Below are 72,089 nucleotides of genomic sequence, written 5' to 3'. Positions count from 1 at the left end.
TAGAGTTTGAAATAGGGGAGTATAAAGACAAAATATTGTATGATGTAATCCCCATGGATGATTGCCATTTGTTGTTAGGACATCTATGGCAATATGATGTACAATCCCAACATGATGGGAAAACAAACTCATTTCTCATAACCAAAAATGGGAGGAAATACAAGATAGATCCTTTACCAGATGAGGATATAGATAAGAACATTGGGTCAAGTGAAATGATAGTAAGTGGAAAAGAGTTTTTAGACATCCTAAAAGAAGAAGGAACCCTCGGGTAAGTTCTGATTTTGAAGCCTAAAAATAATCCTAATGAGGCTAGTCATGGTAAGGAAGAAGTTCCCAAAGAGGTGCAGTAATTGTTGGATAAGAATAAGGGTATAATGGTGGAGGAAATGCCTAACACCTTGCCACCTATTAGAGACATAGGCCATCAAATTGACTTCATACCAAGGTCTACATTGCAAAACAAACAAGCCTATAAGATGATCCCATTTCAGAATGAGGAGATTGCCAAGCAAGTGCAATAATTGTTGGATAAGGGGTTGGTGAGAAAGAGTCTCAGTCCATGTGTTTTCCCAACAGTCCCAGCACCTTAAAAAGATGGTAAATGGAGACTTTGTACTAATTCGCGGGCCATCAATAGGATTACCATATGATATAGGTTTCCTATGCCTAGAATTAAAGATTTAATGGACTGTTTGGGTGGGGCTTGTTACTATTCCAAAATTGATCTCAAGAGTGGGCATCATCAAATTAGAATAAGGCAAGGGGATGAATGGAAGATAGCCTTCAAAAAAAATGAAGGTTTTCATGAGTGGATGGTGATGCCTTTTGGGCTATCCAATGCCCTAAGCACCTTTATGCGCCTCATGAATGAGGTATTAAAAAACTTCATTGGTAAATTTGTTGTGGTTTATCTTGATGATATTCTTGTGTTTAGCAACACAAAGAAGGAGAATTTGGAGCATTTGAATATGGTTTTGAAGAGGTTGCATGATGAAAATTTGATGATCAGCATGGAGAAGATTGTCTTCATGAAGGAGGAAATTGTCTACCTTGGATTTGTGATTTCAAAGGGTGATTTGAAGATGGATCCAGAAAAGGTGGAGGCTATCTTGTCATAGCCAACACCCAAGTTAGTAGGTGATGTAAATAGATTTCATGGTTTGGCAAAATTTTATAGGAAATTCATCAAAAGTTTTAGTCACATATGTGCACCTATCCTAGACACCATTAAGGGAGGACAAACATGTAATTTTTATTGGTCAAACGAAGTAGATAAATATTTTAAATATCTGAAAAAGAGAGTAGCACAACAACCCATCCTTGTTCTACCTGATTTCAATAAGTTGTTCACAGTAGAGTGTGATGCTAGCAATTTAGCCATAGGGGTTGTCTTAAGTCAAGAAGGAAGACCGGTGGCTTTCTTTAGTGAAAAAGTTAATGATGCTAAAAGGAAGTGTTCTACATATGATTTGGAGTTGTATGCAATGGTACAAGCCTCAAAAAAATGGAGGCATTACCTTTTACCTAAATAATTCTTTGTTTATACTGACAATCACGCTCTCAATTTTTTGAATGGATAGGAGAAGCTTAGTCACAAGCATATGAAGTGGGTTGAACATCTTCAATCCTACACATTCACCTTTAAACACAAGAAGGGTTAGGCCATTAAGGTGGTGGATGCATTAAGTAGGAGGGTGTGCATGGTGAAGGAGATTCAATTGCAGAGTGTGGGGATTGATTCCCTCAAACAAATGTACAAAGATGATGAAGATTTTAGTGATATATATGAGGTTTTCACTCAATTTTTAGATTCCTATCATTTTGATTTTTTTGATTTTTTTGTTGTAGAAGGGGTTGTTGTTCAAAGAGAGTCAGTTGTGTATCCCTAAATGCTCCATGAGGGAGAACATTATCAAGGAAAAGCATTGTGGCAGTTTCGGGGGTCACTTTGGACTTGATAAAACATTGGAATAGGTGAAGATGTTCTATTTTTGGCCCAAGTTTCAATCAGATGTCAGGAAGTTTGTTGAAATTTGCAACATATGCCAAAGGGCTAAGGGAATATCATCAAATGCAGGTTTATATCAACCACTCCCTATTCCTAGTAGGCCACAGGAGAGTATCAACATGAATTTTATTTTGGGTTTTCCTAGGACTCAAAGAGGTTTTGATAGCATTTTTGTTGTGGTAGATAGGTTTAGTAAGATGGATTACTTTTTACCATGTAAATGTACTAATGATGCTTCCCATATTGCTGGCTTATTCTTTGAATAAATTGTTAGAATACATGGTTTGCCTCTCAACATTATGACTGACATGGACTCTAAGTTTGTGGGCTACTCTTGGTATACATTATGGAAGAAGTTGGGGACTCAATTGTCCTTTACATTAACACATCACCCTTAGACTGATGGCCAAACTGAGGTAGTGAATAGATCCTCAGGATATCTTCTTACATGTCTTACAAAGCAACATGGAGAAGCTTGGGATACGATCATCCCTCAAGCTGAATTTGATTATAATGGTTCTTTCAATAGAATCACAAGAAGAATCCCTTTTGAGGTGGTCTATGGGATTCATCCAAGGGGTATTCTTTAATTAAGGGACCTACAAGGATTGGAAAGAAGGAGTACTCAAGGAGAGGATTTTGCATTGGCTATGAAAGACATCCATGATAGGGTGAGAGAAACCCTTCACAAGACTACTGAAAAGTACAAAGAGAAGGCTAATGAGAAGAAGAGAGATGTATAGTATAAGGTAGGGGACTTGGTGATGGAAAACCTTAAAGAAAAGAGACTCCCTAAAGGGTAGCCAACTAAGTTGCTCATGAAGAAGATTGAACCTTGTCGGATTGTGCATAAATTTGGTCCTAATGCTTATGAGATTGAACTTCCTCAAGGCTTGGTAATGTCTTCTATTTTCAATGTTTTAGATTTGTTTCCTTACAAAGGTGATGCTATAGGTTCAGATGTAGGTTTGCAATCAGATGGAGATGAAGGTTGGGTGAAGGATCTTCCACCTATCGAACCCTTAAAGTTGAAGTGCATCTTGGACACCAAGGTGGTCAAGAAAACTAGAATGAAAACCTACAAGGAGTACCTTGTAAAATGGAGTGGCCTAGCTACTGAAGATGGAACATGGATGAGTGAAGATGAAATTCTGAAGCATTGTACCTCTATTGCTAATCTGGTTCCTCAAGGGACTTGAGTTTTTCTATTCCTCGGGAGTACGGTGCAGGAGCACCTAGTGACTCAAAAGGATTTGATCTTTTGGTTTTTGTGTTGTTTCATGTTCTTATGATGTAATAAGGTCCATTGGACCAATTCATGATGTTTTGCCAATTATGTAAAGCATTCATGCCATTTTCAACTTTGTAACCTATTAGGACCTATTTGGTCAACTAGTGGTCAATGGTCACCCAAAGAAGTCAAAGTGGGTGAGATCAATGTATTTAGAATATTTGAGCCACATTTGGCCTATTTGTAATGACTTTGTTAAGTCTAGCTGAGTATGATAGGTTAGAGTGAAATGTTGTCAACATTGCAAAAGTTGCATGACAATTTTTGCATTCTTGATGACATTTTTTTTGAAAAAAGGTGGTTGCCAATGGTCATAAGGTTCAAATGGTGGTTATAATTGGTTGGAAGGATGTATGTGGTCTATATAAGCCTCTCCCAAACTGAGAGGAAGGTTTTTGATGTCATTTTTGGTGATTGGAATACAAAATTTCATTGTTTCTCTATAGATTTGTTGTAAAAACACGTGTTGCAGACCTTATATCTTTATTGTTATAAAAGAGAGATAGCTTTCATTTTCCACCAGTTTAAATCCTTTTGGTGCATAGTTGAGTGAGATCCATCCATTTTTCTAAAATCGGATCTGAAAACCCTCATTTCCTAGGGTTTTGTACAAAAAATATCAATAACTTGGCATTCCCCGTTCCAAATTTCATGCCACTTAGGGGAATGTCAGTTCCATGTATTTATTTTAGGATTTAAAATTTTTTAGGGGCATCCATGGAGGGAGCAGTGAGTTTCATGAATTTTTAACCCGACATCTCTATGTGATAGGTTAGGAATTTGTTGCTATTTTGAGTGCTGGATAGAATTGAAGGCATTTGGACCCCAAATAATTGTGGATTTGGTGGATAGAGAGATATTAGGAGGTTTTCCAAGTGGTGTAATATTTATTTGAATAATTTTGAGGGTACTTTCTTTGTAAAAGTGACCTAATCAGGGCTCTAGGCCTAGTAGGTCAAATTTACACTTTGGGGGTTTGCATAAAGAGTCAAGGTCTAATTTTGTACTATGTTTAAGGAATTGTTGAGACATAAAATTAAATGAATATAATTTGGGTTCAAGAACCTTGTGGCTGTGTATTTTGGTGATGTCCTACGTTGAGGGCTACTAAGCCTAGGGGTTGGTCTACATGGTGGATAATCATAGTTTAAAGTTGGGATAAAAAAAAAATTGTTTGGGGTCTTAAATTGTCTTCAGAAACATGTTCCAAGCTGTTCTTATGTATTCCCTAAGATTTACACAATAATTTCATGGTTGTCTCATGCTTGAGCATTGAAGCCTAGAGGGGTTTAGGCTTGATTTTGCATGATGTGTGGTCTATCATTGTTGGTATATTTTTGTTGATGTATAGAGCCTTGTGAGGAGTATAAGATTGGTTGTGAGTCTAATATAAGTGGTCCCAAATATATTTGGGAAGTGGTGACCAAAGTTGGTCTAAGTTACTCAATCCTCTCAAGGCTTTGCATCAATGGGGAACATACTACTGGAACATCATGCCATTTAGTCTTAAGAACACTAGAGAAACATATCAAAGAGCCATGACAAAATTATTCCATGACATGATCCACAACATCAAGGAGGATTATGTTGATTATCTACAAGCTAAATCAAAAGCAATAGGAGGTCACCTAGAAGTCCTTGCTAAGATATTTGATTTCTTAGAACAATATAATGTCAGATTAAATCCAAAGAAGTGTGTGTTTGACGTCACAACTGGCAAACTTCTAGGTTTTATTGTTTCTAATAGAGGAATTTTGGTAGATCTATCAAAGGTCAATGCAATCATTGATATGGAACCACCATCCACACTCGAGCAGCTAAGGGGATTACAAGGAAGATTATAGTCCATAAGAAGGTTTATAGCACAGCTAGCAGATAAATGCCACCCATTTCAGCATTTACTCAGGAAAGGAGTCACCTTCAAATGGACAAATCAATGTCAAGAAGCTTTTCAAGATTTAAAGAATTATATTTTGACTACTCTAGTATTAATTCCACCTACCCCAGACAAGTTTTTATTACTATATATATCAACAACAAACTCATCTTTGGGAGCTCTTTTGGCACAACATGACGATCAAGGAAAGGAAAGAGAAATCTACTATATAAGTAGAACCCTTATTGGATATGTGCTTAATTACACTCCCATAGAACAAGCATGTCCAACAATGATCTTCGCATCTCAGAAGCTTAGACACTATATGCTAAGTCACAAAGTTTAACTCATAGCATATTTTAATCCTCTCAAGTATCTGTTGAGAAGAGAAACATTAACTGGAAGATTGGCCAAGTGGGTCATGATTTTAAGTGAGTTTAACATAGAATATGTGGACATAAAGGCAATCAAAGGGCAGATTATAGCAGATCAACTGGCAAAAGCTCCCTTGCAAGACATTCACTCGCTACTAGTGGATTTTCCTGATGAATCTATGTTTACATTGACAACATCCACCATTTAGAAATTTTACTTTGATGGTTCTTACATAAATCATGGAGCACGAGTCGCGATTCTTTTCATCACTTCTCAAGGTGATTCTATCCTGAAGTCATCCAGAGTCAATTTTCCTTGTACAAACAATATAGCTGAATACAAAGCTCTCATCAAATGACTTTTTACCGCTATACAGTGGAGGATAAAAGAACTACAAGTGTACGATGAATCACAACTGATTGCCAATCAAGTCAAGGATTACTATAATACAAAAGATGATAAATTGATACCTTATAAACAAATGGTAGAAGATTGCAAACAACATTTCAGCAACATCACTTGTGAGCAGATTCCAAGAATACAGAACAAGACAACCAATGCCATGGCTATAGTGGGGTCTCTCCTAGACATGCCTAACAATGAATCTCAGTTCGATTTCATTATATAGAATAATTGATCGTACCGACATATGAGATTCCCTCATTAGAATATGTGTATGTAATTGTGGGTCCTGAATCCCCATGGTATAATGAGATATATACACATACTTACATTATCAGTATATGTGTCCTGATCTGTCAAGAAATCAAAAGAAGAATCTCACTCATCAAGCATCCATACATACCATTATTGTTGACACATTGTATAGAAAGAGTCTTGATGGTGTTGGCCATATGATGGAATTTATTATGTGTTGCATTGATGTTTTGTCATTGATGTCAACACTTGTTGTTATGGTTGTTTACCGGCTTCCGGTAGAAGGATTGGATTGGGAAGATAATCAGTTGATTGTCACCGGTATGATGTGGTTGATGGAATAAGTTTGTATGGATGGTTCATATGCTTTTGAAGTTTGTTTCACTTAGTTGGTATTGACTTAATGATCGGATGCTATCTCATGTTCTAGTAAGCTAGCTTTATTGGTTTGATAAGGGTTTCACCGGTAGAGCTTTATTGAAGATCTTTGATGTAATGCATAAGTGGTATTGGTGCAGCTTCTAGAAGGGATTTGGGATGCTGATGGTGATTGTGTCAGTGCCTCAACTGATCGGTGTCATTTCTTTGGCGTGTGTGGATCTAATTTAGGTCTGGTGCTATCTAGGTTATGGACTGGTTTGCATGAAACGCATTGGTGGATCCTCAGATGCACTTCCAGGATGTTTTATTGATTGGATGATATTTGTTTGGCCTTAGGCCAACATGTGTTATGATTTTATTTTAGGATTATGTAATGGATCTATTGTATTATCATTTGGGTGGCTGACCTAATTGGTTAGGTCCTGGGTTGGTATAAATATATGTAAGATCTCATTGTAGATCATATGGGCATGGAGTGAATAATGTAATAATCATTTATGCAGAGGATTTGGTCAATCATAGGTGATTGAGTTGGGTTTATGTAAGAGATTTTAGACCTACGGTATTGAGCTTAACCGGAACTATAATCTGGCATGTTTGATGCTATCACTGACAGTTCTTCTCTCTGGATTGTTGTCCAAATATCTTGAGGTTGTTGACATCTATGTAGTCAGTGAGAATCCATTGTGATGAGAAGTGCGCTCTAGGCAGTGTGCCTTCCTGCATGTGTAGGTCCCTATTGTAATCATATACATGTTACATAAGTATCCTCTGACTGTGGGTAGGATTTCCCACCGTGGTTTTTCCCTTTACCGAGTTTTCCACATACAAATCATGGTGTTATGTGTTATGGTTGCATGGTATTTAATCTCTGGTTTTCATTTATTCTTTAATGCGTAATCAGTTATACCGGTATAAGGTTTTAAGTGCTTTAATTCACATAATATGTTAACAACTGATTAACCCCCCCCCTCTCAGTTGTTCACCGGTTATCATAATTGATGGAACACTTCTTCGATGTCTTAATTTTGAAGAAGCACAGCTTGTCTTAAAGAGGTACACGATGGAATTTGCGGTGCACATTCAAGTAGGCTTGCACTAGCAAATAATTTACTAAGAACTGGGTACTCTTGACCTACTATGGAAAAGAATGCCTACAAATATGTACAAAAATGTAGATAATGTCAAGTGCATGGGGACCTCATCCATGCAGCAACACAAGATCTCCAACCTATCACATCACCATGGTCATTTTCATAGTGGGGGTTAGATCTTGTTGGTAAAGTCAATCCTACTTCATCCAATGGGCACAAATTCATCTTAACGGCTACTAAATATTTTACCAAATGGGTCTAGGCAATACCTCTAACATACACCATTGGTAAGCAGATAGCAAAATTCATGCTTAACTACATCATCTGCCAATATGGGGTTCTAGTGTGTATAGTGATCGACAATGGACATTTGTTTAAGAATCAAGAAATTAGAGAACTATGTGAACAATTCTAGATATAATAGAGATTTGCAACATCATATTATCTGCAAAGTAATGGACAAGAAAAGGCAACAAACAAATGATATTGAAGATCCTTAAGAAAGTTGTCACTGATGCGGAATGTGACTAGCATCTCCAGTTAAATCCCGCTCTTTGGGCTTATAGAACAGGGGTACACACACCTACAAGAGAAACACCTTATTCATTAGTCTATGGTACAAAAGAATTTTTACCCATTGAAATAGAACTACCTTCTTTAAGAGTCTCCTTAAAACACATCATATCAAAGGAAGACTATTTAGTCACAAGATTGCAAGAGATTGAAAAGCTCGATGAAAAGTGACAAAATTTGCAAGGCTACCAGAATAGACTAAGAAGGAGTTACAATAAACAAGTAAGGCCAAGAAATTTTGAAGTAGGAGATCTAGCTCTCAAGGAGAACCAAAGGAACCTAGCAGAATGTGAAAAGCCAGGAAAGTTTGAACCTAACTAGTTTGGTCCTTTCATCATAACAAGGGTCATAGGAAATGGAGCATATAACTTGGCTACCATGGAGGGAGATCCACTTCCTGAACCTATGAACAACATGCACCTTAAACGATACTACATCTAAGGGTTAGGTTATTTTAGGTTTTACTTTTTGCGTTGCATATCATTTTCTTAAAACAACTTTGCATTGCATTAGGTTTATCTTTCAAATACATCGCATTTACAAAGTTTTTGTATTTACATATAGCAACATAAATAAAACAAGGCAACTGTCTAAATTTATCATTTGTTTGCATTCAATAGAAACAAGGGTCATCTCCTTTCTTATATATTCAGACTTGAAGCTCTTAAGATCCTAAGGTCATTCATTTTCAACATCACCCCGTGATGACACTTTATCTTTTGTTGGGCAGAGATTTCACTTGAGACTTGTTAACCCAAAATCTATCAATTTCTATATCTTACATTTTAACAAAATCTCTAATTCATTCTAGACACCTAGTTGATCATATGACTAGTGAAAAATCTAATATTCTGCTTCAATGCCACTATAATTGTCATACCAAGTGGGTTTCACTACTTACAAGTCAAGGCAATAAAATAAAAAGAAAAAGTGTTATGCCAATATCCATCTCAAGGAAAAAGAGCAATGATATATAACTGAAATATCACGCATACAAATGCAATAAAAAAGCTTGATTATGGGAACATGCGAATAACTCCATCAGGGCTATGGACGCCAGCTGGAAATGGAGCAATATTCAAGAGATTACGGTGTATAACCTCGTCAGAGCCCTTAAAGCTTGTTGGCAACGAGGCTCTATCCAGGATGCTTTTGAAGTTAGAATAATCCACTTAGCTAGTCATATAGGATGCCAAGGATCTTTAGTGAACACAAGAGGGTAAATTAACTCACCTACACACACATGGGCAAAAGAAGATCAAAGTTGCGAGAATCAATGGGGAATTTTTTTGCGTCTCCATTTTTAAATCTTAGTCACTAAGTGTGTTAATTTGTATGTTCCAAGGGATCTTGAGGATCGATTGAACACTTATCTATGAATTGTTTTGCACTTCCAATTCAATTGGCATATTACAAAATGCTAAACAAACACAATCATCCTTGTTGAAATAGGAAACACATCTTTATCATGCATATTGCATTAACATAGGTCATGTCGAAAATTTTTATTGTCTCCATGTGTAATTCTATAGATCATCATATCATAACAGGTCTGCATACTAGGGGCATAGCTAAAAAATTCTTAGAAATTCATATAAAGTCTTCAAAAAATCCAAAAACATTGGAAAAAACAAAAGACCCAAAAATATTGGAAAACACAAAAATCCCTAAAAAGCATAAAATGTCTTGAAAAAACCCAAAATATTGAGAAAACAAAAAAATATCAAAAACATTCACATACGATCCTGAAAAAATCAACCAAAAACATTCAGATAAAGTCCTAAAAAAATCGATCAAAAACATTCAAATATCAATCCACAAAATTTTTAAAAAAAAAACAAAAAAACTTGCAATAAAATGTCTCGCAAGAATCAAACACCCTAGCAGATATCCAGCAAACACTTCGCATGAAGTTCGCAAAGGATACAACTAGCTAATCAATCATCCGCAATCAACTGATCAAACTGTCTTATCAATCATATCAATATCCATATCAAGTGATCATTATCTTGTCTTAAACAAAGATGGATACACTCAAAATCAAACAGGTTACTCTTAAATGGGGTCCAAACTTTCTGAGATCAGACATCATTAACCATCACATCAAGCAATCAAGAACGAAGGCACAAATTAGTATAGTTGTTGAATTTTGTCCTAGTTAGTCTCTATTTTTTATCATTTGGCGACAAATTATGTACCTATGCTACTCAAGGATGTCCACAAGTGACTAGAGGATCCATGATGAGCATTATCTTTTTCTTTGTCCGTTGTTTGTGGTGTGAACCAATGAAGTTTTGGGATAGGTGTTATGTGTGTCTGTGATAAGATCTTTCATATTTTGAAACACCACACATACCTTGACTCCTAGCATTATTCCCACAATGGAGGGTTCACTCCTTATTTGCTACGTGTTTGTTTCTTCAATGAGATATCTATACATCTTGGTTCCTTATACCATGATGTACAAAGCTCCATTTTTACATAATAAGGCTCAGTGATAAATATATTGTTCTATGAATGAAGACACAAGTTTGTGAATCAATCATTGTCATTTCATCCCATTTTCTTATTTATAGTTTGTTGATTCTTTCCTCATTATTTCTTTCTTTCATCATCTTTTTTATATCGTGTCATCTAACATTATCCTCTCATCAATATTTTCTCTCTTTCATCTTATTAACATTTCTTCAAAGGATATTTGAGTCAAAAGAAGTAAGGCAATATTATGGCATATGTCAAACAAAAATACATTGCATTCATATAGTGTAAAGTCCATTCATTTAGTCATTTTTATAAAGTTTACATTGCATTCATATAGTTCATTTAAGTGCATTCATTTAGGAATGTTCATAAAGTTTATATTGCATTCATTTAGTCATTTAGACATTTAAATATTATTCATATAGTATAGTAAGCATTCATTTAGTCATTAATTTTATCAATAACATATAGTGCATTAACCATACAAATCATTACATTAACCATACACATCATTATATCAAAAGCATATAGAAGACATACATTCAGAAACCATATAGACATGCATCACATTAACCACATAGAATCATACATCATATAAATAACACAAAGCATAATAGATCGCCACAAAAAAACTACATATCATATATATAACTCAAAAATTATAATGTGTCATAATACAATCATTAGAAATGCCCAAAGGCTCATATAATATGATACAAAGTGTCTCAACTGACACTGCCTCTATCTCCAGGTGGATCCTTTCTGATAGACCCTACCCCAGGATGTTCCAATGATGTTCGAGGTGGACCTATGACACCAGCACTACTAGTACCTATTGAGGTAGATCTGCACGATCTCTTGCAAGATATATAAGCATTGTAGCTTGGAACTTGCTCTCCCTCTAGGGAAACTCTCTCTTACTCTCGATGCCAATACATACACTCCTTAGATAGCTGAATAAGATGTTCATCATGTGCTAGCATACCTTTATCAAAGGACCTATAGTGATCGTAAGCATCATGTGCCAACTCAGCCCTCCTCACTACATCATCTTGCTCCCTCTGGAGACAATCCCTCTCACTAGCAATCTAATCTCTCTTCCTCTCCAAGGCAGCATAGTCCATATGAAATAGCTCCTTCTCATCACTCCATTTCTTCCTCAACCTTGTAATCTCATCCTCCAGACTCCAAATTCACGCTCTCAGAACCTGCGGATCAACATCATCTCCATCACCACCCTATCCTCCATCTCTGACTCCTTCTGTAGGCGGTACATCATTTAACTCTAACATCTCACTGTCATCCCCATCATCGTTTCTCGATGATCCTGAAGTTGAATTATTGTCATCCCCGTTGCTACTAGACTCGGTGTTTCCAGTGATGTCTATGTCCTCCTCTCCATCTCCTCCCTCCTTATCTCCTCCCCCACCCCCATCTCCTTTTTCCTCCTCTCCATATCTGTCTCCCTCCTCCCCGTCATCCCCCCTCCACTATCTCCGATGACATATCTGTTGAGGTGTAATAGGAACTATAGGATCAGTAAGTGGAATAGGCCTATGTCTGATTGGCCATGTGTCATACAATGGTGTCATGCCTGGATCTGCAAAACCAGCTCTCCAACCCCATTGAAATGCCTGAAGTGCATCAAACTCTATAACAACCATATGATGTTGTATACATGCTCCCCAATCATATACCTCCAAAGCAACCCGAGAAATATAAGTTGTAATAGTAGGTACTCCCTATACCTCCCCAAAATGCCTAAACATGTCCTACAAAGTACATCTCAATGATCCTTTGTGTCTCCACAATCCTTCCTATAAGGAATCTCTACTGCCTACAGAATGGTAAATGTTGGTCATCATCCGCCCAACCGGGGAAATCTAAGTAAGGTCTCCAGATAAAGTGTTGTAAGATGTCAATCTGATATCGCCAATATAAAGTGTTACCCAAGCCCCTGTGCCCAATATCGGGTGTATATCTATAAGTGTATGGCTCCTCAGGATACAAATCAACGTGAATCACTAGCTTAGAGATAGAAATATGCACCCAATCCCAGACTTGAAGCAATGTCACACCGCAACTGATAGATCTATATCTCAAATAAACAACACTATATATTTGATAATGTAATACCCTAAAAATGGTCATCCAAAACCATGGGCCCCTAATCTCGACTATGTGCTTAAATCCAATAAAATTCATCAAGGTCCTAAATCAAATAATCAATTTAAATCAATCATGAGAGTCTGATTAATTAATTCCTAAGGTATAGAAATGCAACATGGCAATTACAATTAACTAAATTCTCATTTAATTAAATGATCAAATTCAAAATTCAAAATAGAAAATCTTTTTAAAATTAAATATCTCATTTATTTAATTAAATATCTTTTTCATATTTAATAAACAAATTAAAATTACCATAAATCTTCAAAAAAGGAAACAAATCAAGAAAGAGGAATTAATTTGAAAAATAAATAAAAATTGCCATAAATCTTTAAAAAATGGAAACAAATCAAGAAAGAGGAATTAATTTGAAAAATAAATAAAAATTGTCATAAATCTTCAAAAATGGAAACAAATCAAGAAAGAGGAATTAATTTGAAAAAACAAATTGGAAATTATGAGCACAAATCTTCAAAAAAGGAAACAAATCAAGAAAGAGGAATTAATTTGAAAAATAAATTGGAAATTATTTTCACAAAAATTCAAAAAGGAAACAAATCGACTGAACTCAAGAAAAATGGAAAGAATCTGAGTTGCTGATTTGAACTCGATCTTATCTCTCCAAAATGGAATTAAATTGTCCAATCAAATCATTTCACTTGGATTGTGCTTCCTTCAAATCGATCTTGACCGTTCATTAAAGATCAATCCTGACCTTTGGTCTCCCTCTTGATTGTCCTATAAATTCAGGCTCTCATTCTTCAATCAGGATCTGAGAATTTTACATCGTTATTATGCTAATATTGTGTTGCAGGTGATCGAGGAAATTTTGAAGAAGCTTTGCATATTTAATTCACCAGTCAACTTAGTTTTCATTTAGCTTTCATCTAATCTTAGAATCATTTAGATTTCTAGTTCATTAGATTAGAGTCATTTCTCTTATCTAGATTCAATTTCTTGCATATAATCTACCTTACCTTCATTTAGAGCTTTGATCATTTTATAATCTCATTTCTCTTAAACAATTAATCTTGCATTCAATCTTGCATTCACCTAGTTGCATGCATTTAAAATTCTTTTGTTTGAGTGTAGTCTAGTCACTGGATAGCTTAGCAATTTGAGAGCAATCCACACTCGCACTTTCTAGGAGGAAATAAGCCAAGTTGAAATGGATTTCATTTTGTTGTTTTTGATTAACTTATCCATGCAAATAATGATTTATTGAAGTGTTTGTGCCCTTGCAGGTTCCCCAAATTTCACTTACACATTTCTGGCGCCGATTATTTGCATGGGTTAGTTAATCAAAAACAACAAAATGAAATCCATTGCAAGTCGGGTTATTGCCTCCTAGAAGGTGTGAGTATGGATTGCTCTTGGATTGCTAAGCTATCCAGTGACTAGACTACACTCAAACAGAGGATTTTTAAATGCATGCAACTAAGTGAATGTAAGATTGATAATTAAATGCAAGATTGAATGTAAGAAATTAAATCTAGATAAGAGAAATGAATCTAAGCTAATGAACTAGAAATCTAAATGATTCTAAGATTAAAAGAAAGCTAAATGAAAACTAAGTTGACTGATGAATTAAACATGCAAAGCTTCTCAAAATTTCCTCGATAACCTGCAACACAATATGAGTATAATAATGATGTAAAATTCTTAGATCCTGATTGAAGAACGAGAGCCTAAATTTATAGGAAAATAAAGAGGGAGACCAAAGGTCAGGATTGATATTTAATGAACGGTCGAGATCAATTCAAAGGAAGCACAATCCAGCTGAAATGATTTGATTAGAAAATCCAATTCCATTTCCAAGAGATAAGATTCGGTTCAAATTAGCAACTCAAATTCTTTCCATTTTCCTTGAGTTCAGTCGATTTGTTTCCTTTTTTGAATTTTTGTGCTCATAATTTCCAATTTATTTTTCAAATTAATTCCTCTTTCTTGATTTGTTTCCTTTTTTGAAGATTTGTGCTCATAATTTCCAATTTATTTTTCAAATTAATTCCTCTTTCTTGATTTGTTTCCTTTTTTGAAGATTTATGGAAATTTTTATTTATTTTTCAAATTAATTCCTCTTTCTTGATTTGTTTCCTTCTTTTGAAGATTTGTGGTAATTTTTATTTATTTTTCAAATTAATTCCTCTTTCTTGATTTGTTTCCTTTTTTGAAGATTTATGGCAATTTTTATTTATTTATTAAATATGCAAAAGATATTTAATTAAATAAATGAGATATTTGATTTTAAAAAGATTTTCTATTTTCAATTTTCAATTTGATCAATTAATTAAATGAGAATTTAATTAATTGTAATTGTCATGTTGCATTTCTATACCTTAGGAATTAATTAATCAGGCTCTCATGATTGATTTAAACTGATTATTTGATTCAAGAGCTTGATGAATTTTATTGAATTTAAGCACATTAGTCGAGATTAGGGGCCCATGGTTTTGGATGACCATTTTTAGGGTATTACATTTGCCCCTCTTTGAATTGATGTGCAAGCAACACATTGATTCAAAGAACAATTGATGTCTAGGAGATACCAATTATGAACTTGATTGATCACGAACCAGATGAAGAGTGAGTTATTCAGTTTATTTTGAAGTGATGAAATTGAACAAACTGATTGAAAGCGATACCGAATCTGAACTTGATTAAACTAGGACCAATGAAGAGCAAAGATATCGAACTTGAACTTGTTGGATCAAGAAGCGGATCTTATTGATCTAGAACTTGATTGAACTACACACAGTGAGTGAAGATAAAACTGATCTTGAACTTGATGGATCAAGACATGATGAACAAAGATAAACTATCCAGCTTGATTTGATGTGATGAAACTAAACACCTACTTAGATTGAGCGTGTGATCAAAGACACTCTTTAAACCCTTGATTGAGTTTAAACGAATAATTAGCTTGATGAAAAGTGATGAAATTGATTAACGTTAAGAGACTGATTGAGATGAAGACAATATCAACTTGATTTGATGTGACGAAACTTATATGCCCCTAGAGATTGATTTGATTCAGATGATCGAGAAATCTCAGCTTGATATGAAGCAATGAAGTTGAGATGCCCCTAGAGATAAGGTCTTGTTTGATGTTTGGTAAAGATTAGCTTCTCGACTTGTAATGAAGATTTTGAAAGAAATTCTCGACTTTGAGGATGTGATCACTAATGATGATTATGTCATGAGTATGCCCCCTCGGGAGCGAAATTGAAATATCTGCAAGTTGCGCAGTGATTTCAAGAAATTTGATAAAAAGATTAAGTGATTAATGATTTGAGCACAAAGAATGATTCAGAGAGCCATTTGAAGATTTAGCGTGGATTGATGAGAAATTAAGCGCAAATTGAAGAAAAGAATGGGCATTTGATGAAAGCACTAAGTGGTCACAGTTGTGCGAAATTGAGTAGGAAGATGATCTCGGATTTCAATTTCGATCCCGAAAATAGAATCAGGACGGTCAAATTAACCAAGGGTGCAATTTTCACGCTAATCGGAAGAAGTTGAAAATTGGGGTTTTGACTATATAAGGTCGTGAAGAGAAGGTTGATTTAAATTCAAGCTCCAAGTGAAGAAGACCAAAATCATCGTTAGTATGCCAGATTCACCATGCAATGCATGAAACTTAACATGAATGCAGAAGATGCAACTAGGACCTAGTCACTAGATTTGGATTCACTTTCTTATCATCATTGAGCGTTAAATGTAGGAAATAGACATAAGAATCAAGGCACAAAGAGCCAGGATGACCTAAATGTCCTATCCTCTTTGATATAGCAGCCAAACATAAGCACCAAGGCAAAAGGAGGCCAAGATAACCTGAATGCTTCTTGCATGCAAACACAAGAGACACTTAAAATAGACAAGGAAATAGTTCCAACCTCACTAAAGCGTGCATATTAACGGAGTCAAGGTATGTGAGGCCATTTCACCTTAATGCGAAGGCTCTTATCATAGACACTCAGTTTATAGGATGTTTTCAGATCATTGGAATCACATTCACAAGCAGAAAACAAAGAAAGGTATTATGCCCCCAGTCCTTGTACCTCTTAGTCAAGATAGACTTCCTTGAGTTACTCAGAGGGAATAATGAGCGAAAAGCCAATATAAAAGACAACATACAAAGAAAATGTCAGCATAGCTCAAGCAGTTTGAGTTGTTGTTTTTAGTTGTTCTTGTTTTGCATGTTTGATAGGGCGCCAGTGATCAAAACTCTGTATAAGGTAGGAGATAGAAGACAGACTCAGAGTGAATGATCCAGACATGACTAACACAAGGATGGCTTGGTTGAGCTGCTAAGGGCTTTAAGATTGAAGTACCATAGGATTATAATGTTGATTGATTGCAATCCATAAGGTTTCTAAGGAGAACCAAGGGGGGTCACGACAGTGACTAAAGATTAAGCACAAGCAAAAGAAAAGCAAGAAAGAAGGGAATGAAAGCAGGGAATGCCAAGGTTACGTTGATAGATGGAGCACTTGTGAGTACAAAAGGTGTCTGTTTACCAGGTTTTCACCTTCTTGGTAGAGATATTTTTTTTTTTTATGTCACTGAGTGCCTATTTTCCAGGTTTTCACTACATCAACCATTTTTTCAAGACTTTTTTTATCTTTTTTTTTTTTTTACTTTTTATGATTTTTTGGGATTTTTTTCAGGACTTTTTATGATTTTATTATGTTTGCCCCTAGTGTCTAATGAGGGAAAAGGGATTTTGAGTACATGAATAGATAAGCGAATGATGGAGAAAGCTTATGTGATTATCAAGGACTATCTCACAATGTTAATCCAAGGACAGGGACTAGATATAGCAATGTAAAGCAAGGATTTTAGCGATGTAAAGCAAGGATATAGCGCACCAAAGCAAGGATATAGCATAACGAATCCATATGGTCCAAATAAGTGGCCATGTCAAGAGATTTGTGGAAAGCATGTTTTTGCATTTTTTCCATAGTGTTGCTCAAGATCAAGGAATAGATTTGGATAGGGGACAAATAGAATAAGAAAGATCAAAGGTGGTAATGAAGGATGTAAGCGAGAAAAGGATAGGAGCTAAAGGGTCTGGATCAAGTGTAATAGATAGGACATATGAAGCCTGCAAAGATCATTAACTTATCAAGATCAAAGGTGGAAAAGGGATATAAATGTAGATAGAGTGAATGAGGGATATGGAGGATGAAGGATAATGGAAGAAGAAGGATAATAGATGGATGTACATGGATGGAACTTTCCCCCAGTGTAAAGTGCAAAAGGATAATGGATTACGCATGACGCCTATTTTGCCAAGTTTTCATCATTGTACTTTCCCAAGGCACCACAAGAAGTAGTTTTCACTCATGGAAGAAATTATTTCTCTTTACTTTTTTTTTAATTTTTTTTTCTCACTTTTTCAACATTTTTTTATTTTTTGGAAGATAATGGAGGATGATAGGGGTTCAAATAAGGACCCCCATAGACTCTCTTCTTTGGATGGTACCCTTGGAATATGAGTTGCAATAAACCATGGCTATGAAGGTATGCTCAAAGATGTTGGCAGGATAATGAAATGAAACTAGGGCAAGGATTTATGCAAATAATTTGATAAGAGGGATGGAAGGGTGAAAAAGAGGTGTTGGATAATGGATGGGATGTTGGAAGAATTGTGTATGGCTAGATAAAAATGTTGGAAATATAAATATTGGCACACACTTTGAGGGATAGTGGACATATGGAAGAGAAGGGAATCTTAGATTTTGAGATTTGGATGGAGGAAAAGTTACAGATTTTGGGGCATAAGAACCCAAAAATGGATGGAGGAGGCGATGGAGGAATAGACTCCGAAGGTTTGGATGGAGGAACAACAATTTTGGATGCCAATTTTGATTTTTCTTTAGACTTTTGTGCTTCAAGTAACCACTTAGGGATCCACATGGTTTTTTTATTTTTGATGTTTTTTGTAGTTCCTTAGAGCGCATTGCTTGTACAAGTGCCTTAGGAACCCATATAAATTTTGACTTTTCTTCTTCCTTTATGGGCCTTTGTGGCATTTTGTATTTTTCTTTTTCTTTTTGGATCATATTTTGCTTTGTTTTGACATGTCGATTAGATGGGACATGTTGATCCTTGAATACATGTGGATTGCTTGATTTATGACTTTTATGCTTGGCATCCAAATTGCTTGGAGGGAGATGCATGGATAGATAGAAATGATATGGAGGTCTTTTAGATGTATGGAAGGTAGTCGAAGATGTGTGCCTTTGTTGATCCCTCATAAGGGACAGAGGGATATCGGGACCTAGAATGGATGGAAGGGGTGAAGGAGAAGGCATGTATTTGGATTTAACTGAAGAAATGGAGGATTTATGAGAGATACCAACATCTTGAGAAATGTCCCTGATCTTTAATGTGGATGGGTTCTTGCTTGTGGAGATCTACCCCTTTATAAATATTTTGACTTGTAGGATACACTTTGCTTTGGAAAGAAGGCGTGAGTCCATTATGAGATGGAGGTGGAATGTAAGGAATGATAGGATCATGAAGTGAATTAGATTGGACCAAAGTGGAGGAACCCATTGTGCATGTGGGGGGCTCATTAACATCTTGCAACAACATATTATCTCTAGAATCATCAGAGGGACTAGGATCATGGGTGGGATCAGAATCAATGACAGGCTCTTCAATGGAAGGAATAATGAGATCATCAAAAGAAATGAGATCTTGGAGTGTATATGGAGGACTAGGACATGGAGACGGGGGGACAAAGGAATCTCGTGGGGGATTTAAAGGGATTATTTTATCTTGACAAGGAGTATCTAAAAGTGAAGGGATACTTTGATCTTGACAAGGAGGAAGATCACCAGATTCCTCATTAAAGGCGCTATTCTTTTGACTTTCAATGGATTCATCGAAAAGAATGGAAGGTATATCTTGATCTTGCGTAGGAAGTGGATTAGAAATGGGATTTGGAAGGATGATTTTCTCTTGAGATGGAAAGGTATAAGGGGATCATCATGGGATTCTAGTGAAATATGATCTTTTTCAATCATTAGATGGGATGAGGAGTTTTGGCGTCTTGATCTTGATTTATGATAGGACTCATTTCTTCATTCTTCAAATTATCCTCTTGACATGGAATCACTTCTAAGGAAGGGATAGGATTTTGCATAGGCGTAGGGGATTCTTGGAAGGTCTCCATATTTTGGCATGATGGGGAAACATTTTGAGTGGGACTCTTTGGAGTGGGTATGTTTGGAATTGGAGTGCATGATGGCATAGGATCTGGGATTTTTAAATCTTTAAAGGGACTTGTATCAATATTGGCATTAACTTGGATTTCCACAGGAGATAGCCCTTGAAAGAAAACATGAGAAGTTTCATTGTTTGAAGGAGATGGTATGGATTGTTGCTGAGATGTTTTAGGAGATGAAGGCATCATGTAAGGGATGAAGGCCACATATGGAGCCTTGCTAGACATAGGTTCATGATTTTGATCATGCTTAGAAGTAGTTCCTTCTTTTTCTTTAGGTGAGTCATTAGGATCTTCAATTTCAATGACAACATTATCAATGAGATCTTGAATCTTATGTTTTAATTCCATACAATTCGAAGTCTTATGTTCATTTTGTCTATGACATGCACAATACTTACTCAAAAATTCACATCCCCATGTGGTCTTTTTTGGCAATATGATAAGATTATGCTCAAGAAGCTCTTTCAAAGTCGACTCGATAGATTGCCCCAAAGGTGTAAACTGTCTATCTAGAGGATATTTGGAGGAAATGTCTTTATGTCTTGATGAAGGTTTCTTGTGAGCTTGTTAGAGATTTGTCTTTTGATTGTCAATTTATTTGCTAGTTTTTTATTGTCAAATCATATAATCTTTTTAGCATTCCTTGAAGTTTCTCACTCTTGATATCATGCATTTGTTTTTCAAATGGAGTCACTGATTTATTTTGTTGGATTTTCATGTCATATATTTTTTTTTTGATATCTTGAATCATTTGAGCCAAGGTAGCTATGGGAATTGGAGCTAAGGTAGCCATTTACAGTTGATAGTGAGAGGTCTTATAGATGTCACAGTGAGATCAAATCTAGTTGTTCGTTGAGGCCAAAGGTTGATATTCAAACTTATGCGGGTGAGATACACTGACTCTGATTTTGAGTCGATACTAAGTAGCCTAAGTGATACTCGAGAGTGAAGTTTGGACAATAGATTCGTTGATTGGATTAGGTTGATTGAGCCAGATAAGAGGTAACTGACAAAATTGTGCAACACAACTGCAGAAGGTACACTGCCAAGGTGTCTTTATGATCAAGTTTAGAAAAAAAGGAATAAGCTTGTTGTTTACGTTTTAGGATTGATCAAACAAGATTGTCAAAAGCCTTGTTTTTAGCAACTTTGAAAGACTTGTAAGCAGTGACTCATACAACATACTTTCAATGTTCGGATGACAATCCAAGGGTTTCCAGACGACAAATGTAGATACTCTTACGAGTTTCTACCTATGCTCAGACGACAATTTAGTACTTCTCAGACGACAAACTATGAAGGATGATGATGACTCATACGACTTAGGAATGGACATAGGACATGTTTTGACAGAGTTTTGATCACTGACTTGGTTTTTAGTTTGTCTTTCAGTTTCAGTTTTGATGTTTCTAATTATGTTGAGGTTTTCTTTCAATTGTTTTGAGGGATGAAAAGAAAAACAAACAGTAGGTGTAAAATAATAACAAGCACAATAAGCTAACCCTATGGAAGTTGGCTAAGAAGGAAAGCCTTTGCCCGCAACCTAAGCACACACCCAATAGCTAATCAAAATACGATCACCAAGTCTCACGCAATTGATTCTCAATGTCGTATTAGCCGACTCCAAACGCTAATGGGGGCACAATATGCTGAGTAATCTTGAGGGGAAAACCAGCTATCCCCTTGCACAAAGATTATCCTCCTTTCGGAGGTGAGTCCGGTAGCTTCTAATCAAAAGTTTGTAGTAAGGGTTCCATTCAGAAGTACCACCTGACTTTCATGCAAGCGTGATTTAGATACAAAACCTAGCAGGGTGTTGAAACCATGTAGTCATGCAAGTGTGATTTAGACCGCGAGGCTCTACAAGATGCTCAACATGAGATACTCCTCATAAATGAAGCAGTGCCACCAATTATTCTATCTCCTGGGACTTTCACCCTAGAAGTATTTTATTATAGTGAGTTGGATTCCTGGCTTTGGTCGGACTCACTTGGGCCGTTCCCTCTCACCGAGCCTTAGGGGCTTCTCGGGAGGCAGGCCCTCAAAAAGGTATCAACAGATTTCAAACTCTAATAGAAAAAAAAAATCTCAAGGTTTGGATTTCTGATTGTCCGAATGGACAAGAGAATACTGTCCTACTCTAGATTTTTCCCAGGAACATGTAAAACAAATTTCTTTCCCTTATAGAAATTGAAGTGTTCCTAAAAAAATTAAGAAGATAAAATGTTTTTTTGTATCTCTCGAGGCAACCTACAAAACAAAGATATCATTAGTTCGAGTTTATAATCTTTGGCAAGCGTATGTTTAATGATTGAATTCTTTACCAAGAGAACTTGCAAATATTAAAAGTAAAAAATTAGTTACCAAAATAACATAAAAAAATCATCAAAAGAAAAATCTAGCATGCAAACTGTAAATTAAACTAATCTAACAAGAATTTCCATTCTTTATGACTATCCTAGTTATGACAGTTTTGATAGTAATGCACTCTGTCATTCATAACATTCAAACCAGACAACATTAGGAAAATCTCTTCATTGAAAATTTAGAAAACTTGGTTTGAAACAACATATCAAAAATTTGTTTAGATCCAACAGTTCAATAAAAAAGTTATACCCTCCGAATAGAGACCATTTTTTATTGTCACTGAAGAAAAAGTAAAATGATAGTACTGCACTCTGTCATTCATAACTTTTAACCCGGACAATATTAGGCAAATCTCTTCAGTTAAAATACAGAAAACTTTGTTTTAAATAACATATAAAAAATTGGTTTAGATCCAATGGTTAATAAAAATTTATGCTCTCCGAACAAAGATCATTTTTTACTGTCACAAAAGAACAAGCAAAAAGAAAGATTTTTATTTGCAAATTTAACACATGTTTATTAGTTATAAAGACCAAACATAAAATATGTTCAAACAACATTAGAAATCTTGTATTCATGGGTTCGAGCCCCACGGTGGGCACTATAAATGTGTGTGTGAAATTTGGAGAACCTGCAAGGGCACAAACACTTCAATAAACCATTATTTGCATGGGTTAGTTAATCAAAAACAACAAAATGAAATCCATTGCAAGTTGGCTTATTGCCTCCTAGAAAGTACGAGTATGGATTGTTCTTAGATTGCTAATCTATCCAGTGACTAGATTACACTTAAATGGAGGATTTTTAAATGCATGCAACTAGGCAAATGCAAGATTGATAATTAAATGCAAGAAATTGAATCTAGATAAGAGAAATGAATCTAAGCTACTGAACTAGAAATCTAGATGATTCTAAGATTAAATGAAAGCTAAATGAAAACTAAGTTGACTTATGAAATAAATATGCAAAGCTTCTTCAAAATTTCCTCGATAACCTACAACACAATATTAGCATAATAACAATGTAAAATTCTCAAATCCTGATTGAAGAATGAGAGCCTGAATTTATAGGAAAATCAAGCGGGAGACCAAAGGTCAGGATTGATCTTTAATGAACGGTCGAGATCAATTCGAAGGAAGCACAATCCAGGTGAAATGATTTGATTGAACAATTTAATTCCATTTTGGAGAGATAAGATTGAGTTCAAATTAGCAACTCAAATTCTTTCCATTTTTCTTGAGTACGGTCAATTTGTTTCCTTTTTTGAATTTTTGTCCTCATAATTTCCAATTTACTCTTCAAATTAATTCCTCTTTCTTGATTTGGTTCCTTTTTTGAAGATTTGTGCTCATAATTTCCATTCTATTTTTCAAATTAATTCCTCTTTCTTGATTTGTTTCCTTTTTTGAAGATTTATGACAATGTTTATTTATTTTTCAAATCAATTCCTCTTTCTTGATTTGTTTCCTTTTTTTTGAAGATTTATGGCAATTTTTATTTATTTTTCAAATTAATTCTTCTTTCTTGATTTGTTTCCTTTTTTGAAGATTTATGGCAATTTTATTTATTTGTTAAATATGCAAAAGTTATTTAATTAAATAAATGAGATATTTAATTTTTAAAAAAATTCTATTTTGAATTTTAAATTTGATCAATTAATTAAATGAGAATTTAATTAATTGTAATTGCCATATTGCATTTCTATACCTTAGGAATTAATTAATCAGGCTCTCATGATTGATTTAAATTGATTATTTGATTTAGGACCTTGATGAATTTTATTGAATTTAAGCACATTAGTCGAGATTAGGGGCCCATGGTTTTGGTTGACCATTTTTAGGGTATTACAGATAGTATATCATGGCCAAGAGACAAGGACCCCAAGCATACACACACTGATGAATGACCCTACCCCATCTGATTGGGAATCCTTAACCTCTCTTATCAGGAACGAGTGGACCTGCTACAATACTGCATAGAACTACTGTTAGGTCATCATAATCCAGACGAGCCTATGGTGTATCATAGTGACCACTAATTTGTAAATCCTACTCCTCACACTCAAATAAGTTACATAGTCCTACGAGACCATCATCATGATCATAAATGACACTATCTCCATGAATGGGAATATGAAGAATACACCAAACATCCTCTAATGTGATGGACACCTTACCAGTAGGAAGATGAAATGTACAAGTCATGGAATGCCACCGCTCAACTAATGTGGTGATCAAGGCCCCGTTGGTCGTAATCTCTGGAAGATGCAAAACATGATATAAACCCAGATGTTGGATATGTGTAACCTCCTCATCAAGTAACTGATCATGAAGATCAAGACTATTGGGTCTACTCTGTCTGCAATAGAGCATGCCAAGATTCTCCTGCAAGTAAAAATTGATGAAAATGTCAGATATCGTACTTCACAAGAAAAATTCATAACATACATATCAAGAAAGCAAAATTTTCCAACGTATGCATACCACTTATAACTTATGCGTAGCACTTACAACTAATGTGAAACATTTACAACATGTGCGTAATGTTTAACACTTATGCACGAACATATGCACACGTGTTTAAAAGGACAGTCTAATGCATGACACTTAACACTTTTGCGTCAAACATATACTAATGTGTGATGTTTAACACTAATGTGTAACATTAAAGATGAATGCATGAAAATCGACATATGAATGCATGAAGGATAAAAGTTGGAGCTCTAAAATTTTTTTGGAAAATTGACAAAAAAAAAAAAATGCAAAAAAATGAGCAAAATTTTGGAAACTTACGATGCCTCTCGTCCCAAGTGGTCTTTGATACGAACACACTCACTCAGACAAATGATGTTGTGCTCTAATGTTTGCTATGATGAACAAACGCTCGCAAGAAATCTCGAAAATCACAATGAGCTCTAAGAACTCAAAAAAATGCAAATGAGAAAATGAAAGGTCCAAATCACTATTTATAGCTTAAAATTAGGGTTTTTCTCACTTCGTCGGCCATTGTCCCCTTGAAATTCAAAACACTTATAGGCCAGTCAAACGGATTCAAAAAAGCGTGAAACTTCACATGATTGCTCACTAGCATATTATCAAAAAAATGGTCTCAATCTCAGAATTTTTGACCACTTTTTCCGAGAGGGCATATTTACACCCTAAGCGTCATTGGGGTGGGAATTTTTTAATTTTTCTTTGAAACAAAATCATTTTGACATTATCTAAAAGAGGGGCAAATGTAGACACCTAAAAATGTCTCATTGATCATGTGCCAATTATTCATCTAGTTAATTAAATAATTCTTTAATTAATTTAATTAATCTTATTCTTCTAAATTCATATTTCTTCATCATCTTACTAATTATCCTATTTCAATTTCTATACTAATCAATTAGTCATTTAAAACCTTTTTCTAAAAATAAATTAAATATTAATTATTTAATTAATTATGATTTAATTCTTTTAATTTAAATAATCTTTATTATTTAATTAAATCAATTTCTAAATAATTAAATAACTTCTTTAAATTATTTAATTAGCTAATTAACTAATTAATTCCTCTAATTCAAATTCAAATTCCAATTCCAAATTCTCAAATTCCAATTTCATTATTTCCTCGAATTCAAATTCAAATTCATATTCTTCCAATTTCGTCTAATTTCAAATACATGTGCATTTCAATTTCATAATTTCAAAAATCAAATTGAATTTCTAAATCAAGTTTGCATGATTTCAAAGATCAAGTTGAATTTAAATGAAACCAAAATCTAGTTAACATTCAAAAATCAAATTACAAATCTATCAAGTTCTAAATATATTCAAAAATCATATCGAATTATGAGAATTCATTATCATGCAAAGATTAAATTGAAAATCTAAATCAAGTTCAAGCACATGCTAAATTAATCAAATCAATTATCTTTCCAATCTCTATTTCTATCTTTCACTTCTTTTTTCCAAAAAGCTTTCAATTAGTTAACTATTCAATCTATTTTAATTGATCAATTCAATTAATTGATTAATTGCATCATTTCTTAATTATCCTCCAATCATTCTTTTTTCTATCTTCTAGATAGCTTTTTCTCAAATAGTTAACTCATTTATCTATTCAATCAATTGAGTTCCACCTCCAAATCAACAGTTCAACTATCAATTAGCATGTGAACTCACCTGAGTTCCACCTCTCCAAAAATCTATAAATTCGGGATCAACTCCCCATTTTCAACAATTACAAACTTTGAATCTTTGTGTCAATTGTAGGTTACCAACACGATATCTGAGAGCCACCATACCACAACGAAGAGAAGAACAATGGAAGCTATGATGCAAAATGGGGAGTTTTATATTGTTTAATTGATTCAATTATGCATCTATTTCATTGATTTATGTTTAGGATTGCTTAAATAATTAAGGAATTTGTTATTTTCATTATTTCCTATTTAGCTATGATTATTTTAGACATTAAAACAACTTTCTCAAAATATTTAACTCTCTCTTTGAAAGAGGTCCATGAACAAATATTTTAATCACAGAGATTGACTATAAATGCAAAATATGCAAACAATTTCATGATAGTAGCATGATGAATGCATAAACTAGCTAAACACTACTCATAGAAATCAAACTATTACAATAAACATACCCTCTCTGCAACCTTGACTCAAACACACTTCTATTACACCCTTCAAAGGGAAAATTCAGAACCTCTACATAAGAGAGAAGAAGAGGATAAGGAGAAGAAAAAGCTCCAGATTTAATCTGGTATTGACATTTGTCCCTCTCCAAAATCTGATTTGCATCTGAATCCAGCTTCTTCCCTTTCTCTGAATCCTTGCCTTTGCATCCCCGTGAAAGACATCCCATAAGGGACAAAATAAAATGTTGCGCATTTCATTTAATTAGCATCTTCTGTAAAAAATCTTTTCACCCCTTTTCTAATCTTTTGTGAAAATATTTTCACCATCTAGTAAAAACACACTTACTTCACCCATTTTGTGCACACTATATTCTCTATAATAATCTTCCATCATTTTCATTATTTATCCCTCTCAAATATTCTAATATAGGCAATAATAAAGTTTTGTATATGTATTACTATGCTCCCATATGTGTTTACCTATTCATATTCACTCATTTGCACCCTTAGTGAAACCATTTTCACTTATCAATGAAAAAATATTCTACTGTTTTTCACCAATATTCTCCTTGGTGTTCTTATGTAAAAGAAAAACTTTTGATTCATTTTGGCAATACTTAAAATTTTCAATAAAAATAATATTCATTTTTAAGTGAAATCATTTTACTTGTGAAATAATGGCCTACGTGAATTCATTTGCTCTGTGCCTCACTAACAAAATCATATCCTCTTTTGCTGGTAAAATTGTCATGTGGCTTTACTTGTAAATCTTACCCATTATATGCTCCTTGTGAGAAATATTTCACCTCTCCTTCATTTTATTTACTTTTGCCGATAAAAATTTCTTTGATTTCATTATTTTGTATCCTTTGTAAAAAACATTCATCAATTTGTGCAGGCCCTGAAGTCATGGTATTTCCTAAGACCACAATTCTTTGAGATGCATTGTCAAAACAACTCATGTTTCCTATCTATTTTGCATACATATCTTGTAGAGCATTTCATCCCTTTCCATTATACATTGATACATGTCCATAACTTGCTCCAAGGCTTTCATACTGGCACACGCAGGCAAAGGTTATGGAATTCGGCTCTACATCTGTCGATTGCATTTGTTTGAAAGTTTCTAAAGCATTTTTGCCAAATCCATTTTGTGTGTATTCTATAGTCATTATAGGCATGAGACCATATTTATTTGATGCATTATGTCAAAACAACTCACGTGTCTTAACTACTACGAAATTTCATTTCTCACCACCATAAATTCCTTTCACAGAAAAACAAACCCTAACCATTACGATCAAAATATTAGGGCACAAAGAACATGCATCATCACAACAGATTGAAACTCTTTTGCATTTTCGGCGAGCACGGGATGGGAATTTGTGAACGCTGAGGTGGAATACTTTATTTCATACATTTGAAACTCAGAGCTCACTGAAATCTATTTCCCACTCTACCTACTTGTCAAGCAAGAAGCTTTGTGTTGTTATTTGCTAACATAGAAAAACCTTCACTTAATGTTGGAACTATAAAGACTTATTGAAAGCTTTCGTCGGGTAATGATTTTAAAGTAAAACCTTGATATTAAAAGTCTTTCCTTTGTCTACAAATTTGGGAGAAGGCCCTTATTGATGGGCCTTTTGATACACCTAATACAAGCTAATTAAAACCAAGCTTCTACTGAAAAAGGTAAGGGAGAATGAACTCCCAACCTTCCAAGGTCTTTTTTATTGGGTCACAATGGTGCAAGGGTAACTTAATGTTCATGCGACTTGTTTCAATCAAGGGATCTTCTTGTTGCAAGTAGAGCATACAAATTGGGCCTATAATAAATAAATAAAGTCAAAAGATAAGGTAGGGTTGCGACGAAGAAAGTAAAGAGAGTAAACAAAGCATGTAACTACAAAATACATAAACTATGCAACATGATATTATCAATAACTTTTAAAATAGCATTGAGCATAATTTCCCATTAGAATGCAAGATCATCAATTTACATGCAAACAAAGCAAGATTTTTAAGAACAAACTTTTACAACATCGTTCAATCCTCATATATCAATAACATGCATGATATGATTCATAAAACAATAATGCTTGTAACAATCAAATGTTGTCTGGAATGAGAGAAGATATCAAATCACAAAAGAATACCAATTTTGATAAACACAATTTATTGACCATGTGATCCATAAATTGCTTGCATTAATTTAGAAAAGAAGCATCAACAATCACTGATACTGGATATGTCCAACTGTCTACAAAAAATTCAAAACTTGAAAATTGCATAAAATGAAATTTCTAGCTACTGGCCTCAAATCATCAATTCTCTAACCCTAACAATGACTCAGAAAATGACATTTATAGACCCAAAATCCCCAACACTTAAAATAAATTTTGCCTAAGACTCAACTACAAAAAAGAAGGAGTCGCAATTAACATGCAAGTTACTGCGCTCTGGCCTAAGTTAACTATTCATAAGTAAGTCTTCATTAAATGGAACTAGGAGCTATACTCCTCCTTTGGTGCAAGTTCCTCTCTTAAGGGTGTCATGCAGCCATGCATGTTGAGTAAACTTACTCCTTAGGTGTGATGTTAAAAGTTGTAGTTTAATCAGATTACACCACTAGTTGTCCTAATGTGTTGTAACTGCTCATCCTTTCTTGAGATAACTAGAGATATACATGTACTTCTTTGTTTATTTACTCGTTCTTCTCCTTGAAATTTTGATATTTCACCAAATAATATTCATTGAGGCCTAAGGTAGATTTTGACCATACCCAATTAGGAACTTGGAGAATTTGATTTTTTCCCTTAACTCCTCCATCTTGTCAACCAAGTAATCCACTACTTGAGTTGCTTGGTAAGACTGCAAAATGAGATACATGCATCTCTCCATCAATGTGGTGTCAAACTTGATCTTTGAAGAGAAATTATCAACTACCTATTGCTCCCATTATTTGAGCGCTAACTCTTGATCAAGCAAACTCTCTTTTGTATTTGTAAGAATGTGCTTCCCCAATATCTTGACTACATACTCCTCATATTTTTTCAATATTTATAAAAAAGAGGGATGCCCTTTCAACACTTCGCCTCTATATTGATCAACAATGTCCCTTTTAAACTCCAACCTATAGATGCAACCCTATAGAGTATTTAAATCTTCACCTCCCAACAGGTCTTCTTGTTGGATTACATTTTCTCCCAAGTCCTTGATTTTCTCCAACACCTTGATTAGCTTTTCCAACTTGTGGGACTGGGTTTCCCCTTGAATTGAGAAGAAGATCATAGGATTTTCAAGGAGGCAAGCATCCTTGTATATGCCTATGGTCTCTTGTAGGAACAACTTTACCTTAATTAATTGGTCGCTAGCCCATGTAACTACAACTGCTAGTTTTTCCTTTATAGTGTGTAGGACCTCAACTTCCCACTAAGGGAGAGTTGATGAGGGTTGTGAGTCTATTGCCTTTGAGTTGAATGGAAGTGATAAGTCTAGGAGAAAATACCTATACTACTCCGGCTGAGCCTTAATTTATTTTCCCATTTAGTTTGTTTTCTTAAGTTCACTTGAGAAACTTTGTAACCAGTTGGAGTTTTCTCTTCACCTTCTTTTCCTGGCACTGAGGTGGCTATACTTCTCATGACCCCGCTTGAATGATTCCTCGTCAAATGTTGTATGGTTTCTGCCTTTTTGCTTTCCTTGGAGTATTAGCCATAACATCCTAAAGAGTCACCTTAGGCAAGACAATCTTCCTTTTCATCTTGAAGTTGAAACTTAGCCACTGAGGCACATTAGAGTCTTGTTGACCACCTTGAGGAGTAACCTAAGCAGTCATTGCATAACTTTGTTTTACATGTTCTTGTTCCTTCTTGTGTAGGGGAGAAAGCGAAACCAGGTGACTAGAACCTAATCCCCCTTTTTCCAACACATTGGGAATACGAAAGAGCCTAGGGAGATAGCTCACTTTGGCTACTTCTTGTGAGAAAGAGAGAGACAAGGATTATCTCTTAGGGTTTCTATTTCTCTTGTTGTATGTGATAAGATAAAAAGGGTTTGAATGATCAACTAGACTAGGAGATAAAGAATGAAGCACATATGAATTGAAATTGCACAAACTTGCAAATCTCAAACTGAGATACTGAAAGTAGACAAGGGGGAGGAATTTGAATGTGTACCTAATGCTGAAAATAGAGCCAAATTGGCTAGGACTAGGGTGCCATGTCACTATCCCTGATGATCTGACAGAGAGTTGCAACTGAAAAGCTGAAATCTAAAGGTCCTGAACTTGAAACCTACCAAAAATCACCTGAAAGTGGGGGGACAGGGTGCCACACCCCTGTCCTGGGAAAGACCAGGGCACTACGCCCCTATCCCTGACAGATTTCAGCAATTCTAAGGGTTTTGGGTTGTACTTGTGCCTTTTGCAGATCTGTAACTCCTTCGGGGTACCTATTTTTGCACCTGCAACTAAAAAGAAAGGGTTTGGGTGGCTATATAGGGTTTTGCCTCAGTCAAACCCCTATGTTTGTGATTTCCACCTCCACAAAAGTTGACAATGTACTGAAAATGTGTGTACTAGAACCTTGTGTGTATCCAAGATCCTAAATGATAAGAAACTAGAGCTACCCTGCACTTTGGAGAGTAAACCCTAAATGCATGTAAATATAAATGTAAATGTAAATTACAATGATGCAAATAAAATGTGCTAAATTATCTAAAGCACGAATGTAAAGAATCTCATACAAAGACATGGAAATAACATGAAATCATACCAATCCCCAAAGGACAGATATTTGCCACTAGATCTCGTATTACTCTTCAATGTCTTCAAGGCTTCTAATTGATGATGAATGCTTGATGAAATATTGTTGAATGTTGTTGAAGACTCCACATAGGCTCCTCTTTCACTACATAGAAGGCTCCTTGTGCTCCAAAAACCTGCTCTTAGATTCTTAGAAAGATCCCTTCAAATGAAGAAAGAGAACTCTTATGTATTAAAACCCTAGATCTTAATTTTAAATTAATTTCATCTTTAGGCCGACCTAGGATTTGAATTTCCCACCAATATTTTGGGTTTAAGCATTATAATATCATATAATTATGCTCCCAAAATTTTGGGAAAAAAGTTGAGGACCATGTGCACTTTGCACATGGTCCAACCAACTTTTCACCAAATTTTCAGGGTCGTTAGATATGATGATATTAGAGCGAATCCGAAAGTTACAGTTAATTTTGAGATATTTTGATATGTGAAATCAGTCCTTAAAGGTTGAAATAGGATTTAATTAGGGTTTATGATTTAATGATTTATTGGAGGAATAAAATAAAAAGGGGCACACTTAGGGTAAAGGGCCCAATTTTATGATGTGGGGAGTGATAAAATAGGACTTTAGATTTAATTAAATTAATTAATTAAATTCTTAAAGGAAAATTACAATGGAAGATGCAAACACACTAAGGCGTGTGCTAAACTAAGTGTGGAATTGTACCACCCTAGCAAGGGTGTACAATTTACGACACTACATTTAGCCCCCACTTTAGCGGTCATAGGGCACTACGTGCGTATGAAAGCTAAAGTAAAGAAAAGTAAACATTCATGAAAAAGGATATATCCACAAGTTGTTAGATGAAGCCCCTAGTGGCATCTGCAGTACATAGTTAGGAACCGCACCCTAAAAAACCACATGATAGATAAAATCACAAAATCACCTAAATGATTACTAAGGAAGGTGATGAAAATTCAAGGGTACCTATATGCCCCTGTATTTCGGCTTGCTAATTTTAGTGGGTTGAAATAGGGTATCATGTTTACCACATCGAATTGTGAAAGAAGATTGATGAAAAATGCTCACAAGAAGATTTGATACAAGATAAAAAAAGATAATGGAGAATCATTTGGTAAGAAAGAGAACTAAACCTCAATTCCAGCACAACAAAGAGTGTGAGGATTTGAGATATCTCTAAACAAGATGAAATATTTAAATGGAAAAAACTGCAAGAGATATAGTCCAAAAATCCAGCTCCATAAAAGAAATTGGAAATGAATGGAGGATTGACAAGACATCAAAGAGAGAATATTTATAACAACACTCTTCTAAAGAAGGCAAGAGATCCTCATCAGGGAAATGCACATGCACAAAATAGAAGAAAGAAATTGATGAATGATCAAATACTTCCAACACCAAGGAGGAGGTCCCAATTAAGGATATGTACTTAAGATTCCCATTAGGGATGCTTGTTACAATGTGAGAGAAGGAATTCAAATATGAATACACCTCTACAATCAATAAGAAATCCTTATAGAAGACACTACTTCACAAAGGGGAAATTTTAATCTTAAGGAGAGATGTTTGAAATCACTCTTTCCCCTAATATATAAGGAGAAGAGATGAGATAGAAATAGGCTATTATGTTCCTTCCAAAAGTATTATTTTACGTGAAATTGTACCATCATGAAAGACAATGAGCTACCAATGTCACATAATGATGACCAACATAATAGCCATTAATGTTATTTAAAGACATGATAGATTGAATGAGGTATTTGAATATGACATGCTAAATGCTCTATTATAAGTGAGATTAAAAACATGTATAAGATGATGAATAGTAAAAAGTCTTTAGAAAGAGAGAAGTTTATAGGAGAAAAATAGGCCACTAAGTCATGCTTTTCTTGTACACAAGAAATGTTAGGAGAGGGATGAGTGTAAATCATTAGAGCCTTATTCCTAGAAGAAGGAATTGTAGAATGAGGAGAAGATAAAGTCTCACAAGTAGGATTATAAATCTCTTGAGGAGATTCATAAAGAGATTTCTTCATCACCAAGATTTCCTTATGAGGGGAATGAGTTTTGAAAGAAGTAGAAGATGATTTAATTGAGGTGAGGTCATCATCACTATTAAATATAGCATTCACATTGAGAGATGGTATTTTAGATGCTTTAGTGGGCTTAGAAGGATTATATCCAAGTCTAAATGAATCTTCATGCATGTTATGTTCTAAAGGAACATTAATTCCTTGCTCATTTGCGCCACAACCATTGCCATCATAGCCACTCTTAGCTAAAATCTGAAAACCAGGACCATAAAGGGATGCCAGATTAGAAAGAGATGGTGATGCCTCATAGGTATCAATGCTATATGAATTAGAGGAAGTATTTGAAGACTCATTTGGATTAGAATAAACCACAAAGTGGTTACTTAGTTGTTTAGACAAAGTGGTTTTCTCTTTAGGTTCCTCCTTATATTTATCCTTCTTAGTCCTAAATTCTTTCTGAGATACTCTATACTCTCCTACAAAAGTAGGGTTGAAGTATAGAGATCCCCAATCATCATCTGAGAGAACTCCTTTGGGAGAAAATATATCCTCAAGAGGAGATCCCGATTGAGTAGAAGAATCAAGAGTACTAGAAGGAACAAGATCATTAAAGGAAATAGATGTAATTGAAGAAGTAGGAGGATTCAGAGAAGAATGGGAAGTAGTTGAACAAGAAGATCTAGATTTTAATGGTTCTTGAAGATTGGTATTAGCTAACAACGTGCATGTCTTATTGTTGTAAATGAACTTGAATTTCCTATGCAAATTTGAGGGGATAGCTTCAATGCTATGAATCCACGGTCTCCCTAATAGAAGGTAATATGTTAAATTACCAAGCATGACATGAATAGGTGTAGGTAAAATAACAAGACCTACCTTAATAGGCAAGGTTATGATACATAAACATTGTTTAGCAACATTATCAAAGCCTCAAATAGAAATAGAAGTAGGTTCGATGAGAGGATGATCCACATTAATCTTATCCAATAAGTCCACACTACAAACATTAAGGCCAGATCCATTGTCCACAAGGGTTCATCTTATAGAACTATCATTGATAATAACCACAATCATAAGAGGATCATATTGATGCTGGATTTAATGAGAAGGTAACTCATCTTGTGTGAATACAATTTGAGCTTTGGGTTTGTTTGTAGGATCAATCAAAGAAGCCATGTTATTAGGTGTCACTACAGGTGGGACATCTAAGTTTTTCAAAGCATCTTGTAACATCTTGTGATAAGTAGGTGTAGTTTGAACCAAATCCCAAATAGAAATATTGGTAGGAGTATATTTAAGTTGTTCAATGAGATCATACTCCTTACTAAGAGTTTGTGATATACGAGGTACTTGTGGAAGAGGTAGGAAGTGAAGTTGGGGTAACTGGAAGAGGATTAGGTTGCCTATTGTTCCTTGTGTTGTAGGTATGAGAAACCGTATGATAACTCTCTTCAGTGATTTTCTTAGCATACTCATAAGGGCTCTTAGTAGGATAACCTCCTTGCACAGTAATAATAGGTTTCTTAGGAGTCCAAAAATAATCAATAGCATAACCACCTTGAACCACTAAAATAGGCTTACATTGAGAACTTTGAGAAGGACGAGCACCTTGAACTGTGAAGAGGGGTTTATTATGTGTTTCATTCACATGTATAAAATTGATTGAAAATGGTTTAGGAATATCAAAGGTGTCCTTATTAATTTTAGAAGAAGAAAGGACAAGATTGTTGGAAGAATTATTGATAGTCTCTTCTTGCACTAAAATGTTATCATGGATAAGATCAATTTTAGGAGGTAGACTACGAGTGGGCATTGATGTTTTAGAAGGAAGAGTATTAGTAGGAAAGGTCATATCATCCTTTATCATCAAAGGATCTACAAGGGGAATAGACTCTCTAGGAGAAGGATCAACATTACTTTCTAAAGGTTCACTTTTGAGAGGGAGACCTTTGAAAGAGATGCTGACAATCTCTTCTTGAACTAAGGTATCCTTATGAGTAGAACCTAGTTGGGGAGAAGGAGATACCTTACCTTTAGAGGAAAAATGATTGATATTCATGGAAGGTGAGTTTTTATCAAGAGAGTTATCAATAATGATTTCATCCTCTTTGGCTAGGGTTCTCTCATGGGGTAGAGAATAATAAACACCTTCTTCTAATGGTTCATCCCAAATAGTGAGGTCTTTGAGAAAAGTATTAAACATATCTTGCACAAAGATATCCTTATTGTTATTGCCAATTTTGGGAAAAGGGATAACATTGTTTATTAACTCTTCATCCTTAGGAGAGAGAGCATCAATACATGTGTTTAAATCATCCTATTGAACATTCCCTTGCCTCAAAATTTGTTCAATAGGATCTTTAGGGGAGAGAACATTAAGGAAACTGATTATGATTTCTTCTTCTTTTTCTAAGGCATCTTTATGTGTAAGACAAGATTTGTGGCAAGTAGAAGCATTTCTCACTAATGCATCATCTCTAATGGGAATTTTGTTGAAGTCAAAAGAGGAAATGCCATCACTAGGAAAAGTAGGCATAATACCATCTTCTTGCACAAAATGATCCTCATGAGGGGAGTATTATTTAGGAGGGAGATTAACATCTTTCTCCAAAGATTCATTCTTAGGAAGGGGATCTTTGAGGGAAGTGCTCATATCCTCTTGTTACATTGACATGCCCCCATTGGTAAGACCAAATTTAGGAGAAGATAAGTTAATGTCCATAAACACCTTTTCACTTAGAGAGGCATCATGTAGGGAAGGTAAGGTAGCAATAAGAAAGGTGTTTATGATATCATCCTCTTCCTCTAAGATAGCTAGATGGGAAGGGCACATTTTAGGAGAATTGTCAAGTTCACCCTTCAAATATTCATCCTTAGAGCATGGGAGAGTTTTCAAGGGACTGGTAACAACTCTTTTAGGCACTAAAATATTGTCATAGATAGGAGGTGGTTCTTTAAGAGATGGAAAATTTGAAACAAGGGAAGCTAACCCATTATCATATTTATGAAATGAATGCATCATGACAAAAAATTTCCTCTTTCAAATGATAACACATACACAATAGAAGGAAATGTTCAATTTTAACCAATGCAAGAACTCTAAATGCTGATTTATAAAAAATTAAATTTATGATTGAAATGAGATCCCAAATCAGATCTAAAATTAATGATCTAAATTAAGCTATCCACAAGTTCAATTTTGAATTGAAAAATTAGGGTTCTAGAAAAATTAACCTCTAAATTTTTAAAATTTGCAAGGAATTAAAACTTGTAAATGTAAATTTGAATTTGAAATAGAAAAAACACTCAGATCTAAGAACATAAATTAGAATTAAAGAATATTGGATTCACGTCGGGTTCACCAAAATGTGTAGGGGGAAAAGCGAAACCGGGTGACTAGAATCTAATCCCACTTTTGCCAACACATTGGGAATATAGAAGAGAATAGGGAGATTGATGAATGCTAAGAGGGGGGGGTGAATTAGTATACCAAAAATTACTATACTCAATCCTTTAAACAATTTAGCAGATAATCGGTGCAACAAATTCACTCATAAACCGGTTAAGATAAATGCAAACCAAATAGCAAACAAAGCATTCACCCACAAGAGCACAATCACCATAACACAAGATATTTGATGTGGAAAGCCAAATGGGAAAAACCACGGTGAGCAGAAATTCACAAGTAACTATCTACAAAATAGAAACCAGACTGGTTAAGGTCATACAATGTTCTTCACCAGAATAGATCCTGTTAGGAATCTAGATCTCTATTAGGAGATAAGTCATGTTAAAGACTACCTTGTTAGAGGATTTCAGATCCATAGTTGTGAACCACCTTGTTAGAAGATTTCAGATCCACAGTTGTGAACCACCTTGTTAGAGGATTTACAAAGGCTTTGTTGACCCTACCCGGTTAGGGGTTTCAGACTTGTTGAAGATGTGAGTAATCAACAAGTGATTGATCTAGATAATAGCACAGTCTACTTAATTATATCCTTGATAGCTCATTGTTAATGCATTTCAGCATTACTTTAGTCTTCAATAACTCCACACTCTATCTCTTCACACAGACTTAATCTTCTCTATAATGATCGCACATAACCTCTTCTATCACACATCTCTCATACTCTGTCTCATACATGCAACCCCTAGATATGATGTCCTTATGAAGGAAATTGATTTCATGTTGGTCCAATAGGATTAGACTACAAGTTCCTAGGTTCAGTGCATCTGGACACATTTGGTAACATGGCACAAAATCACCGCCAAAGTGTCTGTGGATGATAACTCATCACACATTACAAAAATACTGGCTGGTAACTCATCACAGAGTAATACCGGTTAACACAATATATCGATTACTAGTTGACAAAAATGAAGACCAGTAGATCAAAGTGTTTCGATCAAAAGTTAACTACCACTTGGGTCCTTCATACCGCTTGTGATCCTCAAACCGCTTGTGATCCTCGAACCGCTTGGGGTCTCCATACCGCTTGAGCTCTTCATTCAATTAGTGACCAGTAAACATCTTCTGCAAAATACTGATAGTCTAAAGACTATACATTCAATAATACACAATACCGGTTGGAACAAATACTGGTTGAGTCATAACTCATACATAAAGAAAGTGTGTGTCCATCATCAAGAAAGTATGTGTCCATAAATGAAAATCAAAACATCATCAAAATGCCAACAATCTCCCCCTTTGGCATTGATGGCAACACTTAGGAAAATTTTGACATCTAAGTGTTTTTACAACAAAAAATGCCATAATCAAAATTACTCCCCCTAAGCATATACACTATCCCTTTTTGTAGAAATTACAATATACACTACTCCCCCAAAGTTGTAACATGAAAGTACATGAAATGGTAACATTCACCAAAATTTTAAATACTACTCTCCCTTTGCCAACAATGACAAAGTAATGCAGAATAACCCATGTTTCCTTATATATAAAAATAGAGTAAATGTTCATGACAATAAGGAATGAAACTTATCAAAAATAGATTTAAAGTCCTGCATAAAAGTTTTCATGGCCAATGTCCATGACTCAAGTAATGAGGTAGCAACCTCACTTTCAGTTTGCATCTGGAATACCAGTTCTTCCATTCCATCAATGGTACTCATCTCTTGAGTTACCGTGATGGCTTCCAGGTTGAGAAAACATTTCTGAAGAATCTGCAGTCTTGGCAATACGACCAGTTGACGCTCCTCCAAATCCCTGGTCCAGTTGCAGATTTTTGATTCCATCTTGGCAGTCTGAAGCTGATAATGATGAATTGTTTGCCCATTTGTAGTGAAGGAATCATATGGCATCTTGAAGTTTCTTATATATGCCTATAACTCCGATTGGAGTTTATCTTTTTGTTTAAGCACATCATCACAAAATAGGTGGGTTTGGTAGATTTTACTCAATATTAATTTTCCCTCATCCATAGCAACACTGATATCCTTCTATTATTTCAGTAGTTGTGTCCGGAGCTCATTCATTTTCTTGACTAAGGTAGTTTTGAGTGCCTTTTCATGATTCTTCTTTGCAGTGGCTTCAACAACGTCTTCCAAGCATTGTACCTAGTCCTCCACTACGGTACATAGAAGTTTGAGCTTTGACAGAGAGGAATCGGTATTGGGGAGGTTATTACCGGGAATCGGACTAGTAAGGGTGTCAACCGCAATTTGAATGACATCCTGTTTCTTCTTCCTCCGCAATGCTTCCAGTCTTTCGTGTGCAAGTTTTATGCTTTGAAGCAGCTCAGACTCATCTGCAGATTGAAGGTCAATAGGACTGGTGGTGTCAACCTGTTTGGCTTGACCATCGGTTGCCTTAGGAGTCTCCGCTTGTATTTTCTTCTCTACTTCCTTCTTCTTTTCTACTTTTTTCTTTTCTTCTTCTTTCTTCTTTTGCTCCTCTTTCTTCTTCTCCATTTCTTCTTTCCTCTTCTCCTCTTCTTTCCTCTTCTCCTCTTCTTTTCTCTTTTCCTCTACTTTCCTCTTCTTCTCTTCTTTCCTTTTCTCTTCTTCTTTCCTTTTCTCTTCCTCTTTATTTTTCTCTTCCTCTTTTCTCTTGATTTATTCCTACTTTTCTTTTTCTTCTTGCTCTTTTTCATTTGTTCTTTGTCATGTTTCTCTTTTTCATATTTTTCCTTGTCCTGTATCTCTTTCTCTTTGTCTGGAGTGACATCCTCAATATCTAGAGCATCCACATCAATAGGATCATTTTGCTCTGTCACTCTTTCCCCTTCACTGTCAAATGTCTCATCCGGTTTGCCTAATGATAGGTCAGGTTCTTGTTCAACCTTCATATCAGCTTCAGATACTTGGTGTAACCTAACAAAAGCTTTAGCATGTAAATGTGTGTCCTTTTCCACTTTAGAAGCTCTGCCTTCTAGCAGTCTGAGTCTTCTCCTTCTCATGAAGAAGAGGCCTTTGTTCTTATCCATTATTTCAAATAATTCTAAATTTGAAGCATCAGGAAAGTATTGTGCAAAAAATTTCTCCCTGATCTCCTGTTCTTTCTCAATGGCAATGTGCCATTTGTTATCTAAAGAATTGTACAAAGAATCTGTTGTAACCGATCTAATCTCTGATGGTGACCAGTCATTAACACACAAATATTTAACGACTTCCTATTCTACTTCTTCTTTCTCACTATCACTAAAATCATCAAAATATTCTTTTAAATCATCAAGCACATTCCTCTTAACATTCTTAAGAGTCCTCTGACAATGTGTCATTGGCTTATAAGAGGAAATATCTATATTTACCAATGTTGAAGTTGCAGGTGCATTACCAGTAGATTTCGCCTTCTTGCTTGATTGCCTTGTCTTCTTTGGTTGAATTTCTGGTTCAATGTCCTCTGACTCCGATGAGCTAGTTTTGGTTTTCTGCTTCCTCTCAAAAACTTTAGCAGGAATAACCTCAGGTATCTTCTTAGCTGGTGACCGCTTGGTCTCTTTCAGATAGGTAGAGGTAACCGGTGCGGATACTGATGGCACTGCTTTGTCCTTTTTCTATTTGGGTTCTTCAATCGATGTGACCCTTTCGAAGTAGGTATCGGTTCTCTTTTTCTTAGCATCTAGTGGTGAGGCAAGTAGGGTAGAGGCATACCTGATCAATAGGTCATTCACCACTTTATAACCCATAGCTTCAACTGCTTCCTTTATGGGTTCCATCGCTTCCATTATGGACTCATCTACCTTTATTGTGAAGCAGATGTCATCTTTATATTCCTTCGCAATATCATCAGATATCCTCATTCTCTGGTTCATTTTCTGCTTGAATTCATTGAAATATTTGTTAAGAACCTCAGGACATCCAATTCCCACTACTTGTAGACTTTCCTTGATTTTCTTGGAAACCGGTAGGTCAACAGACCATTGCACATCACCTACTCCAGGGAAATAACCTTGAAAGTAGAAGAATAAACTGACCAGAAGTTGTCCAAACCTGAACCTTAAAGAATTGTCTTGTTTAATGGAATTCATGTTCAGTAGCAATTGCTTCTATAGATAGGTACATAGATCAAATGTAGTGTCTTCCTTGATCATTTTGTAAGCGACATTCACCATAGCAGTTGGGACATAATTCATTTTGCCGGCATAGAATATCTAGTAACCAATCACCATGCAAGCATATTTCACTAGATAATCTTTGATGGTGTTGAAGGTCATCGCCCGGTTGTCACTCATAGAACCGGTGAGCTTTGTCATTTCCCTTTTGGTAACCTTTCGTAGAGCTGGTACCTCTCCAATAATGCAGAAATCGGTGATGGCATGAATTGCTTCCAGTGTGATGTCATGTGTCTGCTTGAGGTACATCTTATCACTGTGTACTTTGTTGAGAATGATGCAGATAAGTTCCTCTGTGAACTCTTCCAGAAAGTACACCGCATTGTGCAGTTTCATCTTCTCAAGGACACTATATTCAAGTTTGATCTTCTTATCATCCCCACAGAATAGACTTAGTTGGGAATGAATCATTAGGGATCCTAGGTCTTCCAGTTTACAGTCAATATACCCTAAAACATCTCCCTCAACAATAACTCTGGCGGGTATTTGAGATAGGGCATTGTATTTTTCTTTCTTTTGAAGAAATTCAGCTAAATCTATAGGTGCACTAGAACTAGAGTGCGATGCAAAAGCCATGATAAGAAAGAAATTCGAGAAATACCTTCACAATCTGAAATTTAGGGTTTGCCAATGTCACCCACAATACACCACTTCGGTTGTTGGATTACCACTTAGTGTTCTTCACTGATAGATTGAAAAGGTTGCTGGATTCCTCTGCAAGATTTTGAATTCACTTTGAATCGCTAGACAAATCGCTCTTTGTCTCTCTTCTCTTGAAAATTCTTCTCTCAAAAATTGATAAGTGAAAAATGACAACAAAAATCCCTTTTAAACAAACTTTCACCTACCATAATAAATGCATCACCGCTAGGGCATAAACCCTAATTTTGCCTTTTACCGCTTCAGATATTCTGTCGATTGATAGGTACCATATACCGGTTAAGGTCTTTACCAATATAAACCAGGGGTTTGAAATATTTCACTGATATGTTACCCCTAAGCTTTTCTGAAGCTCAGTTTGCCGGTTCAGAGACTTCCACACTAGGTGCAGAAACCGGTTCATTTTGTGACACTTCTTCTGGTTTCTTTTTCCAAGTTTTATTCATTTTTGTTTGAATGGTTTCAACATCAATCTTCCCTTCAGGAGTGATCGGTATATCATCTGATAGGTTCTTTCTCAGTTTGCAAGTTTTGGCAGTGTGTCCCGGTTTATTGCAATGATAGCATACCATTCCAGGTGTTCTCCATGGTCCATTATTCATACTTCCATTCTTCCTTCTACATATTGCAGTAGTGTGACCACTACCACGACAAATCAAACAAGTTGCTCTCCAACCAGTTGCCGCTTGATAACCACCTGACCAATGGTCATAGGTATTGTACCATTTGGGATTCTGGTTCACAAAAGGTTCCAAGATAACTCCTTGAGTCCTTGGAGGATATCTCGCAATGTTGTGCAAAACTGATCTGCATTCAAATGCTCTATGCCCAAACTTGTTGCATGCATAACAGTTTCCACTGAATCTATTGGATCTAGGCTTATTGTTAAAAAAATAAGGAAAATTATTGTAGGTCTTGCTTCTACACACATTAGCAGTATGTCCTTCTTTGAGACAATTAAAGCAAACAGGTTTAAATTTTTGCTTACCTTTATCCTTGGATGTTGGTTGCTTCTTTGGCGCTTCAGCTTTTGTTCCAAAGGTCTCACCTTCCTCATATCTAGAGAAACCAAGTCCAGTGGTATTCTTTACCAGTTTTGTCAATTCTAGCTTTTGTTCTAGCTTAGCAGTACTCTGATTGAATTTGGCAAGTATCTCCTTTGACTCAGTAAGTTCCTTGGAAATAGCAGCACTGGATTCCTTCAAGGTTGCATTCTCAGAAATAGCCATTGTTAGTTCACCTTGCATTTCTTCTTTTTCCACTTTACTCTCTTGGAGATGAGCGATAAGGGTACTGATTTCTTTCTTTAGCTTGGAGATCTCATGATCTTTGTCTTTTACCAAATCTTCAGCTTTCCTTCTATTCTCAAGCTCTTGACACATTCTGATAGTCAGTCCTTCCAACTCCCTTCTTAGGTTGGCATTAGATTCGTTCAGTTTTTCAACTTCTTCAACTAGGGCATCCATGTCAGCTTCATCAGAAGAGCTATTTTCAGTAAGTTCCATCATTTTCTTAGCATTCTCTCTTCTTTTGGCCAAAGAGGCCTTATACTTGACTTTGAGTTCATCATAGGCTCTCTCAATCTGAGTGAGACGATGAGTAAGTTCCCTCACACTATATTCCCCCATATCTCCTTCCAAGTGGTTAGACTTACAGAAAGGTTGGCTCTAATACCAATTGATGAATACTAAGAGGGGGGGTGAATTAGTATACCAAAAATTATTGTACTCAATCCTTTAAATAGTTTAGTAGATAACTGATGCAACAGATTCACTAATAAACTGGCTAAGATAAATGCAAACCAAATAGAAAATAAAGCATTCACCCACAAGAGCACAATCACCATAACACAAGATATTTGATGTGGAAACCCAAATGGGAAAAACCACGGTGAGCAGAAACTCACAAGTAACTATCTACAGAATAGAAACCAGAAAGGTTAAGGTCGTACAATTTTCTTCACCAGAACAGATCCTATTAGGAATCTAGATCTTTGTTAGGAGATAAGTCCTGTTAAAGACTACCTTGTTAGAAGATTTCATATCCACAACCTACTCGGTTAAGGGTTTCAGACTTGTCGAAGATGTGAGTAATCAACAAGTGAGTGATCTAGATAATAGCATAGTCTACTTAATTAGATCCTTGATAGCTCATTGTTAATGCATTTTAGCATTACTTCAGTCTTCAATAGCTCGACATTCTATCTCTTCACACAGACTTAATCTTCTTTACAATGATCGCACATAACCTCTTCTATCACACATCTCTCATACTCTATCTCATACATGAAAACCCTAGACATGATGTCCTTACGAAGGAAATTGATTTCATGTCGGTCCAATAGGATTAGACTACAATTTCCTAGGTTCAGTGCATCTGGACACATTTGGTAACACGACACAAAATCACTGCCAAAGTGTCTGTGGATGATAACTCATCACACATTATAGAAATACCGGTTGGTAACTCGTCACAAAGTAATACTGGTTAACACAATATACCGATTACCGGTTGACAAAAATGAAGACTGGTAGATCAAATTGTTTCGATCAAAAGTTAACTACCGCTTGGGTCCTTCGTACCACTTGTGATCCTCGAACCGCTTGTGATCCTCGAACCACTTGGGGTCTCCATACCGCTTGAGCTCTTCAGTCAATCTATGACCGGTAAACATCTTTTGCAAAATACCGATAGTCTAAAGACTATACATTCAATAATACACAATACTGGTTGGAACAATTACCGGTTGAGTCATAACTCATACATAAAGAAAGTGTGTGTCCATCATCAAGAAAGTGTGTGTCCATCAATGACAATCAAAATATCATCAAAATGCCAACAAGGGAGATAGCTCATTTTGGCTAATTCTTATGAGAAAGAGAGAGCCAAGGATTATCTCTTCGAGTTTTGATTCCTCTTTTGTATTTGATATGAAAAATAGGTTTTGATTGATCAACTAGAGTGGGAGATAAATAATGAAGCACATATGAACTGGAATTGCACAAACTTGCAGATCTCTAACTGAGATACTGAAAGTATCCAAGGGGGAGGAATTTGAATGTGTACCTGATGCTAAAAACTGAGCCAAACTGACTAGGACCGGGGTGCCATGCTACTGTCCCTGGTGATCTGAAAGAGAGCTGCAACCGAAAGGCTGAAATCTGAAGGTCCTGAACTTGCAACCTACCAAAAATCACCTAAAAGTGGGGGGACCAAGGTGCCACCCTTGTCCTGGGTAGGAATAGAGAACCACACCCCTATCCTAGGTAGGACCAGGGTGCCATGCCCCTGTCCCTGGAAGATTTGAGAAATACCGAGGGTTATGGGTTGTACTTGTGCCTTTTGCATATTTATAACTCCTTCGGGGTACCTATTTCTGAAACGTGCAACTAAAAAGAAAGGGTTTAGGTGGCTATATATGGTTTTGCCTCAATCAAACCCTTTTGTTATTTCCACCTCCACAAATAGTCAACAATGTACTGAAAATGTGTGTGCTAGAACCTTGTGTGTATACAAGATCCTAAATGATAAGAAATTAGAGCTACCCTACGCTTTGATGAGTAAACCCTAAATGCATGTAAATGTAAATGAAAATGAAAATGAAAATGAAAATTCTTCAAATCAAATGTGTTAAATGATCTAAATAATAAATTTAAATTTGCAAATAAATATAAAGAAGCTCATACAAAGACATGAAAATAACATGAAATCATACCAATCCCCAAAGGAGAGATATTTGCCACTAGATCTCCTATTACTCTTCAATGTCTTCAAGGCTCCTAATTGATGATGAATGATTGATGAAATGTTGTTGAATTTTGTTGATTGTTGTTGAATGTTGTTGAAGACTCCACATAAGCTCATCTTTCACTACATAGAAGGCTCCTTGTGCTCCAAAAACCTGCTCTTAGACTCTTAGAAAGATCCCTTCAAATGAAGAAAGAGAACTCTTATGTATGAAACACTAGATCTTAATTTTGAATTAATTTCATCTTTAGGCCGACCTAGGGTTTTAATTTCCCACCAATATTTTGGGGTTAAGGACTATAATATCATAGAATTATGCTCCCAAAATTTCGAGAAAAAAGTCGAAAGTGCACATGGTCCGACCAACTTTTCACCAAAATTTTAAGGTCATTAGATATGATGATATTAGAGATAATCCCAAAGTTACTTCTGATTTCGAGATATTTTGATATGTGAAATCGAGCCTTAAAGGTTGAAATAGGACAAAATTAGGGTTTATGATTTAATGATTTATTGGATGAATAAAATAAAAAGGGGCACACTTAGGGTAAAGGGACCAATTTTATGATGTGGGGAGTGATGAAATAGGACTTTATATTTAATTAAATTAATTAATTAAACGCTTAAAGGAAAATTACAATGCAAGATGCAAACACACTAAGGTGGGTGCTAAACTAAGTGTGGAATTGTAGCACCCTAGCAATGGTGTACAATTTACGACACTACACTTCTCTTATTTTTCTTGTTATTCTTCTTCTTTTGCAAGCTCCTCATGTTTTTCTCCCACCTCATGCTCAATAATTTCCTTCTCTCTTTTCTCTTTTCTTTCCCTTTCACTTTCCTCGAGTTGCCTAAGAAGTTCTTGATCCTGTGGGGTGAGTACTAGGTGTCTCCACAAGTTCAAGATTATTGTTTATCAACTTCCTTTTGTTGTGTAACATCAACAATTTGGTCCATTTCTTGTGTAGTTACTGATGGTTGAGTAGGTTGTTCATAATAAGAGATGATTGGTACTTGAGATAGCATAGATTCCCCTAAGACATGACTCAAAGGAGCTTGTTTTTTACTTGGGGCTTATTTCTTCTTGTGATTTATTATTGATATGAGATCATTATCAGAATTAGAATCTGAATCTGATTCAATATTATGAATTTTAACTCACTTTTGAACTGGTGGTGGTTTTGTTGTGCTTACAAGAGCCTGAGAAGGTGTTGCTTCATGTTTTGGCTCTTGAGATGCTCCTTTTCCTAGGGTCATACTATAATTGCAGTCATCACTGGAGCAATTAAGGCTTGGGGAGTGGAAAGTAATCCAATGGTCACTCCTTTCTTAGACCCTTTCTGTAAATCCATTGACTCTTTAATCTTATTATCTAGTTGGCGTTGTAGCTCCTACTATCATGGGAGCTACTTCTTCAATTGGAGTTTCCTTTCTCAAGTTAGTTCTCCTTTTCCTAAGATATTCATGTATGGCCTTTGACTAAGGATTCCCTATGGCCTTTCCTTTGTTCTTTATTTTTAGAAACACTGCCATGAAGTCTCAATCCTAGTTATTACCTACTTTATTGGAGCACTTCTGAAGTAACATTATCTATGGCTACATCTATTGACTTAGACCACCTGATGGGAAAAAGAGGTCTTTGGCCCACCCTTTTCTCATCATAGAACGGATCTAAAACTATCCCATCACCTCTAAAATCCTTGGGGATGTCATTTTATATACCAAATTCCCTCATCCGGAAAGAAGTGAGCCTATAAAACTTTTTTTTTGTTGCCTCAAAACTATCCTGCATGTCTGCCCAAAAGTCTTCTAATGCAGGCTCATGTCCCTAATATGAATTAGGCATTAGACCCTCGAGATTTCCAAAGGGATCAAATTATTCATGAGAAAATTCAAACTCCTTAATATTCAAGGCTTTTAACTCATGGATTGTTGTTTTGGTTGTTTATAAATTGTGGCACTTGTAATATTCTATAGTGAATGGGAATCTCACTCCTATTTTATTCTTTAGTTCCATTAAGGCCTGCACTTGCACAATTTGCCTAGAAAAATCAAGTAGCACAATCTTGTTTCTATAGTAGCGAGGAAGGAGGGAAGGATTTCATGTGAACCCACTTAGCTGAATGTATGTTGATTTTAGGTTGTGGATAAACCAAGTTCCCCAAGTCTCTATCAATTTAATGGCCTCTTGAGATAGCCAATATCCAACATCACCTGTAAGCCTACATATGACAACATAGATAAAAGCATCATTCACCCTTTTGAAGTGGTCATTAGTTGCACTAAATGATAATTTAGTGTAATACTCCCATACACTCTTATCCTAAGGACCTTCTCCTAATCTGCCTTGTGTATTCAGTCCTAGGTAGGCCGCACTCCTTGCTACCATCCAAAATACATATGATGTCAGAAAGAAATTTTTAGTTTTTAGAATTGTTCAAATTTGATCATGAATATTGTTAGAAATTATTTGAGCCCAATCAAAATAGTGCTTCCCTTTAAGGATGGTGAACATGTTGTAGTACATCTACAAGTGATAATGTCTAGATTCTTCTTTCCCAAAGGTTGTATTCAACAAAATGATCAAATCACAAGGGGAATATTTGAATTCTATCCTATGAATTTTATCTATTGCCTTCAAACTTAATTTTTGGGGCTCTCAAAGCCAAGTGTTGTTCACATAATCTCTATTTACACCCACATTACCATTAAAATCCTTCATAACTTCTTTTGTGGTTTGCAAGACTTCTTCAAACTAAGTAATCTTGAAGGTTAAGAGCAAAATTTTTGGAGATAAATCCACAACCACATTTCCCTTAGTATCCCTCTATTTTCTTGTAACCTTGTCATGATGTTGTGCAATGGCTAAAATCAACATAGGTGTCTTCATAGCTTGAGGGAATACATTGATTTGAACTAAACATGACCTTCCTATTCTTCTCCAAGCATTGTTAGGATCATTACCATACACATCTCTTTTAATTGCTTCTAGCTCAATGTAGCAATTTTAGTGTCTATGATCCACTCTACTTGGTTCTCAAACTTGGAGGCGAATGTTTGGCCTTGATATTGGTACTTCATTGTGATTGGGATCTTTTCGAGCTTAATCTCAGTCTTTGTCTTCCTTCTCAAGGTCCCTAGGACATTTGTTGCTTCCATAAGACTTCTTGAATCTGCAAGATAAAGTCAATTAATTAGCACTTCTCAAGAAACACACTTTACGCTTTATTATATTTTTAAATAAAACACAAGGCTCCAGAAACCCAGGGTTTCGGGGTCAGAAAGGGGCTTCTACAGGGAGCAAGGGCTTCAAATCCAAAATATCGAGGCTCTGGCGTTTCAGGTTGAAAATATTTGGATTACATTGGAACTCAGGATTTCAGGATCCTAAGGTTCCAAATTAAAAAGGTTCACATGTCAAAATCTATAGTCTTGGGATTTCTGAATTCCGAGTTTGAGAGCTCAATACTAAAGCAATTACTTCAGCATCTTAGGATCTCGAGATTCCAAAGTGATGTAAAGGATACTTTTTGGAACTCCAGGACTGCAGGGTTATGGGTCTTGGAAGTTTAATGATAGAACATAATCGTTCTGACGTTCCGGAGTTCCGAAGCCAAACAAAGACCAAACTTTGAAACTCCAGGGTACCGAGGTTCCAAAGTTGGAAAAGACAGACCTCCTAACTCCTTAGTGCCTAGGGATTTTGAAACTCTGGAATTCCACAGTTGCAAAGGGAATGATATAACCTAGGGCACAAATGAATAAATTAGGACAAATAACTTTAAGCTGAAAAACTCCAAGGTCCGAAGAAACAAAATTTACCCAAAAAATAGTGCTAGTGACAAAAAATCGATTCAGACCAAAATTCTGAATTTGGGAAGGAATTTAACTTATTACTAACAAAACCTAAAACCCTAACCTAACAGGCACACACAACAAAAAACAACCAAAAAATGAAAAAGAAAAGAAAACAACGCGATAAATTACATTGTCTCAAATAGGGGCAAAATGTGGAAAAAAAATTCTTAGCCTAGTTAAATAAATATTTTGATTTATTTAACTATCTTGTTTTATTCTATTAATTAAATGAATATTTATTTGTTTAATTAATTCACTAAACCTTTTCTAAGCCCTTTTCTATCCTAATTTAAATAAATATTTTTATTTATTTAAAATTCTCTCTTTCTCAAATTAAATAAATATTTTATTTATTAATTTATGTGGCTCTTCTATTAATTAAATAAGTTATTTAATTAATTCATTTACCTTTTTCCCTTTCATTTATCTAAAGGACAAGTGGCCCCTTATCCATCTTAACCACTTCCTTTATTTTATAATTATTTTCTCTACATGCCCTTCAGTCTTAGCCGACCATATTTTGTCCCACCACAAGTAATCTTATCCCTCCATTTTTAGGATGATCTCTATAAAGGAGGCTTCCACCTCTCATCCATAATCAATCAAATCTTCGAGCATACTTACATTTTGTCGAATTAAATTTATTCTACATCATCATGATCAAGCTTTACATCATCACAACCATATCCATTCTTCATTGAGCTCTTGTGCAAGCATAAAAATTTGAGAGCAACCATATCAAAAGTAAGATCAATGGAGATGGGAAAACAATGAAGATAAATACCATTTGAATGTGTGAAGGTATCATTTGGTTTATTTTATGATTTTGCATATTTGATGGCTCTTCATTCATGTGATGTTGAATTTCATTGGAGATCTTGGGTTTTGCACGGTTGGAACTAGGTTTTGCAATATTTAGGGTTCAAATTTAGCATATGCACGTTCCACTTGTGAATATCCTTTGCAAGCTAGCCTAGCCTTGTTCCTTGTTACTTCTTCATTCATCTTGTTCTGAAACACCCACGTTGTTCCTATAGAATTATTATCTATAGGTCTAGGGACTAATTTCCATGTCTAATTATTCTCAATCTAATTAAGATCTTCTTCAATTACTTTCAACCATCCTTCATCCTTGCTTGCATTATCAAAGGTCTTCAGCTCTAACTTTGAAAGGAGACAAATGTTCACTTGATACTTGCCTTTGTAAGTCTTCTCCTAGTCTTGACACCTTCATTCTTATTACCAATAATATAATCTTGTGAATGGTTCTTCTAAACATACTGTGTTGGAGTTTTAGAGGCCTTCTCTGTGATTGCATGACAAAATAACCTAGTCAAAATATCCCACGACACAATAACCCATGTAAAAACAACCCCACATCATTACAACCCAAGACAAAAATAACCCCTAGTAAAAATAACCCATTCATAGGATATCCATGTAAGATTATAGAGGAAGGAAAACAAAATTTACAAATTATATGCACATTGCCAAAAAAACTCTATTATTCAAATTTTCAATTATAGTGCCAAATTATGAGTGATGCCACTTAAATAATCTAAAATGTTATGGTTGTCATAACCATCAACCAATATTTTTAGTCTTGCTTTAAGATCATAATATTTTTTCTTGCTCAGTTGCCTAGTGTATCCAGCCATATATTTCTCTATTTTATTCTCTTGGAGACCTTGTTCTTTTTTCACTACTTTGATGAATTTCCAAATTGACCTATGCGATGCTTGAAGAAACTCACTAAATCCTTTATGTCATCCCTCAATAGCATTATAAGTTTTGGGAAGATCATATTGAATAGCCGAATAGCAATTCCACATTAAGATTGGAAACTTGGGTGATCATATATTTCCTCTTCTGGTTAGTCTGCCAATCTAGGTGTCTTCAAAATAAAAAATCATGCCTTGCAAATTCTTCTCATGTTTTGTATAATAAGGAGATTGTAGAAGTGTTTCAAATGCATCAATTATGTCTATCTAAGGCATGAAAGATAATGCAGCAAATTGCTTGATCTCAAATTCAAAGACTTCATCGACATTGTAACATGTTTTAAGACCTTCTTCTTGAAATTTCATCCACAAGCATTGAGATAAATGGGAAAAACATCCCTAGATATCGATATTTGGAAAAATTTCAGACATAGCTCCCATGAAACCTAATTCAAAATAAATAAGTATATTTTTCGGGTTTAGATCAGGTTGAGGTTGTTTTAATTCTACAAGTACTTGTGTATAAGCAGTTCTTGTTTTGTTAGTCATAAGAATATAGTCGAGTGGAAATATTGCATCAGTTTTCAAGCCATGGATCATGTTCAACTGTTGAAAAATAATTGGCATTGTTTTAAATGTATCGTCACTAAATCAATTTTCAGATTCTTTTAGTAATTGCAAATTCTGTGTGGTGGTGATTATTACAAAATTATTCTTGTCATTATTGTCATGAAAAAAGAAACTTTTCCCCTCTATCAGTATTTGTATATTCAACTGGTAAGGTAAGATTTATTGATGTCTAAGGATTTGGTGGAGGTGCTTAAGACCTTAATCTTTTTCTTTAAATTATTCTAGAAAGTGCACTAGTTGACATTAATTCTCTCGTTGTGAGTAACAAAATATTAAAACATGAAGTAGCAATGTTTTTTCTTGTACAATCTTGAGTTGAGCATGCCATGTCTTTTATTTCATTCAATTTGTGTTTGTCAATGATCATCTTAGGTTTCAAAGCATGATTATGTTTTGTACTACTTATCATGTCACCAGATTTTGTTTCTACCGTAGTATGGCATCGACTTGAACATTTGTTTGTAAAATAATTCATACAACACCAGATCATTTTGTTTTTTCTTTGTTGATGAATCAAAAATGTGTAACCATCTAGAACAAGTAATTTCTTGTCTTTTTGGCTTATTAAAAACTGAAGAGGCATTCTCACTGATATTTTGATAAAAAATAGCACACACTCATTAATTAAAACTTCATTGACACAGATTAATAGCACACATTTAGTAAATATGAATGATTATCTTGTGTCATCACTCCTTTCCACCATGGGTTATTTTGGATCCGAGGTAATTTAACGTAGGATTATTATGAAGATGGGATATTATTACCTTGGGATGTTTTTTCATTGGGTTATTGTGACCGGGTTATTGTTGTTGGAATCCAACAACACTGAGAGGGGGGGTTGAATCAGTTTTCTACTGGAATGATCAATTTTAACCTTAATAAAGCATGCATACACCAACCGGTATACTAGTACATATAGAATTGAAATGAGTAAATCAACCAATAAGCCAATCACATAAATGAATACCATAACACCCAGAGTTATAAGATGAAAACCTCAAAGAGGAAAAACCACGGTGGGATTTGTGACCCACAATATCAATCCACTGGCCATATGAAGAGATATTACAAAATATAGGGGCCTACACTTGCAGGAAGGCTTACACCCTAGAGCACATTGCTCAGTCACAAAAGGAGCCTCACTGACTACATATAAATCCAAACTACAATTCGAAGAAATGGGTCAACTACTAACATAGCATCTTCTATGCCAGAATACAGTTCTGATTAATCTCTTTATGTTCCGGTCTGAAACCCTAAACCCTTTATCGAAACACCCCTTTACAAGAATATCATCATATACATAATCTCTCATATGTTTCGCATCTCCTTCACTATTTCCTTCCTAATACATATTCACATGATATCACTACAAAATGATCTAATCCAACTGACCTATAAACCCTATACAATTTATCATGCCTTATGTCGGCTTACAAAGATAATTACAATGTCAATATACATGTCGGCCAGATAACATAAATACATGAATATCAAAAATAATTGTCGATGTCGGATCCAAGAGATGTCAGCCTCCAATACCGATAACCTTATTCTAAACCATGTCGGCCTGCATTATCGGTAACAATAGAAATCCTTCCATCCTATTGGTGTCAGTGTCAGTGAAGTGCCTGTCGGTACACAACTGAACCAAAACATGAAGCTAGAACAAGATACCATGTTGCCATCAATGATAACATAGTGAAACCAACCAAATGAGTGTCAATTGCCAATAATTATGTCATCGGTTATTTTGGTTGGGTTGTTTTGACGAGATACCCTTCTATGTTATTCATTATTTTTCTTCTCTCTCTTCTTCTTCTTTAATGTAAGGAGCTTCTTTTGTTTCAAAGTCCTCAAGTTCTTGTGTAATTTGATCCTTATCTTCATTTACCTTGACATTTGCACTTTCAATCATTTTCTTGAGTCTCCTATTGTAGCATCTATAAGCCTTTCTTCTCATTGAGCAGTCAAGGAAGATCCCTTCATCACTTCTTGAATAAAGATTTCCGAGGTATTCTTTATCTCTTCTAAAGTAACATTTGCTGCCATATTTTTTGAAATACTTAATTATTGAAGATCTAACATTTGCTGCCATATTTTTTGAAATACTTAATTATTGAAGATCTTCCATACCATAGATCACAAGGGGTATTAAAAATGTTGACCCTCAAATTGACCATGTTAAGGATATAGACAAAAGTATGTACCACTTCTTTCCAATACACATAAGGTAGGTTAGTATTTTTATTACTATTTATTGAATTGTTTTATTCTTCCTCTCTACTATCTTATTTTGTTGAGGGGTCCTAGGAGTAGACAAATATCTCCTAATACCATGATCTTCACAAAAAAATTTAAATTCATTTGAATTAAATTATCCTCCTCTATCATATCTCAAACATTTGATCTTAGCATCTATCTCATTCTCAACCATAGATTTAAAATCTTTAAACTAATCTAGAGCTTCTCATTTTTCTATAAAAAATGTAACCGATGAAATTCTATAATAATCATCAATAAGCAACATAAAGTACCTTTCACCATTGAGTCTACTTTTCTAGTTGATCTGCATAGGTCAATAGTATCAGATCCAAAGGTTTTGTAATAGAATACTCCTTGTTCTTTAATCTTGTCCTTGTAAGCTTTCCCATTTGACATTCTTTGCATAAGGTGTCTACCAGTTTGATGATCTTTGGCATATCTCTCACGTCATGTGTAGAGAAGATCTTCACCATGTTATATCAATGTTTATGTGACCCATTCTCTTGTTTCATAGCCAACATTCACTAATGTGTTCCATCAGGCAACTTCCTCCTTTAGGCTCCTTTAGATGATAAACACTTACATCAATTCTCGTTCCTTTTGCAACTAGTTTTTGTGAGTTTCCTTTCTGATTTCACTACCTTTGTTATGAAATGTGAGTTTGTATCCTTTATTGTAAATTTGACTAACACTGAGAAGATTATGTTTCAGTCTTCTAACATAGAGAACATCCCATCTATTTCTCTTTTCATCAATTGTTATTGTTCCTTTTTCATAGATTTGGGTAGACTCTTCAACACCAAACTTAACTAATCAACCATTCTACATCTCAAGACTATCAAAATTTCCTCTATCACTAGTCATGTGAATGGAACACCCACTACCAATCACTCAAGCATTTGATTCTTATTTAGCATGGAAGACAGTCCATACAATTAGTGGTTTTTCATTATTTTTATTAGTATGTAGGGTACCAGACTCCTTACACTTTTCAACATTATTAATTTTGTCATAAACTTTAATAGCCATAAATAGTGTTTCATCGTTTGAGTCATCACAATCCTCATCTTCAGATGAATATTTTCTATCCTTGGAATGAAGGATTCTTTTGGACTTCTCTCTTTTACTTTTGTCGTCTTCTCTCTTATTGTTATCTTCTTAGAACATACATTAAGAAGCAAAATGACCAATTCTTCCATAATTAAAATATTTGAAAGATAACTTATCTTTGCATTTGTCGATGCCTTTCTTTAATCTTTTCACAAAGTTTTCTTCAACTTCATCAAAGCCATCATGTTGATCAACATCTCCATCTTTTTACTTTTTACTAGCTTTGAATGCAACATATATTTTAGGGTCATCTTTACTTAACTCTCTGATCTCAAAAGAAGTTAGAGAACCATATAGTTGTTCCATTGGATATTTATCTAGGTCCTTACTTTCCTCAATAGTAGACACCTTATGACTATAAGTTTTAGGAAGAGATCTAAGTACCTTTATCACAACTTCATCTTCTTTCAATTTAGGAACAATGCATCTAATCTTAGTTACTACTTCATCAACCCAGAGCATATAGCTCAGAATATCTTCATCCTTAGACATCTTAAAATTCTCAAACTTGCACTTGATATTTTGCAACTTTATTTTCTTTACCTCTTCATCTCCCTCATATATGATGTTGAGTTTATCCCACATCTCTTTACCTATTCCACAATGTATCACCTTCACAAGTTCTAAATCTACTAATCCACTCATGATAGCATTCCTTGTTTTTCCATTGTTCTCATACAACCTAATATCAGTTGCATCAGTTGGAGGAGTGGGGAGAAATGTATAACCATCTCTAATTGAGTTCCAAACTCCAAATCCTAAAGAGGTCAGATAACCTTCCATTCTAACTTTCCAAAAGTTCTAGTTGATTCCATCAAACATAGGGGCCTTGTGTGATCCATCTTTTGTCATCTCAAACCTTTCCTCAAGTGGTTAAGCTTCCTCAAAGGAACTTGGATTTGATATAATTTTTTTAACGCACCCTAAGACTAAGAGGGGGGTGAATTAGTTTTGAACAAAAAAAACTTAAAAACTTTATAACACAATTCAAAATTCAAAAATCTTAACTTGATCAACAAAAATGATAGATAAAGAAATGAACACACATGCACAAGATAACACTATATTTATGTGGAAAACTCAAAAAGGGAAAAACCGTGGTGAAAGATAACTCACACTATATGAACAAGTATTACAATATTTGTTTTATGGAACACTTTAAGGAAGAACTTAAATGTTGAGGCTCACTAACTCATGGAAAGATACAAAAGAATTTCTTAGGAGACTCGCTATCTCTAAGAAAAATACATAAAATATATGAGTTACATGTTGGTATTTTGGTTATGTTGATATGGTTTTGTCATTGATGTCAACACCTATTAACACTTATCAACTCTGGCACTTTGGAGGATTGGCAATGTTCACTAGCAAGCAAGTGACTTATGCACAGTCACTAATATCTGGTACACTGGCAGGATATATTGTTCACCGGCACTTGGAATGACATGGAAAACACTTGGTTATGTTGAAGAAATCATTTGGAAACTTTATCTTGGAGATTTGTTCATTGGTATATTCATATTTGCATATTTGTTGTTACCGGCAAATAGGTCCAGAATAAGCACCGACAGGCTTATCTATTCTAGATCAGCACAACACGCTTTGGAGATGATTTTGTTGTTATTGTAAATGCATTAAGCTGACATGTTGAATCGGATATTGCAACGGTTATTGATTTACTTGTAATTGTTTTATTGTAATATCTTTTAGAGCCGACCTACTAAAATTGGTCTTAGGTTATGGTATATATGTAAGATCTTATTTGTAAGATCAATAAGCGATTGGGAAAGGGAATTGTAAGAAGGTATATGCAAGAATAAGTAGAGCTATACACGCAGACATCATTTGAAGGTTAAGAAATGCTTTTGTGAAGGCAATCAAAACTACATTAGTACTGAATCCAGCATAGGAAGATGCTATTTTGAGCAGTACATCTTTTGGATTTAACCATCCAATTGTAGTCAGTGTGACTCCTATTTGTGTTTGAGAAATGAGCTCTAGGCGCTTAGTCTATCTGCATGTGCAGACCCCATTTATATACACATACTATTTGCAGTAGTATCATCTGATTGTGGGTAAGGTTTCCCATCGTCGTTTTTCCCCTTACAGGGTTCCCACGTATAAATACTGGTGTTATGTGTTGTGGATGTTATTGTCTTTCTGTTTTATGCATTAATCTTTACCAGTACTGTAATTAATTGATAAACTGTCTACCAACATAAAGTTTGGCTTACCGGTATTAAGCACTAAGATTGGTTAAGTTGTTTTTGGTTTAAATTTATTTGACAACTGATTCACCCCCCCCCCTTAGTTGTCTCCAGGACCTAACAATTGGTATCAGAGTTTAGTCCTCTTTTTGCAGAAGTTTAATAGCTTGAGGAGATCCAATTTCTACTAACTATTTCAGGAAGGACAGTCCTAAACTTGATGGAACCAACTATGGCATATGTAAGATTAGAATGAAGACACATCTAAATTGCATTGGAAAGGACATCTGAGATGTAACAAAGAATGGCTATATTACTCCTACTCAAAGTCAGCCTAATCCACCTACCTTAGGAAAAGATGAGGAAAATGATTGCAAAGCAAGGGAAGCACTTTTGAGCGCATTATCAGATCAGCAAATCATGTGATTATCAGATAGGTCTACTGCTAAAGCTATTTGGGATCATTTGGAAACATTGAATGAAGGAGATTCCATAGTCAAAATTGAAAAACTTGAAAGCTTCCGGATCAAGTATGAAAATCTGAAAATGGAAGAAGATGAAAGGATTTCTGCTTTTATGGAAAGAGTTAATGAAATTGTTTTGGGTATTAAATGTTGTGGAGAAACCTTAAGTGAAGATGAAATTGTATCAAAAGTTTTAAGAGGATTGCCACCGGCATATAAAATGAAAGTTACTGCTATAAATGAGCTAAGAACAATGCCTAATACATCAGTAACTAGGGACACATTGATTGGAAAACTTTTAGCTTTTGAAATTGAGGAATTTGGTCTTGTTGCTACTATAAAGACATATTCATCTTTTAAGGCATCAACATCATCTGCACCGTCATTTGACAAATCTGATTGGAAAGCCTTTTATGCAAGAGAACTTGAGGAAAGCAGGAGAGAAAATAAAGAACTTGAAGAACTTGAAGCACTATTTGCAAGGAAAATGCCTAAAGGTCCAATTGGAAGTAAGTATGAAGGTAAAGCACCCTTTAAATGTTTTAACTGTAGTAAGATTGGTCATATGGCTTAAAGATGCCCTGATAGACATGCTAGACTAAGAGAAGAAGCTAGAAGAATATACAAGCCTAACCCTGAAAATCAGAGATACAGATTTAAGAAGAATAAAGATAAATCTTGTTATCTTGTTGATGAAGGAGTCACTGATGATTCTGATGAGGATCCTACAAACAATGGATGGGTTTTTGTTGCTATAATAGAAGATCAACCGACACCTACTGTTCAACTAGTAGAGCAGGCCCTGGCAGCTAAAGTTGAAGTTAAGGATGAACGAATCATTGATTTAGGATGTTCACAACATATGACTGGTGATCAAGGTAAATTCTTCAACTTTCAGGAGTATAATGGAGGTCTGGTAAGATTTGGAGATGATAAAGCTTGTTTGATCAAAGGAAAAGGTATTATATCTCTTGATGGTAAGCATAATACTGACAATGTTTACTATGTAGAAGGTTTAAAGCATAATCTTTTGAGTGTTGGTCAATTAGTTGAAAAAGGATTTCAGTTACAATTCAAGAATGAAAAATCCAAAATTATGAATAGAACTGGTTTGGAAATTGCAACCGGTAATCAAACTAGAGGTAACATCTTTCATTTGAATAACAGTGAAAAGACATGCTTGATTGCACATATTGATGAAAGTTGGCTATGGCATAAGAGACTCTGTCTAGTAAATTTTGATTGCATGGTAAAAATCAGTACTATTAAGGCAGTTAGAGACTTACCTAAGATTGTTAAACCTCACAATCCGGTATGTAAGGAATGTCAATTTGGAAAACAAGTTAGAGCGTCTTTTAAAAGTATTCCACAAAAATCCAATAATGCTCTTGACTTAATTCACACTGATTTATGTGGTCCAGCTAGAACTATAAGCTTACAAGGTGATAGATATTTCATGCTAATCATTGATGACTATTCTAGAATGTGTTGGGTTACTTTTCTCAGAGAAAAATCAGAAGCACTTTGGAAGTTCAAACTATTCAAGGTAATGGTAGAAAATGAAACCAGTAAGAAAATAAAATGTCTGAGATCAGATCAAGGAGGTGAATTCACATCTAAGGAATTTAATGCATTATGTGAAGTGAATGGAATCAGAAGACAGTTGTCATGCCCAAAATTTAGGGCAAAAACGGAATGATTTTTTTTTAAATACTAACTAATTAACAAAGTTCGCTAACTCGACATGCACTAACATGTTTGCCATATCTATATTCGAGCTAACTCTGATACTAAACTAAGTAACAAAATTAATTAAAATTTATTTGCGGAAAACTAAATGATTTAATTTATTTTCTCACCAAACATAGTCAATAGTTTAATTAAATCAAATTCATTAAAAATAGTAGATGATGATAAAATTAATCTCCAATAAGACTATATTGTCTAAAATTCATTTTTTTAAATCAATAATTAAAATAATCGATTAAAGTGTCAATTAATTTACATGGGCAAAATCAATTACGGGTAGCTATTAATTGAATTTTAGAAAGCTAATTAATTTTTTATTTTTTTTTAGCATCCATTCTAACCTCAAAATGAAAGGTGCTTAAATTAATCCCTTTTAAATCCAAACTTAAAAGTAAATACTCTAATAAAATTAACTAAGGCACAATTAAGCATCTACCACACTAAATAAATTTTAAAATATAAGGTTAGGCTTTATCGTTAAATTTTCCCCAACTTCCTATTTGTATATCATATATGGGTATTTAAATATTTGTATCTACATATAAATACATACCCAAATATATATATATAGCCTTCTTAAAAGATTTCCCAACTTAATAGCAAATAAGCCCTTCAACCCTAAGTAAGAAAATAAAATGTCTAAGATCAGATCAAGGAGGTGAATTCACATCTAAGGAATTTAATGCATTATGTGAAGTGAATGGAATCAGAAGACAGTTATCAGCACCCTGGACACCACAGCAAAATGGAGTTGTAGAAAGGAAAAACAAAACTATCTTAGATGCAGCTAGAAGTATGTTATCAGAAGCAAATCTACCACATGTATATTGGAGAGAGGTAGTAAGCACAGCGGTCTATACATTCAACAAAGTTCACATCAAAGGTGAAACCGGTAAGACCCCTCATGAACTATGGTTTGGTATTACTCCTACTCTTAAATATTTCAGAATATTTGGAAGTAAATGCTATATTAGGAGAGATGAGTATATTGGCAAATTTGATCCTAGAAGTGATGAAAGAATATTTATTGGTTATTCATCTAAGAGCAAAGCATATAGATGTTTTAACAAGAGATTGCAGAAAATTGTTGAGAGTACAAATGTGAAGATTGATGAATAGTTTAGAGGAATTTCAAGGTATATAGACTCTGAATTGGCAACATAAATACTAACAAATGAACCTACATTAAATCCATCAGTACAGAATGAAGATCCAGTTACACCAGTATCATCTGACAACTCCACTGTAACTAAGGAACAACAGCAAATGAAGTCACCCTAGTATGTAAGATTGAACCACTCTGAAAATCAGATAATTGGGAACAAGTATCAAGGAGTTATGACAAGAGGAAGACTGGAAAATGAAGAGGTATGTCTTATTTCTCAAATTGAACCATCATCAATTAATGAGGCATGTGAAGATAAACACTAGATTAAAGCTATGGAAGAGGAACTAGAACAAATTGAGAAGAATGACACATGGACATTAGTTCCCCGGCCTAAAGACAAAAATGTGATTGGAACAAAATGGGTATAATGAAGATGGTAAGGTAATCAAAAATAAAGCAAGACTAGTGTGTAAGGGATATTCTCAGAAAGAAAGAATTGATTATAATGAAACCTTTGCACTGGTAGCTAGAATTGAGGCAGTCAGATTATTCTTGGCTTTTACAGCACACAAGAACTACAAAGTATATCAAATGGATATTAAATGTGCATTTATGAATGGAGACCTCGAAGAAGAAGTTTACATTGAGCAACCTGATAGATTTTCTTTAATAGATAACAAAGACATGGTTTGCAGGTTAAGGAAAGCTTTGTATGGGTTGAAGCAAGCTCCAAGAGCTTGGTATGCAAGATTGGATAAATATCTTTTGAAGATTGGATTTTCTAAAGGTAATGCTGATAGTAACTTATACTATAAAGTAACTAATGATGACATCTTGGTTATAGAAGTTTTTGTTGATGATATAATCTTTGGAGGAGAAGATGGATTATGTAAAGACTTTTCTATTGAAATGCAACAAGAATTTGAAATGTCTATGATTGGAGAGATAAAATTCTTTTTAGGATTGCAGATTTCACAGAACAGTAAAGGTATATTCTTGAGTCAATCCAAGTACTTGAAGGAGTTACTAAAGAAATTTGGGATGGAGAACTCTAAACTGGTAAACACACCTATGACTACAAATGACAAATTATCACTAAGGGATGAATCTACACCTGTTAATCTGACTAGGTACAAATATATGATAGGAGGCCTACTGTATTTGACAGAAACAAGACCTGATATTATGAATGCAGTATGCATTGTTTCAAGATTTCAGAGTAATCCTAGAGAAAATCATGAATCAGCAGTAAAAAGGATTTTCCGGTACTTACAAGGCACTACAAATATTGGTTTATGGTATCCTAGAGATGAAAACTTTGAATTATGTGCATACACAGATGCCAATTGGGAAAGAGATGTGCATGATAGAAAAACCACCAACAGCGGAGCATTTTTTCTTGGAAGTAGATTAATTTCTTGGTTGAGTAAGAAACAAAGTTGTACATCTTTATCAACAACAGAATCAGAATATGTTGCAGCAGCAACTAACTGTACACATGTATTATGACTTAAGCAAATGTTGAAGGACATAAAGGTAAAATGCAAGGAACCTATAACTATCTATTGTGATAACACTGCAGCAATTGATATATCTAAGAATTTGGTACTGCATTCCAAAACTAAACATGTTTCTATCAAACTGAATTTTCTGAAAGAGAATGTTGAAGCAAAAGAAGTAAAACTGGTTTATGTGAATACTAAAGAGCAGATTGCAGATATTTTCACTAAGCCTTTGCCTAAGGAGACTTTTGAATGTCTTAGAGATCAGCTTGGGGTCATACCCCCACCGGTAGAGACTTAGACAGTTGATGTTTGTCATCAACCAGCAGAATTAGCAGAGAAATATTTTACTCCGGCTTTAATGAGGAGAGCTACTTCTCAGGGGGGGTAGCTGGTATACTGAATTGGTTGGTATTTTGTATTGTCTTTGGCATTTGATGTCAAAGGGGGAGAGATTGATATGGAAAAACAAAAGGAAAACACATGTTACTCTCAAGGGGAGAGATTTTTACTTTGGGAGAGATTGATTACTCACTGTATCTGAATTTTGATTTCTAGTTATAATCTCTTTTGGGAGATTGTTGGTTTTTGGTATTTGGCATTTTTGTTTTGGCACTTTGATGGTTTTTCCATCTTGTGTTGCCTTCAATGCCAAAGGGAGAGATTGTTGGTATTTTGGATATGTTGATATGGTTTTGTCATTGATGTCAACACCTATTAACACTTATCAACTCTGGCACTTTGGAGGATTGGCAATGTTCACCGACAAGCAAGTGACTTATGCACAGTCACTGGTATCTGGTACACCGGTAGGATATATTGTTCACTGGCACTTGGAATGACACGGAAAACACTTGGTTATGTTGAAGACATCGTTTGGACACTTTGTCTTGGAGATTTGTTCATTGGTATATTCGTATTTGCATATTTGATGTTACTGGCAAATAGGTCCAGAATAAGCACCGACAGGCTTATCTATTCAAGATTAGCACAACACGCTTTGGAGATGATTTTGTTGTTATTGTAAATGCATTAAGCTGACATGTTGAATCGGATATTGCATCGGTTATTGATTTACTTGTAATTGTTTTATTGTAATATCTTTTAGAGCTGACCTACTAAAATTGGTCTTAGGTTATGGTATATATGTAAGATCTTATTTGTAAGATCGATAAGCGATTGGGAAAGGGAATTGTAAGAAGGTATATGTGAGAATAAGAAGAGCTATACACGCAGACATCATTTGAAGGTGAAGCAAGGTTTTTGTGAAGGCAATCAGAACTACACCAGTACTGAATCCAACATAGGAAGATGCTATTTTGAGCAGTACATCTTTTGGATTTAACCATCCAATTGTAGTCAGTGTGACTCCTATTTGTGTTTGAGCAGTGAGCTCTAGGCGCTTGGTCTTTCTACATGTGCAGACCCCATTTGTATACACATACTGTCTGCAGTAGTATCATCTGATTGTGGGTAAGGTTTCCCACTGTGGTTTTTCCCCTTACAGGGTTTCCACGTACAAATATTGGTGTTATGTGTTGTGGATGTTATTGTCTTTCTATTTCATGCATTAATCTTTACTGGTACCGTAATTAACTGATAAACTATCTACCAACATAAATTTTGGTTTACTAGTATTAAGCACTAAGGTTGGTTAAGTTGTTTTAAGTTTGAATTTATTTGACAACTGATTCACCCCCCCCCCCTTCTCAGTTGTCTATGGGACCTAACATTACAATGAACAAGCCTTTTGCATCATTGCATCCAACAATCTCCCTAAAATGTAGTTGCTCTTGACTCACTACCTCAAGAAACCATTTGATAGTCACAATCCAATACTTTCACCACACACTTCCATTATCTCAAATTTATTGTTAGCATTACAGTAAGAAAGATTGTTGGCATTTCAATATCAGGAGATTGTTGATATTCAGTAAGGATATTGAGAAGGTTGTTGTAGATTATTGATATAAGTGAAGAAGGATGATAACTATCTTTATAACATTATTTTGTCATTGATGTCAAGAAATTGAATATCTGATTCAGTATGATGTTGCCATATCTTGAGAAGATTGATTAAAAGAGAATTAAGATGTCGGTAAAAGACACAGAAAGAATGTGATGAGTAAGAGGAGGAATAAGTTATTCAATGGGCAATTATTACTGAGTTAGACAATGATGAGATCATGATATTTAGATTGTTTTGATATCCTACATATGTTGTTGATTGTAAGGTTAATACTATACTATGCAACTGAGCAAAGAACCTAGTCGGTAAACCCTAAGGAACCTAGTTGTTAAACCCTAAGGTTATCGATATTGGTTAATGAAGGCGGAATGTCTACAGAGTAAAGTTTAGTATTTACCGAGTTGTAACCAAGTTATGACAGTGCGCATTGGATGGATAAAAGCATTATTTAATGAAGGACAATGAATAGCTGGAGATGTATAAATGATTGGTATGTCATGCATGAATTTTGTTAAGGATCTATGGCAAAGGAAAATCGACAGGAAGATCTACAACACAGATTGAACCGCAATAACCTTGTGCAAGTTCCAAGAAAGGACTACAAGTCCCGAGGCAAGGTAAAACATTTTCAGATCAAAAGGATACATTGAACCTAGTCAAGTTTGAAGATCTGATGGCTAAGATTGATCATGGGAAATGTGATCAAGGAGATTAAGCGGTTAGCAATTGTTTATAAATAAGGAATTGTTGATAAACAATGTATGTGGGCAAGTGTATGCACAAGGGGTGCTACATAGTGATTACCGAGCACAGAATCTTGAAGACCTGTTTGAATAACAGAGAAGAGAGCCCAGCAGAGGGACAATATAAGTCCTATGACTAGATTGTTTTGAGCAAATAAGAATCTACTTTAGCATTTTAGATGTGAAGTTGCAGATATATTTTTATTATTGTTATTTTGTAAGTGATAGAAAATCTCTTAACCGAGTGGACTTAACAGTCTTATTTGTAAACCCTCTAGCAAGGTAACATTCTAGTTGAGTGTTTGAAATCCTTTAACAAGGTCACTTCTAACAAAGTGAAGATCCTAACAGATCTGAGGGAAATCCCTTAACCGGGTCACATCTAGCAATGTGTTTGTAATCTTTAACAGGATTTGCTTTTAACCGAGCATACTCTAGAATTGTATATTTCTTAGTGGGTCCGAAATCCCACAGTGTTTTTTCCCTATTTGGGTTTCCACGTTAAATATGATGTTATGAGTGTTATGATGATTATGTGTTTATGAGTTTGCATGTTTAGCAGTTTTTGGTTATATTGCTGAAGTATAAGTTACCGAGGTTGAATCTATTGATTTAATGGAAGATTAAGTTTGTATGATTCAACCCCCCCCCCCTCTCATCTTGTTAGCTATTGGCATCTGTACTTTATATTAAGTATCAAAACTATCAATTTACATCTTCCTAAATCCACACAAATCTATATTGATTTAATCTTCTATATACATCATGGACATCATCTCAAAATATCAATTAGAATGGCTAGAATAGGGGACAAGGAGTGATCCCACTAGGTTGGCCACAAAACATAATTGCAATAAAATCAATCCAATCTATGAGATAGGGAGGACCTACGATGACTTATGACATCTTTTAATGCAGTCCCAAATATCAAGCATATTAACAAACATCCTCAAAAGTCAATAATAGGGTAACATGTAGATGAAATGTGTAACCCTTAACTAGTCAACTGAAAAAACATCTTCCAAGTGAATCTACTCAATGCAGATCACCAAAAGGCATATTAGGACCCAAAAACAACTCAACACAATCTCCAATGTTGGCATAAAATATTGGAATCAATGAACATTGTGAGGGGGGAATGAATCAGTGTTTCGATATTTATAAATTTGTTAATGTGATTTTTAATCAACTGGATGCACAAATAAGAAACTGAAATGCAGAGACACAAAGAAAACAAGCACATAACCATAATATCAATATTTTTACATGGAAACCCAGAAAGGGAAAAACCATGGTTGGATTTGAACCCACGATATTATTATACTATGGTTGGTAGTAAAACAATATTACATGAGTTGGAATGCACATGCATTCAGGAACACTACCTAGAGCTCACTACTCAATTACAAAAAGGCTAAAACATGGAGGAAGGCTCACTACCTTACGGACTAATAGAAAATGATTACATTGAGTAATGAACTGAATAAAAGCATTTGAGTATGCCAAATAATAGTTCTGGTTAGAAACAAAAGTGATACGTTACATTGTTCTGATAAATTGCTCTATTCTGCCCTATTACTGATTACTAGATCAACAAAATTCAAAGTGCCCACATGAAACTACGCTAATCAATCCCAAAAATATCTTACACATTATATTCACACCCAAATGCATTAACCAAGTCAATCTTATATATTCACACTAGCAAAATTGATCTTTCACAAGTCAGCTTCATAATATATCAAAATATGAAACGTGTAGCTGAAGTCGACTCAAATCTCCACAAAAAAATATTTTGTATCCAAAAAATATGATCACACACTTCCCATAAGTCAGCTCAATTACCTCAAACTTACCAACAACCACTAGAATCACCTCAAGAAACCCGGACCACGCGATACATCACCAATAATAAAGATAATCCTATTTTACTACTCTATCGGATATCGTACCTTCTAACATGTTGAAGAATCAACACTAGAGGATAATATTGCATGATAATATGCTTCTCATACTTAATCAACTTAACTCAGATTACAGAAACCAAAAACACATCACCAGAAATGAGAATTGTTCACCAAAACTATACATAGAGTATCACTGATAGACTTGCACCAAAAATCCATACCAGATAAGATCAATAGGTTGAGTTGCCATCAATGACAACTCCTAAGCAATAATATGCATCAAACATCACCAATATTCATCGGAGCATCACCGAACTAGTGTCTTATGCCAACAATCTCCCCCTTCGGCATTGATGGCAACATTTGTGAAAAATGCTCCAAAAACTACAAACAATCCGACAATTTAAAATTTGTACACTCAACTAATTCCAATTGACTCCCCCTAATAATAAGCATCATTTTTCACTACTCTCTCCAATTCTCTCCCCCTTTAACATCAATGGAAAAGGGTAGGCATCTGCCAAAACTTATGTACAAATGAATGCAATAATTTACATGAATTTAAAAATGTCTGCATAAGTGACCTTCAAGGATTTCAAGTAGTCCTTCCATCCTCTCAAGAAACAATCTAAAACATTAATTAGAGCATTGAACATGTATGCATGCACTTCAACACCTTTGAGGTCAAATGGCACATGTTTACCTAATGCACTGACTACATCCTACTGTGCGCCAAGTAAGGTGTGCATTCGAGGAGTAATTAGACTTCTTAGTTCTCCCACTCTACTCAATACCTGCTCTTTTTCTTTATTCAATCCCTTTATTTTGTTAGTAAAATCAATTATTTGTGCTTCAAGGGAACTAAGAAAAACTAAATGAGGGGCAAATGAATGACTAATACTTGCAAGCTTCCCTTCAAAATCTCTTATTTGCTTATCAATTTCAGCAATAAACTTGGGCAAAAATAGACATGATTTGAATATTTTTCTGCCTTCACCTAATGCATCCTCTACACTCTTCACCATAGTCTTCAAAACTTCTTTGTCATCTTCAATTACTTTCAAATAGGTTTGAAGCCTCATCTCAATAAACTTTTTCAAAACTTTTATATCTGTCACTTTCTCCAATGATATAAAATTAAATTCTACTTTATTTAACATATCCTTAAGCTTCTCAGAGGGTGATGCATTTAAAATCTGCTTATGGTCAAGCAAAATTTTTTCCAAATATGTAGTGGCCAAAGATATCACTTCTTTCTCTTCTGAAGAAGACTTGAGTAAGTCCTCACTGGCCTTGATCTGTGCAAGAGTGGCCAACTTTAATGTTTTAAGAGGGGATAAGATGCTTAGATCTACCAAACCATGAGAAAGATCATCTTGAACTACAATCTGCTTTCCCTTATCACGAATAGTACCTTTGGCTATGGTTGTCGAAGTTTTATCTATTTGCTCTTCATCATTTTCCTTCACCGGTTTTATATTTACATCCTCTTCAGATTTCTCATCAACTTTACCATCATCTGCAATCTTTCCCAGTTCACCTAACTCCTTTGCTACCATTTCTGGAATTATTTCTATCTCAAGAGGATCTTGCATATTGTCACTGGAGTTATCAACTGCTTAATTTTCAGTGGCATCAGTTGGAGCTTCATGTTCAACTAGATCAATTTGTATAGTTGGTTGATCCTGTGGAACTTCTCTTTGTACATGGATCTCTAGAGGAGAAGTATCTTTTCTTGCATGTTCTTCTAGTTGGGAGTCCTTCTCTGGAATAACTTGATAGTTATTCTCTTTCAAAAATTTCCTCAAAATACCTTCAGTGTCTTTCACTAATTCATCTACCCTTCTGATCATTATTTTATTTACTCTATGTTTGCTTCAGAATTTTTCATTTGCAAGCCCTAAAATCTTAGCTATTTCTTCTCTAGTTATTTCCGGATATAGCTTTACTAATGTAAATTCTTTCAGCCTTTTTTCATCTTCTGCATTGGCAATGTGTCTCCAAGCATCCAAGATGTCATACAAGCTCTTGAGGATCATAGATGATAATTCTATTAAGACCTTACTAAATTTATCCATATGTTCTACAATTACTTCTTCTACTACCCATTGGTTTTTATGTTGGCAACAACAATGAAGGAAAACTAAGAGGGGGGGTGAATCAGTTTTCACTGGATTATCAAACTTAACCACAATCACAAATCTGACAAGTTGAGCAACAACAAAGATAAGAAAATTGATAACACAACACCAATATTTTGACATGGAAAACTCGGTTAAGGGAAAAACCATGGTGGGAACGTACCCACAATAAGATGATACTTTGAGTAGTGTGAAAATAATTACAATAGGGAATGCACCTGCATTCAAGCTTACTGCTTAGAGCTCACTACTCAAATATAATAATCTGGAAGGATACAATGCTCAAGGAAGTCTCACAGACTTACAACAAGATTCAGACTACAATCCGGAAGAAATGAACTGCAATAATAGCATTTGCAAATGCCTGATGACAGTTCCAATTAAGCATATTTGTCGTCTCTGCAACACCAATCTCCGCTCAATCACAATGTCAAAGGATGAATCCCTTGTTTGCACATACATCACACTCTGATAATGTAGAAATAAGCTTGATACCTAAATTAGAAGACCATATCACCTATTTATAAAAATCATCAACCTTGACAACAAGATCGACTAAACCCTCAACTCACAATTACAAAATTATATTATTTGATACAAAGATCGACCTCCAGACAAATACAATGATATACATGACATAACATGGACCTAAATCAAATCTCCAAAAATGCAACACCACCAAAAATCATGCCAAGATCAATCGCAACATGCTTCACCACCAGGAATACCGCATAACACGAAGAACATCACTGATTCATCAAAATCACCAAGAACTTGCACAACGATCAGTGCAGATCATCAAAACAAATATAACACAATTAGGAAACACTAGCAAGCACGTTAGAGTCATTAGTAACAACTACACCAACACCACTTATCAAATCTTCATCAACATCTGAACCTAAAGAATACTCAAACAACAACAATTGTCACAAAGAAAGATAACTTGCGGAGAACCAAATCATGAACCATATGAAATGAAGCTACACAAGACCATCCCAAAAAAACTCCCAAAATATTAGCTCAAGATCTGATCACACCGGAATATACTGGACTGTTAGATACTTGGTTAGTCCCAAAGACACTGAGAGGGGGGGATGAATCAGTGTCTAACCGGTAGATGAAAGATTTAAACTTATTTGCAACTTTACAATCCAAATTAATATACCCGTAAGCAAATAATAATGTAGTAAAGAGAAACAAAATAATAAGCATCAATGCACACCATAACACAAATATTTTTGGTGAGGAAACCCGGTAAGGGAAAAACCTCGGTGGGATTTGTGACTCACAATATTTACTCACTGGCCAATATGAACAAATGTTACTCAGTACAGTAGGTGCCTACACATGCAGGAAGGCCAACTGCTGAGAGCTCACTGCTCAATACAAAAATGGAGTCTCATTGACTACACAATTGGATGGTTAAATCCAATAATAATGTACTACTCAAAATAGCATGTACAATGCTGGATTCAGTACCAGTTTAAGCTCTGTCTGATACCTCTGCCGAAACCTTGCCTCGCTCTCTTCTGCTTCTTATTCGCTCTTATGATAAATACATCAAACTGCATATACAATTATTCGCTCTCATAACCTATCACATATTACCACTTCCTTACATTACCTATCATATATTTTCATACATTACAAATGACCTACAAGATCTCATACATATACAATATATCATGTCAACTATACAAATATAAAATTATATTACAATACATTTCTCATAAACAATATTATATCCAAGTCGGCTTGGACTATTGGTATAATATGTTGCCGGTGTAACTAGATGTCGGTGTGAATAAACCTTGAAGTGGTTGTCGGTGCCGGTAGGTGAAGTCTATTGCCGATGGAACCTTTGAACCCTGTTACCAGTTGCTTGCCATCAATGACAACATCAACCGTTCTCATGTATAATGCCAACAATCTCCCCCTTTGGCATTGATGGCAACACTCATGAGAAAAATCAAAACTGATATCCAAAATTTGAAATCCAAAAATTGAGAGTGCTCTCCCTGAGAAAATGATCTCGTTCTATATATTTTTCTCATTTCACAACTCCCCCTTTGACATCAATGACAAAGGATGTCAAAAGTATCAAAAATTCAAAATTTGCCTAGAAACTTGTAGCCAGTTATGTACAATCTTAAAAATGTCTGCCAAAACCAAGTTAAGACCTTGCAAAAACTTTGTATTGTTAGAAATTACAGTCTCTGTCTGCCGGATTATCCTAGTGAGATAATGCATCTACTTCTCCGGTGATATTTCTCTTTGAATAGTCGCCTTAGATAGCTCATTCTGGTGTGCTAACAAATTATCCAATCTAGGACCAAGCTTGTTCTTTAACTCTCGGGTTTTCATCTTCAACCTTTCTTTTTCTCTTCCCAGTTTCTCAATCTTCTCTTCATAAATAGCCATCTCTTGATCGAAAACTGATGTAGTTCTGAAGAACCAATCATATTGTCAGCAATGTCATCAATTTCTTTATGTGTTTTCTTTATTTTCTCATCAATATCTTTTGTTAGGTGGTGAGGTTCGCACGCTTCCCTCTACAATTCCTTGTATTCCAAAATGGTGGAATTCAATGTCGGTAACAATGAATCAATTTGTCATGTACAATCCTTTATTGTTTTCTGAAATAAATCATCCTTCTCCTTATTAACTCTTTCCTTAATGGTCTCCTCATTTATCTTATCTATAGTTTGAATGTTAGAAGAAATTAATTTGGACAATGTGTCCAATTTACCTATAGACC

The 72,089-nt window shown here is 35.1% G+C and overlaps 1 protein-coding gene across 1 annotated transcript; it reads right to left on the bottom strand.

The window, feature by feature from the left end:
* Positions 1–11,977: 11,977 nt before the first annotated feature.
* LOC131860241 (uncharacterized) lies at positions 11,978–68,746 on the bottom strand. The gene is made up of 2 exons (XM_059214622.1): positions 67,982–68,746; positions 11,978–12,229 (listed from the first exon to the last, which is right to left on the bottom strand). Exons 1-2 carry the CDS (start codon positions 68,744–68,746, stop codon positions 11,978–11,980), a joined length of 1,017 nt encoding a protein of 338 aa, XP_059070605.1.
* Between the last annotated feature and the right edge of the window lie 3,343 nt (positions 68,747–72,089).

Source organism: Cryptomeria japonica, chromosome 11 (assembly GCF_030272615.1).
Source record: "Cryptomeria japonica chromosome 11, Sugi_1.0, whole genome shotgun sequence".
NCBI lineage: Eukaryota > Viridiplantae > Streptophyta > Pinopsida > Cupressales > Cupressaceae > Cryptomeria > Cryptomeria japonica.
Note: the sequence above shows the minus strand (reverse complement) of the source record. Positions and strands in the feature narration are given on the sequence as shown.

Excerpts from the sequence above, each read along its gene's own strand:
- LOC131860241 (XM_059214622.1), bottom strand. The coding sequence starts at position 68,746 with ATGGTAGCAAAGGAGTTAGGTGAACTGGGAAAGATTGCAGATGATGGT. Across the intron at positions 12,230-67,981 it reads TGAATAAAGAAAAAGAGCAG|TGGAGGGGGGATGACGGGGA; the intron begins GTATTGAGTAGA and ends CATCGGAGATAG.